General features: G+C 39.9%; 4 protein-coding genes and 2 long non-coding RNA genes across 9 annotated transcripts in view; 2 read left to right on the top strand and 4 right to left on the bottom strand.

The window, feature by feature from the left end:
* LOC117162497 (tektin-3) overlaps positions 1–1,924 on the top strand; it is a 3,618-nt gene extending 1,694 nt beyond the window's left edge. Inside the window, exons 4-9 of the mRNA XM_076621437.1 lie at positions 395–627; positions 757–866; positions 925–1,073; positions 1,154–1,376; positions 1,432–1,586; positions 1,684–1,924. Coding sequence (XP_076477552.1) covers positions 395–627; positions 757–866; positions 925–1,073; positions 1,154–1,376; positions 1,432–1,586; positions 1,684–1,894 — 1,081 coding nt within the window. The 3' untranslated portion in view covers positions 1,895–1,924. The remainder of the gene's footprint in view (positions 1–394; positions 628–756; positions 867–924; positions 1,074–1,153; positions 1,377–1,431; positions 1,587–1,683) is intronic.
* Nubp1 (NUBP iron-sulfur cluster assembly factor 1) overlaps positions 1–3,309 on the bottom strand; it is a 6,855-nt gene extending 3,546 nt beyond the window's left edge. Inside the window, exon 1 of the mRNA XM_076621438.1 lies at positions 3,187–3,309. The gene's annotated coding sequence lies outside the window, so the exon portion shown is untranslated. The remainder of the gene's footprint in view (positions 1–3,186) is intronic.
* Cox11 (Cytochrome c oxidase copper chaperone COX11) lies at positions 1,645–3,316 on the bottom strand. The gene is made up of 4 exons (XM_033344370.2): positions 3,187–3,316; positions 2,681–2,910; positions 2,264–2,587; positions 1,645–2,185 (listed from the first exon to the last, which is right to left on the bottom strand). The coding sequence occupies exons 2-4, from the start codon at positions 2,882–2,884 to the stop codon at positions 2,039–2,041; spliced, it is 675 nt and encodes a 224-aa protein (XP_033200261.1). The 5' UTR covers positions 2,885–2,910; positions 3,187–3,316; the 3' UTR covers positions 1,645–2,038.
* Positions 3,317–43,998: 40,682 nt separating this feature from the next.
* LOC117162500 (uncharacterized) lies at positions 43,999–67,711 on the bottom strand. 4 transcript variants are annotated; one of them, XR_013059264.1, is made up of 6 exons: positions 67,121–67,711; positions 66,812–66,894; positions 64,857–66,512; positions 64,693–64,781; positions 64,366–64,587; positions 63,513–64,264 (listed from the first exon to the last, which is right to left on the bottom strand). It is a non-coding gene; the product is annotated as an uncharacterized LOC117162500 (long non-coding RNA). The 4 variants fall into 4 exon arrangements; XR_013059266.1 differs by lacking the exons at positions 66,812–66,894; positions 67,121–67,711 and having other exon boundaries at positions 64,857–64,902; positions 65,278–66,214; XR_013059267.1 differs by lacking the exons at positions 66,812–66,894; positions 67,121–67,711 and having other exon boundaries at positions 64,857–64,902; positions 65,926–66,214.
* Positions 52,843–54,140, top strand: LOC143303190 (uncharacterized). The gene is made up of 3 exons (XR_013059268.1): positions 52,843–53,440; positions 53,814–54,010; positions 54,123–54,140. It is a non-coding gene; the product is annotated as an uncharacterized LOC143303190 (long non-coding RNA).
* A 24-nt stretch (positions 67,712–67,735) lies between the features above and the next one.
* Positions 67,736–70,861, bottom strand: LOC143303185 (uncharacterized). The gene is made up of 2 exons (XM_076621700.1): positions 69,188–70,861; positions 67,736–69,109 (listed from the first exon to the last, which is right to left on the bottom strand). The coding sequence occupies exons 1-2, from the start codon at positions 69,233–69,235 to the stop codon at positions 68,642–68,644; spliced, it is 516 nt and encodes a 171-aa protein (XP_076477815.1). The 5' UTR covers positions 69,236–70,861; the 3' UTR covers positions 67,736–68,641.
* Between the last annotated feature and the right edge of the window lie 1,228 nt (positions 70,862–72,089).

The following is a 72,089-nucleotide window of genomic DNA, read 5'->3' as shown; positions in this document are numbered from 1 at the left end:
TATATGGGATTTAGGTTTAAAAATTGAGGTAATGAATGCAAAATGTGGAATGATATTTAAACAAAGTAAATAATTTGTGGAATTTTGTGTATATAATGCAAATAATACTTACTTTTACATGTCCAAATATTTTTGTTACAGAATAATTGAATATGATTTCGATTAATTTATATTATTGTATAATATATGTATAAAAATATGTGTTAAATTAACAATATAGAATTTTATAGTACAATAGATAGTGTTTCATAGAAAAAAGAGAGGAAACGATATATCACAGTATATATAGTCAAATTTTGTTACTATCTGAATACTTTTGGAAGCAACTTTAGTAAGTCAAATTGCATGTATATGTTATAATGTACATAATAATAATAAACAAATACTGTAACAGAGATGCTGAAGAGAAAGTACAATCTGGACAATACAATACCAGCAGAAGACTTGGTGAAAGAATAAATGATGTCAATTTTTGGAGGAATGAAATAACATTGGAATTAGAAAGGTTACTTCAGGAAATTGAAAAATTGCAAGATTGTCATTCTGCTTTAGATAAAGCTATCAAAGACATTGAAGATCCATTACATATAGCAGAAGAGTGTCTTTATCATAGAGAAGCTAGGAAAGGTATGGCAAATAAGTTTGATAGTAAATAAAATATCATTGCTGTGAATAATAATGTTATTGGTTGCTATTGCTATTGTTGTCATTAGAATATATAATCTAGTAATACTGTTCCATCTCCCTGTTGTACAGATACAGAACTTGTACATGACGATTCGGAGAAATGTTTATTTAGGGAAATAGAAATCTTAAATAAAAATAAAATAAAATTGAGAACTTACTTAGATAAATGCAAGGATCAGGTAATATTGAATTAAGTGATTAAATTTTAGTGTGATCATAAACCGATTTTACTTGCAGCTACGGAACTGCAGAATCTCTCAATGTCAATTAGAATTGGACCTAAAGAATAAAGAAAATGCATTAGAAATAGATACAATGTGTCATCACTTGAACAATTACAGTCACGGACTGCAATATTATAACGGAATTGAAAAATATGATGCATGGTATATAAAATTTTGTAAATAAATCCAATTTGTATTAACAGGTTGCTTTATGTAAAAATTAAATTTATCTATCTCATTAGCTTTGCTGAACAAGATACGTGGATACACACTGCTAATCAGATAGTTCAGAAATCACAGATAGAGAGGAATAAATCTTGCCAATTAAAGACAAATGTAGAAGCTCTTATGATTAAAATTACACAAGAAATGTGGGATGCATGGAATAATACGAACAATGCTTTAGCACATAGATCTTCTGAATTACTTGAAGCTAAAAATAAACTTCAACAACATTTACAAATGGTACAAATAGTTATATTCCATATATTGAAATAACAGTGTAACATACTATTTTTAGATACAACAAGAAATCTTTGATGTTGAGAAAAACATGGAGTTGATGCATAAAGCTATTGGAGATAAGAGTTACATACTGAAGGTAGCACATACTAGATTTGAAGGTAGAATGCATCGCCCGGACATAGAGCTTTGTCGTGATTATGCGCATATAAGGTTCATTTTAATGTGTTTATATTCATGATTACAAAGGATAATAAGAAATAAGAAAAGAAAACTTTTAATATCTTTTTAATGTATTTTGCTTTCACAGCCTTCAGAAGGAAATTGGAGAAATAAATCATCAAATAGAAAGGATGCACAGAACATTGAAAGAACTAGAGAATCAACATCAGAAATTATTAAAAACACGAGCAATGCTGGAGCACGATCTTATACTAAAGATTGACGCAATACATATTGATCGAGAAAAAGTCTCTGGTCTTAGACGTGCTTATCCAATTAATATTCTTTTCAAATGTTAATGCTCACCAATAAATACATAGTTATTATTATATATTATTACATTGTCTTCCCCAAAAATTTAAACAATGTAATGTAATTAACAACATATTAGGTATTGAACATATATTTGTCAAAACACTAACATCCTTTTTTTACAATTTTTACTATTTTTTCACGAAACTCGGTATAGGAAATGTCATTCCTTCTTTGGCTTCAAAGAATGTATAGGAAAGTACAATTTCTTCAACATTTTCCATTTTTGGATCATCAACAAACTCTGGATCAACGTAAAAAAATACTGGCATGTCAACCTTTAACAATACACATTAGATAACATAATTAAATGACTTCCTATCTCTATAATAATGCAATTATTTTATTAAACCTACTTCTTCATGTGGATTAAGTTGTTGTTCCTCGAAACAAAAACACTGAATTTTATTAAAATATTGTGCAGCTTCATATGGTACTACGTTATAAGTAGATATACCAGTCACTGGTACATTTAATGGATTTTTTGCTGTGTAAAATGCTAAGGCAGTTTCTCCAGGAACAACTTTTATAAAATTTTGTTGTGGTTTGAAATTCCATTGCATCATGGCTGCTGTATCAGCATTAAATTTTATTTTTATCACTCTATCCTTAATAGGTTTCATTGAATGCACTTTGCTGTTATCATGATTGGTTGATACAGTACCACCATAATTATATGACTATTGAGGAAATTTATTCTCAAACATCATAATGTCAAACGTAAGGTACATATTAAAATATGGATAGCATATTTTAAAAACAACGATAATTACCTGACAAAATATTCTATATAAAGGCACGGAAGCATAAGTAAAACCAACGACTAAAATACCAAATCCGCTCCAATATAAACGCGAAGAACGCATTCGTCTTTTGTGAGTCGCATCGTAATATTGATTAAACAAAACTCGAGACACATTCGTATGTACTTGCCTTCTGTAGTAATTCAATATATTTTGATAGATTTTCGTGTGCATTTTATTTTCTCCTTTATTAATTTAACCTAAAAGTTTATGAAAACTTTTCAAAATCTACCATAAAGTAGATTTACCAAATGCAATGTACAATTTGGTGAAAAAAGACTAATTTCATAACATATTTTAGTCATATTTATGAAAATTCGATTTAGTTTATCATATTTGTTTCACAAATTTATGGAGAATTGCTTGTTTAAAATAATAACCAAGTCTCTTTTGCGCGAACAATGTCATCACTATCAAGACTCGCAAGACTAGCAACCATAGAGATATAAAGATAGAATATGCAAATTATATATTACCGTTTAAATGGATACGATATGGCAATAAGAACAAAGCACTGCATAGAAATCGCTTCTGCCCTTGTCTAATCGGGCATGTACCACATGCATACTGCCGCCGCTCGTTAGTCGGTGTTAAGAGAGAGGGAGGAAATGATGCTCGCTCACGCTCACTGTTCTAGTTGTTCCCGGACTGGGGCTGCACCTTGCGGCCAAGCGCTGGAAGCAGTTCTACGCTAGCATATAACAAGAATCTACAGCCAGAAACAAGTAGTCAATGCTAATTATCGCTAATCTTCGGAACAAATTCCTCCTTCTCCAAATCCAGGAGGAAAAGAATCTTAAGGGGGACTAAGGTTAATTCGTACAAAAATAAGACACGTTTTTGTGAATTATTTGTGACGACACAGTTAAAATCTCTTTATTAAAACCAATAGTACATTAAAGTATGACATTCGAAGAATATTGTATAAAATTTTCACGGAGAAATATTAAAAAATACAGCAATGGCAACAATTATTCGGACGTGTCTCGGAAAAAATCAAAGTTCATTCGTTAGGTAACAGTTTTCCCCAGGTAACGCTGGGAGGGTTTTTCGAAATTTCAATTTTTCACTTTTTTGGAACACTTTGAAGGGAAAATTAGCCGCAAATTTTCGCAAAATCGGCTAATTTTCCCTTCAAAGTGTTCCAAAAAAGTGAAAAATTGAAATTTCGAAAAACCCTTCCAGCGTACCTGGGGAAAACTGTTACCTAACGAATGAACTTTGATTTTTTGATTTCAGATGATCCAGCACCAAGTTATCAGGGGCATCACAATTCTACCTTTTTTCCGAGACACGTCCGAATAATTGCTGCCATTGCCGTATTTTTTAATATTTCTCCGTGAAAATTTTATACAATATTCTTCGAATATCATACTTTAATGTACTACTGGTTTTAATAAAGCGATTTTAACTGTGTCGTCACAAATAATTCACAAAAATATGCCTTATTTTTGTACGAATTAACCTTAGTCCCCCCTTAAAAAAAAGATAGAAATATGACAAGATGCGGTAAGCGAATACAACATGTTTAAAGATACTTTCTTATCTATAATAGGAAAACCAATAGTAGAAAACAATAATCCGAGTAAAATTGACCGCATTCCACTCCGGAGAAACAATGGAATGAATGCAAACCCTGATGAAGCAAACAACAGACCCAGAAAAGAAAAAAGACAGATCTGATAAAACGAAGAATGTGAGATGGCCAGGGAATAAAGAAATTAAAACCTGATTAAATTAAGGAAAAATTCCACTATATAAAAATGGAAGGTATGAAAAATTGAACAAAATTAAAACCTGACCCAAGAATTTCGAAATCGAAGAACAATGAGAGGTCCGCGACATGTACCGCCTTGCGCGGATTCTGCCCACCACAATACCCAGTACGATAAACAAGCAACTGCAACGCTTCAAGAGATCAAGTATCGGCACCAGCAAAGGTAATTACGCATCAAGAAGGTACGACTTATCATCAGCAGAAACTAATACTGTAAGAAGAATGCAGCAGCAAGGACTTCTGAAAAAGGAAAATTTCAACAACACGTCTACGAAAATCACATCAGCGGAGAGAAGAAACCCTAATACTTTCAGAAGGACACCAGCAGAAACGAAGATAGCAGCACCCGCAGAAATAATTACGTGCCGAACTCCGCGTTACTATGGTGTAAACCGTCACGTGACAATTATACCATGATGGTTTTAGCACAAATAAGCGTAGCCTCATAGAGCAAAGTTTAGTTGAGTTGACTATTACTCTTAACAATCAAGAATTATTATTGTATATGTTGAGATATGTATAATTTTCTGTGTTATACTAGGTTAAATGCGTAGTAGAGATACTTGTATGTGAATATCAGTGTGTGGAAGTATGTGTGTCCGAAGCGTCTCGAAAACAGATGAATGTAAACTCTTCAGTCGGTTAAGGTCCGTCGAAGGGTCGGTTAAGAGTCGTCGAAGAGTCGGTTTACAGTCGGGTATAGAAGAAAATGCTGAGACGCGTGCAAGTGTGTATCGATGAATATATAAGGAATCGTCCATGAAATAAATATATCATTGTTTTAATATTAATCCTCAGTATAAATTTAGTGTTCCTATAACATTATTTCGGCCTCAAAGATCCACAATTCTCAACAGTATATTTAATCAAGCCTTCTTTAGCACGTCGACTGCTACACGTGTTTTCAAAGAAATTTCCGTCAGGCCACGCGTACAGCAGTACCAAGCGTTCTTTGCTAGGTGCTCCCATCGATATTTTAGTAACGTTAATCGCTTAAGTGGTGGTCTCAAGAATGATCTTTCGTTTCATTTGTTCGCAACATTAAAATCACTAGCTGTTGTTGAATATAATGAAGGAAAGTGTGGTATAGATTATTCCGATGTGGTTTCTTATGCCACCACAATTAGAAAAGGAATCAAATGGTACAGAAAACTTGGCATTCAATTCTTTCTGGGAATTTCTGTTGTAAACGGTTTGACGGTTTACAAAATTGCAACAAGAAAAAATATAAATATTAGAATATTTAGACAATTATTAGTTGCAAAATTATTAAGGTTGCCTGAAAATACAAAAAATCCTCGTTTTCGATGGAGTCAGCATAATATCGCCGTTCGGAAAAATGATTCCGGAAGAAGCATTAGACGCGCATGCAAACTATGTTATGCAAATAAAAGACGTCGAATGGACCGAACAAAGGCACAAAAGAATTTGAAGAAAACAACAACTTATTGTCCAAATTGTCCCGACCAACCTCAACTATGTATAGAATGCTTTAAAGTTTTACATTCTGAATAATTTTTTAAATAAACCATTTTCGTATTTTTATTTTATAACAATTCAACTATTATTACAATTAATTATTAATTAACAATTTATTATTATGGAATATCTTTTCAAATACCTACGACGATCCTTCGCAAGTAGTCAAATAAGCGACACCCGAATATGGGTTACGTGGCCTGACCAGAAACTTTGCTGACACCCGAATACGGGTGTCGTGGCGGTCAACGTGTTAAGACTATTAGACGTTTAGAATGACCGTTCGCTGTGATAACTTGCGATCTCGTCGTGACTGAAAGAATCACGCAGATTATGCTGCCTTCAATAACTGAAGACGCCTTTTTGGATTTGGAAGACGGATTTTTTGCATTTCTCTTCCCACTATGAGCAGAAATATCTGCTCGTCTTTGGGCAAGATGCGAGAAGCCAGATTGGTTGCCACAGAGAGTATTATTGTTACAAACAGTCTTGGTTCATGCTAAATGCCAAAAGCAAGAAGGAATCATAGAGCCGAAAACCTTAATAGTAAAAAATGTGCAGAACATTGGTTTAAACGTTTGTTAGCTGCCAAAATTAAAAGAGAAGACAAGAGGAATCGAAGGAATTAGGATTAATCATAGAGTAAATAGAAATTAGTTTTTCGCCGTCAATCCAGATGTTACGTCGCGTAACACTCTACCTAGCCGAGGCCACACACCGCGGGCAAGATGGCAACCAGATGTCTTCGGATACTCACTGCGTACCCTGAATAGCCTCAAGTACCTTCCATAAATCTCATAGATTTCCTAGTAAAGGTCCTTCAAATCAAACAAACGTCTATTTCCGAAGAATTTCTAAAGACTATTGTCTACCACGGCGGGACAAGGGAAAGTTAGTTCTTCTCACGTATGATGCAACTTTCCTCCCACTAACCACTTTCTCTCGAGGGCGGTTAAGACCCTTCGTTTAACCAATTAACAACGAAGCCTATTTCCCTCACTCTCTTAACTAACATCGGCACCAACAAATCCGATGGTCCCGTGCGCTAGACACACCCATCCTTAGCTTTCCTCCGAGACAGCATCGTCTCCCAAGACAGTACTGATTTTACATCCTTCGAACGGTCAACATCCTTCCACCGGGTATACACACCCGCAGATCAGTCACTCACTCATCTCGTACATACGCACCAGCGTAACTGCCTTCGTTATAAGTTGTTGGAATAAACGGTGAAATATAACTTACTCTACTGTGTCATATTCATTTAACCACCTCTGTTATCTTAACCGAAACAGGGAAACGACTACTTCACGGCGTCGATTCACCGAATCGTAGCGAGAATTTACGCCTCTCGCTGACGCGATTTCCTCGCGACCGCGTCTCTCCGCGAACGGTCGTAACATTTGGTCCTTCGAGCCGGATTATCAGTGGCAAGTGGATAGTTTTGTCACCCATCCGGTTGAAACATTTGGTCCTTCGAGCCGGATTCAGTGACAAGTGAAAAGTGTGGACACGTAACCGGTCGAATCATTCGATCCTCAAAGCCGCATCACGCGTCAAATGAAAAGTGCATACCAGTGACACCCACTATCATACAGTGCTACGTGAATCCAACATAACCAGCAGCGGAAGCGTTACCCCCCAACGAGGTCAGTAACGTCAAGGATCGTCACCCTTGAAGAGGTATAATTCGGTGGTTAAAACGCAACCACGCAACCTCCTGCCGCAACTGGACAATCTTCAACAGAAGTAAGTTATAACCACTCCACTCTCAATTATATAACAAACAATGGCAACCGGAAACGAAACAGAAATCATCTCCTTGCATCGGGAGCGAAGCAATCTAAGCGACCAATTCCAGGCCGTATCGAAATCACTCGACGAATACGAACAGTCTGGTCAGCACTACAAGGCCACCTTAATAACTTATCGAAAACAAGTCGACGACATTTGGAAACGGTTCAACATTGTCAACGACCAATTACTTGAGCTCGACGACATCGCACCTGTGGACTTACTCGATGTCTATGTGGATCTGGTAGTACGATTGAACGATCTCATCGAAATTAATTCTTCCTCAATGGATGCCTCCAAGAGAGTGGCGAATCCAAAACCTCCGGAATGCAGCAGCAAAACTCCTAGCAGGTTCCAGAGACCACCGATCCCATCGCACGACACGCGAAGCTCATCGCATCACGCTCGCAACGTGTCGCCTACACGCGACTTGACAACAACCACATTAGCATCGGCAGGAACTGAACAATCGGATTCAACGCTACTAATCACCTTGAATGTGACAAGCTTCAACGAGCCTTGGGACCTGAAGAAAAAGAGGGTCTAACCAGGCGACAAATCATTTCAGAAACTAATCTCCCACAATTTGTTACAGAACATTCTATCTGATCCCAACGATTCTCTACTGAGTTCACAGAGCGCCGTACCGAACGAGTCGCGTATCACAGACATCTCACTGGAGTCACCCTTGGCTCCAAAAATGCCAACATACTCTCCAACACCAAGGCAAGTCACAGTCACGACATCCAACGGTCATTCTCCACCGAGGGTCATCACTAAGAGAATGCGATTCGAGCGGGTCATCGGGGGGAGTCCAGCCTCCCAATCAACCTCAAAACTCCGCACCGCGCTTGATGAATCTTCACCAAGCATCACCGACATTCCCTTCGACGATACTTCCTGGGCCGAGGTGTTTAAAGACACTTCCAAAAGCAAGATTCACGACACTTCTTGGGTCGTGAATTTCACCTGGAAATCGCTTGGCATCGACGAGGAAGACGGCGATCTAGACTACAAGGGAGACAACGTTCCAGCCAGGCAACGGCCCTTCGGCCGCATCGCCAAGTTCACCCTAGGGACGACAGCATCATCCGGACGGCTGTGGTTCACACGGCAAGGAGCATCTTGGATCGAGGTGCCACGCAGCTCGTCCTACCATCGAGCCAAGTCGATCCAGCAGAATACGGGTCATCAACAATCAACATGGAGTTGGGCGGCAGCTCCAATTAACTTTACCTTTACAGAACTCTTGATCGGTACCCTCTCAACGGGGGGAGTATGTTACGTCGCGTAACACTCTACCTAGCCGAGGCCACACACCGCGGGCAAGATGGCAACCAGATGTCTTCGGATACTCACTGCGTACCCTGAATAGCCTCAAGTACCTTCCATAAATCTCATAGATTTCCTAGTAAAGGTCCTTCAAACCAAACAAACGTCTATTTCCGAAGAATTTCTAAAGACTATTGTCTACCACGGCGGGACAAGGGAAAGTTAGTTCTTCTCACGTATGATGCAACTTTCCTCCCACTAACCACTTTCTCTCGAGGGCGGTTAAGACCCTTCGTTTAACCAATTAACAACGAAGCCTATTTCCCTCACTCTCTTAACTAACATCGGCACCAACAAATCCGATGGTCCCGTGCGCTAGACACACCCATCCTTAGCTTTCCTCCGAGACAGCATCGTCTCCCAAGACAGTACTGATTTTACATCCTTCGAACGGTCAACATCCTTCCACCGGGTATACACACCCGCAGATCAGTCACTCACTCATCTCGTACATACGCACCAGCGTAACTGCCTTCGTTATAAGTTGTTGGAATAAACGGTGAAATATAACTTACTCTACTGTGTCATATTCATTTAACCACCTCTGTTATCTTAACCGAAACAGGGAAACGACTACTTCACGGCGTCGATTCACCGAATCGTAGCGAGAATTTACGCCTCTCGCTGACGCGATTTCCTCGCGACCGCGTCTCTCCGCGAACGGTCGTAACACCAGAGTTCCGTCGCCAGTAGTTTACGATAGCGATAATTATCCCTGTTTTATAACCTACATAGAGAATTATATCAGAACTTTGTTAATAAACATACAACTAAATGAATCGAATAAATTACCAATTAAGAAGATATTGAAAATCTTTATTTATTCCAAGAAAACTTTAATCCTTCCCGTGCTCCTTCTAGTCCTCCTTCTAATCCTTCTAGTGCTCCTGCACATAGCAGGTAAGCCGAAACGGAGTTAATTTACCAGTCGCATTGATACGCTAGTTAACGTTACTCTTATTGTCATATTAACGAATTAGAATATCAAGAATACAATAGTTTGGAAATTCAAAATAGTGCAGCGCTTTAGAAAGGCGCGACAAGTTTTTGAATCTATCCTATCCAATCGTTCGCCTTTGTTACGTCGCATGGAGCATGTGCACCCCAGCCAACGCTACCTGGCAGCCAGCGGCCCACCTACCTTCTTCCCCACCCTCAATAAACTCAAGGACCCACCATAAAACGTCACCTTCTAGCTTAATTGTTTCCATATGTTTGCCAATCAATCTATTTGTCTAGAAGCATTTCGGTTTATGTCCGGATTAGGAAAAATCCTTGATTTTATTAGGCTCTTAAAAAGCACGGAAAAAGCAGGTAGTAACCGAATGGGAAAACCCAACACATGTCCACCGAAAACGACTGGTTTTCCCCAGGAATGAAGTCACTCCCGACGCACGCTGGTGGGAGACTTCCTCGTATCCTTCTTCATTAGCTGGGTCATAACCAATCGGCATCAAGCTTTCCTTCGGAAAAATATAAGAGCTTAAGGGAGTCTTCACCGGGGTCACTCTCACGTCAGTCGAACACAGTCAATCGTCACAACACCACGTCATACGCGACAACCCGAACGGAGTCTCAGGTCGTACTCATTCGTAGTCAGTGTTATCAACCATTCGTTCTTACGCTCTCACCCTCTGATCCTCTGACTTTACGTTGTACATTCTGGCCGAGTCAAACATCACAACTGTTTCATTTAACTCAACTCATCGTGTATACAAGGTGTCATAATAAAACACAACTGGAAACTTGTTACATCAGTGTACTATTCAATTAACCACCTCTATTACCCTAATCGTAATAGGGGATCGATCATCTCGCGGCGTCGATTGAACAATCGTAACGGGAATTTACGACTCCGGTTGATGCGTTTCTCCGCGATCGCGTCTCTCCGCGAGTGATCGAACAGCCTTGTTTCGAAATAACGAACGAAAGTCAAACTAATCGAAATAGTTTAACGACTATTTCTGGTGGCAGCAACTACGCAAAATCAGTCACTGTGATAACAAACGAAACAAACACTTAAAGACTGAAAAAGAGCGTTCTTACTTAAACCAGTCAACAAATTCTTATTAATAGTTTTTGTAAACAAAAAGACTGCAGATCCGATACAGGATCTGTTTTATTCAGTTATGTTAGCAGACTATCAGCAGAAATACGACAGAACCTGTTGGAGCTGATCGGTAACAGAAATCGACTAGAGTTTTACTAATTTTTATGCTGTTACGTTGGTGGCCGAAACAAAACAGACTCTGCGCAATGCAATTGGGCGGCGAAATGACAGCAGAAATCGAGCAGATTCTGCAATTTTGGTTATTTAAACTTTAAATAGAATGGTGTATGCTGGATTTTGAAAATCTAATTATTAATCTTTTCCATAGTATGATAGTTTAGAGTATAATAACTTCAATTGTGAATTAGTACCTCATCCCATCTCGCATTAAAGTATCTCATTTTAATGACATTTTGTCATTACCACTTAATGATAAAATCCGCAATCACTTAGTTACCAACCAAATAGATGATCTGTGGTTGACAAATCATTGCTTCTCCTACATACATAAACTACATCCATAAATCAATAGAAAGATGTGGTATGTAGATAGTCCAAACGTGACCCAAACGTAATCATCTCCGTCGTGTTTTCATCGATTTGTAATGGGATTGTAATAACTCAAAAAGCGAGGATGCCTCTGCTCTTTTATTATATGAACGCATTCCGTTTATTCTTTACGGTTGCACACTGCTGAACACCGTTGAACACCGTTGGATATCGCATGAACATCGTGCGATGCGTACGTTTTAGCTCTAGATTGATAAGCGCGAATTGCAGGGGGCGTAACAATCACTCTATTTTAGAAAGTGAGACAAGAAATTCCACATAATGTCAGATATGTCCTATGCTTAGGTAATGATAAAAGTAAAATTAATGTTGCTATTGTTATCGTTATCATTAATAAAAAGTAGTGTCATAGAAAGTTTATATGCAATATTTCTATATCTAGTTTGCAGTACTATATATCACTTTCTTAAACAATATCAGAGACTTTGGAAATTTGCTTTCTGGTAAGACGATACTAAAACGATATAGAAAACAGGAAGTTTATTCGAAAGTACTAAAATAGTTTATTGGACGGAGTCGTTGATCTGAACTCTACGTAGTTCATGACCGACATCTTGCCCGTCTCGGTGATTCGGCCGTCTGACGTGCGTATGTTTGATAGTTACGGAGTTTTACGTGGTGGGAGTAGTGTAAGATATTTTTGTATCTGGAAGATTAACGCAAAGGTATCTTGATCGCAGATTAAGGTAAATTATAACACGAAGGGTAATTCTAGTTGTTATATCGATTATAGGATATACCAGGTTATTTGCTTTAGTATAACATAAGTAAGAAAGGAATGAAAAGAGAGTATACAATGATAAATAGGTAATGTGTAAGGCAATGTAATTTTGTGGATGACAGAATGGATTTGTTTGGATTTTAGAAGATTAAAGAATAAATGAAGATACATTTAGAAGATATATGTGTTGTTTATTTGACTATTGACCATAAATTGTGAAATTAGGATTGAAATATAAATCATATATAGAATAGTTTTGAAAGGCTAAGGATATTGTTGGGTTAAGAAATGTACGGAAGAAGAAATTGTGAAATGTATGGGTAATGGAATAGAATACTATTATGAAATGTAGTAACTATAATCTGGTAATATATTAGTAAGGAATATCATGGTTGGAATTTTGTAATTAAACAGATACTATATGGAAAGTGATTAACGTTAAATTATTTTTACTTAAAGGAATGAAAGGTACTAGTAATAAAATAGAATGTTATTATTAAAGGTAGTAATTATATAGAATTATAGGAAATATAGTGGTAATTACAGTAGATTATAAGTGTAGATGAGATTTATGGCACGATACGGAAACAGATATGGAAGGAAAATGAATTCGCTGGAATAAGATTGAGTGGAAGGAAATGCAGAAAGGAAATTGTGGAGAAGCTTAATTTTATTTGAGAAAGGCAAGTTGGGGCAAAAAGAACAAAGCAATGTGAAAAATGAGGAAGAAAAATGAAAGAGAACATGGCAATTTAATAAGTGGTAAATGGGTGGTGAATGGAAAAAAGGATATAGAATAATAGGGGGTTCTCTAAAATACTTTTTTTGATGAAGAGATAGAAGAAAAAAAGATCCATGGTTCTGGGAAAAATAGATTAAGTATAAATGTAGATTTAAGTAGGTGACACATGAAGAACCTGGTTAGCTCTGCAGTAAGGTGTCGGACTTGTAACCTTTTGTTAGCATGTTCGGTTCTTGAGATTGTAGAGCCCTGCTGATGTTTGCAGGGAGGCTGCTCGTTTTTTTATAGTTGTTCAAACCAGCTCAAGGTAGTGAAGGGCATCTGATTTTGCTACCGTAAACAATTTTTATTCTACATTTGTTAGATGGGTAAAGAAGAGAGTACTGGCGCCGTTTGCCATGCTTAGTCATATAGGGGTGCATGAACTATTAAATTAATGCATGAATAAAGGAGAGAAATGTGGAAGCACCGCGATACATAAATTGGTAAAATATAAGTAAAATGATGAAAATGATTAAATAGATGCAAATAAATGCAAATAATATGGAAGCGGTGGTAAGTAAAAATAATAAAAATAATTAAAACAACAACAACAACAATAATAATAATAAATGTGAAGGAGATAGAGAGGAGGGTGGAATATGTGTGACTCGTCAGTAAGGCTATGCCCGGTAGTCCCTGCCTTAGACGTAGAGGTAGTCTCGCTAGGTGCGGTATTTGTATCATTCGCCCGTATATTCGACCGCTAGCGAGATAGACAGACTCGTTGTCGTCGTAGCCCTCTGGTGTTGGCGGTTGGTACCCGCGGATCGCCCGGGAGGTGTTTCATCGCGTTGATGCTGTCACGTAATAAAAGAACGAAGTTTTATAAGTAGGAAAATGAGCAAAAGCTCATTCGTATGCTTTATTAACTGCAGGTTACAAACTGAGCTTACTGTCTAAAGGACCGGGGTTTTTATTTCCTTATTATGACTCATATCTTATGGGTAGGGGTCTGGCTATTGTTTTTTCTCTTAGTTATTACAATGCTAGGTGTTGTCGATATATCCGATGTCAGCGGAATTGGGTGGTCATTACACCTGTTTTCTGGGTGGTCGTTACACTCCTCCCTTCGTAGAGTGAACTTAGTCCTCTAAGTTCTTGCGTTTCTTTAGAATCGATGGATGGAATTTGGCCTTGGGCGGTGTTGATAGTTCAAAACTTACTCTTGATTTCTTTTCTGTTCCAGGTTGCATAGGTGATACTGGTGCGTAAATGTTTATAGGGACGGCGGGTGTTGCAGTACTAATATTAGGTGTATTATTAACGGTGTTTTTCTTAATTTTACAACAAAACATGTGAATACATAATTTTGACAGTCCTATCTTATTGAGCAGATACAAACATATGAGTCCAATGGATATATATCCTATTATCTGCAACGTAGTGAGGCCCCAAGTTTTAATTCGTGTCATTCTGTGCGAAAAAGTTAATTGATTGGCTTTATCTTCTATTTGATTCAGGGTATCAGTATAACCGTTTAGATTGCTCATTACTTTAGGAGTTTTTTCTAAAGTGTCAAGCATTAAGGATAAGTCTACATTACTAGTTATATTTATAATTTTGGTCTTAATATTATAAAAAAACGCTCTTGGGGTTACCACTGATTCTCATATGGTTGTCTCCATACAATTTGTCTACAGTTACTTTAGTTTTTAACAGAGAGGGTTGCTTCAGTTTAACAATTTGATGTCCTTCTTTAGAGAATATATTGAGTTCTATTGGTTTTTCTGGTATAGCTATGTAGTGATTTTCGCTCTTGAGTGGTATAAAAGTTATTTCTGTGATCTTATAGACTGTGAATTTACAGAATCTCATGGTATTGTCTACACTAATTATTTCACTAATCGTGTTTTGAACGTCTATCATTTATAGGTTGAGTTAGTTTACAAATATAAAATTCGTGTTTGATTCGACATTGCTTGTCCAAATACATCTGATCTACATTCATATAAGTTAATCCTGAAGTGAAAAATATTGGATGTTCGACTAATGGGGCGAGAAATGCTCCGTTCTTTTGAGTCGGTATGGGGTATACCTGTTCTATTTCCCATTCTGAGTCAATTATCGTTGGAATTGAAATTTTAAAGAAGATCTTTTCATTTTGGACAAACAGTGTGAGTGTAGAGACGTCTAAAATGTTTTGGAAATTATTTTCTTCTGGTAAAAATTCTTTATTCATAATGTGATTTCCTAAAGCTTTAGCGTATTGTTCTAAGAAAGTGTGATGATCCATGATCTGGAGGCTAATAATTCCTTGTTTTCCTAGTAAAACCAAATTGAGTATTTCATCGAGTTGAAAATGTAGATCCGACAAAGCACTTTCCATAGAAATAATCTTAATTACTAGAAGTTCCTGCTTCTTTACTGCGTTTACTTTTTCAAGTTGTTTTAGACTGTCAATGTTTAAGATTTTCCTAATTAGAGCAGTTTGGTTAGCTACAATGGTTTTTAATTCATTTCCTTCACTAAATAGTTTGTCAATATTCTGGTTTATTAATTGTAGATCGTCAGAATCTAAAGTTCCGAAAAGTGTTTTGCTAATTGAGCCTATAGCGTTTATTAATCCTCTCTTAACTCTAGAACGAGTTAATAATTTCAAATGTGTTCCTAGTGTTTTGACATTATTAAGTTTGTTAGTTAAGAAAAGTATCTCTGGTTCTATTTGACATGAGGGGCTACAATGTTTTTGGGTCTCTGTTATATGTTCTCCTAATGTATCGATGTGGTCAAATATGTCGTTTACATCTATTCCTATGTACACGTTAACTTTTTCGTTATACAAGTAGCCTTTAGATATTTTCTCGTGAAAAATTGCGTTATTTTCGATCGGTATTAATTCCAATCCTAGCACGAGGGTTGTGCATGAGATGAGCGCCCTGAAAAGTATGTTTTAATTCTGTTACCATGTATCTTTTTAATTTGGTTATTGATTAGAGTTTCGTAATAAGAAGTCATAGCCTTTTCGATGTAGTAAGGACCTAACCATTCATCGTCCAATTTATCCGTTTTATGATCATTATGTACAAGAACTGCATCTCCCTCTTTAAATACCGTTTGTGTCTTAATGATTTTTCTTTGTTGGTCTCTCATGTAGCGTTTTCTACTTTGTTCAAGTGTCCGTTTAGCTAGTGCTTTATATTTGTCTAATTGTTTTTGCCATAGTGTAAACATTTCTTCGTATGTATAGTTGGGAGTTCTGGATATTGAGGATGGGAGGTTAGCTTTTCGTCCAAAGGTTAGTTCAAAAGGTGAAAAACCGGTTGCATCGTGTATTGCTGTGTTGTATCCTAAGCATACGAAGTTTAATACTTCGTCCCATTCTTTGTCTGAATCATTTAGACTTGTTCTTATCATGTCTTTCACCGTTGCGTGTGTTCTTTCTAGAGATCCGTTAGATTTTGGGTGAAAGCTGGTTGTTCTTATATGTTTGATTTTAAATGCTTCTTCGAATTTCGTCATGAGTTCGCTAATGAAGTTCTGTCCTTGGTCTGTTAGTATAGTTTTTGGTGCTGAGAAAATGTAGATATAATGATTAAATAGAACATCTATTATGGATTCGGTTCTTTGTGTCTTGAGGGGTGTTAATATCAGGTATTTGGTCAAATCGTCATGAATGGAAAGTATATATTGATTTCCTCGTTTAGTTTTTGGCATGGGACCAATTATGTCCATTGCTATCTTTTCGTTTGGTTCAGTGGGGGTTTGGGGTATTACGGGAATTTCTTTAGCGCGGATTCTGACAAGTTTCTGTTTTTTGCATGCTACACAATTTTTTATAAATTCCTCTACTTTTGAGAACAAATATGGGATTTTAAATCGTTCTTTGATTTTTGCGTAGGTTTTCTGTATACCTAAGTGCCTGAAACGTCGTTATGGTTTTCTTTTATAATCGCGTCAACTTGTTCGTCTGTTAGAATTTGAATAGGGTCGTATGCAAAAATTATTTCTTCTATCTTGTCGTTAACATACATCAAAAATGTTTTTATTCGCGCCTTTTCGATTTCATCGAAGCTGTTGTCTCCTATACCTAACTTTTTATATGTGGTAGCTGTTTCTATGATTTTCTTTAACCATTTCTTTGTGTCGTAGGGCCCTAGAGTTTCTTTTGTTATTTGGAAGATGGATTTTTCGTTGGGGACTATCTTTAGTAGTTTAGGAAGCGTGTCAGTGTCTTGTTCCCATTTGTCATACTCGTCAAGGAGATGGTTTTCAGTCGTCAAATTGTTAATAGTTTGTCTGGAAAGTGCGTCAGCAGCTGTATTATCTTTTCCTTTATGGTATTGTATTTCATAATCGTATTCCTCTAACTTTAATCTCCATCCGATTAGTCGTAATGAGGGGTCTTTGCAGTTTTTAAGCCAAGTTAAAGCTTGATGGTCGATTCTTATGAGAAAATGTCTTCCTAACAAATATTGTCTCAAACGTTTTACTGCCCATACGATTGCAAGGAGTTCTTTTTCAGTGGTTGAATAATTTCTTTCTGGAGGATTTAGTGTTCTGGAGATGTAGCAACAAGGATGGTCATTTTGCGAAAGAACAGCGCCTATTCCTTCGTTAGAGGCGTCGGTTGTTAATGTAAATGTTTCATTAAAGTTGGGATAATGCGTCTTTGTATAATATGCTGCTTTGTATAATGCGTCTTTGAGAGTTTGAAAGCTATTTTGTTGTTTGTCTGTCCAATGAAAGGGTGTGTCTTTCTTTGTCAGGTCGGTTAAAGGTTTGGCTATCTTTCAAAAATTACGTATGAATTTTCTATAATATCCTGCTAATCCTAAGAATGATTTTACGCCGGTTGAGTTTTTGGGAATTTTGAATTCTTTGACTGCTTCTATTTTCTTTGGGTTTGGTTTTATTCCTTCGTGTGTGATAATGTGTCCGAGGTATTCTAATTCTGGTTTTAAGAATTCACATTTGTCTGGTTGAATCTTTAGTCCTAATTCTCTTAATCTTTGTAATACAATTGCAAGGTTGTCATTATGTTGTTGAATCGTATTTCCGAATATTATTATGTCATCTAAATAAACGAAGCAATATTTGTTTAATAAACCGCGAAGTTGGAATGTAGCTGGGGCGTTTTTTAATCCGAACGGCATTCGATTATATTGAAAGTGTCCCTGAGGAGTACTAAAAGCTGTATATTTTTTTGATGCTACGTCCATTGGTATCTGATGAAACCCGGAGGAGAGGTCTAGTGCGGAGAAGAATTTTGCGTTTCCTAATTGCGAGAGTATATCATCAATATTTGGCAAAGGGTACGCATCTTGGTCAGTTAATTCATTTAATTTACGGAAATCTATCACTATGCGCCATTTTTGTTTTCCGGAGGCGTCCAATTTCTTAGGGACTACCCATACTGGACTATTGTACGGTGAATCTGATTCTTCGATTATGTCTTTGTTTAACATTTCTTTGATTTGTTTTTCAATTTCTAATTTGTGTACCTCGGGTAGTCTGTAAGATTTTGTATTTATGATTTTGTTTTCTTTCAACGTGATGATGTGCTTTGCTAAATTGGTGCATGGTAAAGTGTCTGTGTCCAGATTGAATACGTCAATATAGCGTAAGAGGATTTTTTCGATAGGAGTGCGGAAATTGTTTTCAATATGGCCTGTTCTAATTATGTTTCTGAATTTTTGAATTTGTTCGAGATCAACTTCATTGGAGAGGTCGTTAGAAATTGATATTGGTTGCTCACCAGTATTGCAAAGCATACTTGCGTCGGTTTCTTGTCCAGATAAATTGTTTCGATTTTGGTTTGGCCTGGAGAAATTACCTGTGGTGGCTGAAATGAGAATACATGATCGTTGAGTTGAATTTGGTCATTTGTAATTTTATATTGATAGTTTTCTAGCATTGGCAACCCTATGATTCCGTCTTTAGTGGGAAGTCGTCAGGTACTATGTAGAATTTGTTTTTTTTTCACAGATTCTAAGATAAACGTATTCGTCTGTCTCGTATTTGTCATTGCCCATAAAAAATGTTTTCTTGTCATCTTTTAATGGGGTGGAAATGATTCTTGAACGTTTGACTATATTTATTCCGGCACCAGTATCTATTAAATATCGCTTTAGTCCAAGTTTTGATCCGATGGTTATTGTGAGGAGTCTTTCAGTGATGGCGTTAATTCGTATCGTTGGTCCTCTTCCACTTCTTCCTCGAGATTCATTTCCTTTTCGTCTGTCATTATATGGTAATTTCTTGGTGGTGGTAAATTCCTCTGGCTGGCTGGCGGAAAATTTCTCTGTTGGGTACAACCGTTGGATAAATGTCCCGTTTGATTACATTTGAAACATTTGGGCGGTGGTCGTTCCATTATCATTTTTCTTTTCGTAGGTAGATTTATTGGCTTTGATAGTACTGCGGTGTCGAATGTGATGTTTCTTTTTGCATTGGGTGTTTCTTGAAATCGGGGATTGGATCCTGCAATCGGTTGATTCGTTGCTCTTCCTCTTACTATATTTTTGTTACGTTCAATTTCTCCTATAAGTAACTCCGCCTCGAAAGCTGTGTCTTGTGCTTCCTGGAGATTCTTTGGTCTTGTAGCCGATGTGCGTATTTCTATTTCGGGTTTCAGGTTTAGGACAAAGATTTTGGTGGCTCGTTCGGTTTTAAGATCTATGCTAACTGCTCGTCGTATTGGATCACGAATTTCATGTTGCAATGCGTATATTAGTTCGTTGAGGTTGTGTCGAAACCTCTTCACATAACTGTGTGCTGATTCGTTAAAGTTCTGTCGTGTACGTTGCAATTTATCGCGGGCTCCATTAGATGTAATGCTTACGGACACAAATTTTCTGAGGCTTTCGAACAGATCTTCATAACTCTCGATTTCCATATGGCGAATACTGCGTTCCGCTTCTCCGATAATTCTTTGTGTCAAAATTAAGCGTAATAATGCGTGTTTTTCACGACACTCGGCTCGAGCTTCTGTTACCTGTTTAATAAACCCTTCTACTCCAATATCATCTTGTCCGTTGAGTGTAGGAATGAAGACTAGACAGGTTTTTGCATTGTACACGGAATTGTCATAACTTACCGCGTCTTCTTCACTGTCTACATTGTCTGTTTCATTGGGTTTTACTTCGGTCTTTTTTTGAACGGGTGGCCGCTTTTTCTGAACGGTGCTGGTACTAGCGTCTTCGGTAAAAATGGAATTGAACTCAGACGTGGTAACTGACTGAACTCTTAATTGTAGTTCAGCGATATTCTTACCTAAGAGTTCGACTTCTTTAACGCGTTGTTGACTTTCATTGTGTAGTTGTCTACGCAAGTCATGTATAGCGTCTAGTATGGTCCGAAGATCCATACCTGTAGCTATAGAGCTAACAACAGATGCGTCTTCCGATTTCTTGCTCATAGTGGCTTTTATATTGTCGTCGGAGTCTGTACTATTGAAACTGTCACGACGAGTATGATAGTGTTTAAAAGAATCCAGTTTTTCTTTTTACCTGGGTATTCTTCTTTTCGTGAATGTTGCCCTGACCAGTTTCAGTTTTGATGTTGCCCTGACCAGTTTCAGTTTTTCAGTGATAACCGTAGTCCGCCTTACGTGGAAGTCGTTTTCACGCAAAGTGAGCAGATCTATGCAGAGGTCCGTTTGATCCTTCAATCTTCAGTGATGCGCGTACGCCGAAATCGTAATTTCGTTTTCACTGAACCGAATGGATCCTGGCAGGATCGTCAAAAATGTCACGTAATAAAAGAACGAAGTTTTATAAGCAGGTTACAAACTGAGCTTACTGTCTAAAGGACCGGGGTTTTTATTTCCTTGTTATCTTATGGGTAGGGGTCTGGCTATTGTCTTTTCTCTTAGTTATCACAATGCTAGGTGTTATCGATATATCCGATGTCAGCGGAATGCCTGCGTCTTGGGTGGTCATTACACCTGTTTTCTGGGTGGTCGTTACAATGCATCGACCTGTCGGTGTCCTATTGATACCGATCCGCCACATAATAAATATGTAATAAATATGAAATAACTATATTTAAAACAGAAAGAAGGACAGAATATGTATGAATAATATAAAATATAAATAGTGGTGATGTAATATATGTCGGAGATGAAAGAACACCGGAGTCTTTGGAATTTTGATTAATCCCGCAACATTGTAACCTAGAGTCTACTATAGCTGTAATTAAACAATTGTAGTTATTCAATCCGATTGTAATTGTTCGAGAGTTGTGATAATGAGCTTGGGCTCGAGGCGACAGCCAGTCGCCGAACGTAGCCGCGGTCACGGGATGAACTCTTTGTCTAACAAAGGCATGGAATAATTCTATAGCTCTCCTTAAAAAGGAAATAGTTGTAACACTCGACAGTAAACATTCCAACGGTCTCTGTCCCGTAGCTCGCCACACGCAGACCCTATTCTTCGAGTAAGATGATTGCCAGATGTCGATGCATCTCCGCAGTACATGGTCAGCTAGCTCGAGGGCTCGTTATAAATCTTAAGATTTAGTCAACTAAAGTCCTTCAAACGGACAAACAGTCTTTGTCCCAACTACGGGAAGATAGGGGAGACCTATTTTTCAACGAGCGGCGTCTCCCACTAGCAACTTTCCCTCGAGGGCGGCTAGCATCTTTTTCTAACCACCGATATGGAGATTGACCAATTAGCAGCAACGCCAATTTCCCTTACTTTCTGAACGAAGGCTTTTCTCGACGAATCCGATGATCTCGTGTCCTTAGACACAACCCATTATAGTTTTCCTCTGTGGCATCATCAGGACGGGAAAGGCATTCCCGCTCGCGATCTCAACGATGAAAAAGAGTAACCCCTTACGACCAGGGAACATTACGCATCCGACTTAGATTTTGTGAGTACGTTCATCTATCATCCCGTCGACCGCGGATTCGTTATTGAACCTAGGATCATTGTCATTAGTTTCTCGAGTACCTAACTACCACGGTTACTTGTCCGGTTCTATAATAATCGTATTTGCACTAGTCAATGTCTTCTCTATTGCATAACGACAACGTGTAACCCAAACGAAGATTCGTTTCACGCCCCTAACCCTAATTCTAATGTAAATCCGACATATATATGTATGTCGGAGATGAAAGAACACCGGAGCCTTGGGAATTTTGGTTAATCCCGCAACATTGTAATCTAGAGTCTACTACAGCTGTGATTAAACAATTGTAGTTATTCAATCCGATTGTAATTGTTCGCGAGTTGTGATAATGAGCTTGGGCTCGAGGCGACAGCCAGTCGCCGAACGTAGCCGCGGTCACGGGATAAACGCTTTGTCTAACAAAGGTATGGAGTAATTCTATAGCTCTCCTTAAAAAGGAAATAGTTGTAACACTCGACAGTAAACATTCCAACGGTCTCTGTCCCGTAGCTCGCCACACGCAGACCCTATTCTTCGAGTAAGATGATTGCCAGATGTCGATGCATCTCCGCAGTACATGTTCAGCTAGTCCGAGGGTCCGTTATAAATCTTAAGATTTAGCTAACTAAAGTCCTGTAGAGGATTGATCTTATCAGATATCACGAAATACAGACTAACTGTTTGTGAGCAATTTATTAAAGATATATATATTGTCTATACAATTAATTCGTCACCAAGCACAAGTCCAGGTATGATAACTCTTACGAAATAAATACGCGCTATCTCAAGAAACTCCGTATATACGTCTGATGCGTCTGTATGCTTATGCTCCGATCGCTGAACTTCCTCGCTCATCATTTCGTTTGTTTATTTATACTGGTCGGGGGACAGTCGGAAAGTTTGGACTCGACTGCGTTTGACTGTTGAAAGTAGCGGCAACATTGTTTTGCTTGGAGTTCATTACTCCTTGCAATACCTGTGATCTAACGGTCATGATACTCCGAAACAAAACAACAACAGGATTTGAATTGTCCTGCTCGCGTGCCGCTACAGTCCTTCAAACAGTCTTTGTCCTAACTACGGGAAGATAGGGGAAATCTATTTTTTCAATGAACGACGCATTCTGCTAGCAACTTTCTCTCAAGGGCGGCTAACATTCTTCTCTAACCACCAACATGGAAATTGCCCAATTAACAGCAACGTCAATTTCCCTCATTTCTCCATTTCTCCACGAATTCGATGATCTCATGCCCTTAGACACCCCATCATAGTTTTTCTCTACAGCGTCACCGTGACGGAGAGACACTCTCTCGTACGATCTCATCAATGAGTTAAGTAACGTCTTTACTCAGTGATTACTCCACGTTTTAACATAAAGTCCAACTTAGACTTTGATGAAAAGCAAATTCGCCATCCCGCTGACCGCGGATTCGTTGTTGAACCTAGGATCATTGTCATTAGTATCTGGAGTATCTAATTACCACGGTTACTTGTCAAATTCTGTAATAATCATATTTGCATTAGTCAATATCTTCTCTACTGCATAACAACAGTGTCTAATCCAATTGAAGATTCGTTTCACGCCCCTAACCCTAATCATAATGTGTACCCGACATATATATCCGAAATATAAATGAAATAAATATAAATAAAAGAAATACAAAGACAGATAAAAAGATTTAAATGAAAGAAATACAAATATAAATAAAATAAATAAATGCAGATAAAATAAATATACATAAGATAAATGCAGATATAAATAAAATAAATATAAATTGTTTGTTCGACCAATCGCGGGGAGACGTAGTCGCTAGGAGAGACGTCAACGGGAGTCGTAAATTCCCGTTACGATTATAACAATCGACACCACGACTTGATCGATCCCCCGATTTCCGTTGAGATAATAGGGGTGATTGAGTTTGTATAACACTGTCATTCACAGAATTATAAATTATATATTTCCAACACTTAGATTACACTGATGAGCATAGATAGATAGATAATCACTTATCGCACGAAGATAAGATAGATATGGACGTTAGAGCAGGGCTCTTATAATTGGATTTAATGTATTAGTGGACGTAGCACTATAAGATATTTAGGAGAGGAAATGTATGCTCGACAATACCAAGACCGACTCTCGCTTTATGCTTAGACTGCCCCGATATGCATTAGCTTAGTTAGACTTAGTAGTTGACTTTTCCAACGATGTACAAGAAGTGAAGTTGAGTGACGATGCTGTGTCGGAGGAAAGCTAGTGATGGGTGTGTCTAGCGCACGGGATCATCGGATTTGTTCATGCCATTTTAGGTCAGGAAGTGAGGGCAGTATACATTGCCTCGGATTGGACAAACGAAGGTTGGTGGACTAGGAAGGGTCTTAACCGTCCTCGATAGAAAGTTGCTAGTAGGAAGCATCGTACGTGAGAAAAACTAACTTTCCCGTGTCAAGCCGTAGTAAACAATAGTCTTTGGAAACTGATTTAGAAAAGACATTTGTTGGGTCTGAAGGACCTTAGCAGGCAAGTGACTCGGGTTTATGACGGTGCTTAAGGCTATTGAGGGTACGCCGTACGGAAGAGCAGACATCTGGTGTCCGTCTGGCCCGCGGTGTGTGACCTGGGCCAGGCAGAGAGTCGCCCGGCGTAACATAAATGTAGATAAGAAAATAGAAATATAAGAAATATAGGTATAAATATATGTCAGGTTTACATTAGAATTAGGGTTAGGGGCGTAAAACGAATCTTCGTTTGGATTACAAGTTGTCGTTGTGCAATAGAGAAGACATTGACTAGTGCAAATACATAGACCCGGATAAATAACCGTGGTAATTAGATACTCGAGAAACTAATGACAATGATCCTAGGTTCAATAACGAATCCGCGGTCGACGGGATGATAGATGAACGTGCTCACAAAATCTAAGTTGGACGCGTAATATTCACTGGTTGTAAGCGGTTACTCTTTTCGTCGATGAGATCGCGAGAGAGAATGAATTTCCGTCCCGATGATGCCACAGAGGAAAACTATAATGGGGTGTGTCTAAGGACACGAGATCATCGGATTCGTCGAGGATAGCCTTCGTTCAGAAAGTAAGGGAAATTGGCGTTGCTGCTAATCGGTCAATCTCCATATCGGTGGTTAGAAAAAGATGCTAGCCGCTCTCGAGGGAAAGTTGCTAGTGGGAGACGCCGCTCGTTGAAAAATAGGTCTCCCCTATTTTCCCGTAGTTGGGACAAAGACTGTTTGTCCGTTTGAAGGACTTTAGTTGACTAAATCTTAAGATTTATAACGAGCCCTCGAGCTAGCTGACCATGTACTGCGGAGACGCATCGACATCTGGCAATCATCTTACTCGAAGAATAGGGTCTGCGTGTGGCGAGCTACGGGACAGAGACCGTTGGAATATTTACTGTCGAGTGTTACAACTATTTCCTTTTTAAGGAGAGCTATAGAATTATTCCATGCCTTTGTTAGACAAAGCGTTCATCCCGTGACCGTGGCTACGTTCGGCGACTGATTGTCGCCTCGAGCCCAAGCTCATTATCACAAATCTCGAACAAATACAATTGGATCGAAAGACGACAATTGTTTAATTACGCCTATGATAGAATCTAGATTACGGTGTTAAGGGATTTTTCCGATGTTCCAAGGGGAAGGCTCCGATGTCCTTTCATCTCCGACATATACATAAAAGAAATATTGATAAAAGATCTCAGATAGTGAAGAATACACTATTTGTATTGTTGCTTAGCAGTGATGAAGACGTAATGGAGAAATGATTTTAGTATCGTTTGTTTTTGAAATATGTTTACTACTCCAATCCCCTCAACCAACCAAACACCCAATCCTACCAAATTCATCACTACCTCAACCTCCTATGCCCAAGCAGTACAGGGCATCCAAAATAACCCGAATAGCCAAAGGGATCTTTCCCAAAATAGTGTCCCCAACCCACCTAACACAGACAACTTCTCTAGGCTTGAAAAGCTAATAGAGAAACAATCAGAGCAAATAAATAATTTGCTATCGCTACTAACACTCATCATGGATAAATTAATACGCCGCGACGCAAAATAAAACCAAGGCGCATAGCTCTTTGGAACGCCAACGGTCTAGCGCAACACAAATTTGAACCAGAACTCTTCCCAAAACACCAGCAAATCGACGTAATGCTCGTATCGGAAACCCACTTCACCGACAAAAACTACCTGAAAATAAATGGTTACAAATGCTACCATACCCAACACCCCAGCAGAAAGGCCCACGGTGGCACCGGAATAATAATCAAAACAAGTATTGAGCACTACGAACTTCCATCATTCCAGAAAGACTACCCCCAAGCAACAAAAGTAGCAATAGAAGACTGTCATGGCACAATCACCACTTCAGCAGTATACTGCCCTCCCAGACACTCCATCACCAAAGAAGACTTTGATAACTTCCTGGACACCCTGGTCAATAGATTCATAGCTGGAGGAGACTATAACGCCAAGCACATCCAATGGGGCAGCAGACTGGTTACAGCAAGAGGCAAAAACCTCTTAAACAGCATAATAAACAACAACCTCAACTACCTCACTACATACGAACCCACATACTGGCCCACTGACACCAACAAATTACCCGACCTTCTCGACTTCTTCGTAACTAAAAATATCTCATCAAGACACGTCCAAATTAACTCCTTGGCTGATCTCTCCTCTGATCATTCCCCCGTGATAGTTCAACAATTATCGAGAATACACCTAATGGCTCCATTCACAACCAACACACCAACTGGCAGCTCTTTAGAGAAGTCTTTACACACTCAACTTCAGCCTTAATTCCACTAAAAACCAAGGAAGAAATCGAAGCAGCCACGGAATACTTAAACACGAGCATAATAAACGCCATCCGCCTCTCCACACCGACAAAGACGTCTATTAGCAAACAAGAATATCTCCAATACATACTAAAAAAAAAAAAAAAATAGCAGAAAAACGTAGACTAAGAAGAGTATGGCAGATCCATAGAACACCGGATGACAAACGCAAACTAAACAACGCAACTAGAAAGCTATCCAAAACCATAAAAAATTATAAAAACGACTGTTTCTAAAAATACCTCGCCAGCTTATCCCCCACAGCCGACTCCAACTACTCACTACGGAAGGCCTCCAGGAAACTCACACGCCCCCCACAAATAATCCCACTAATCCGCCGTTCGCAAGGTGGATGGGCACGAAGCCCTATAGAAAAAGCCAACCTGTTTGCCAAATACTTGTCTAAAGTATTCAAACCCCATTCCCCCAAAGCTGCCGCGGACGTTACTGAATACTTGCACACCCCCTTCCAAATGTCCCCTCCTATCGAACCCTTCACTTCTGCAGAGACTATAGAAACAATTAGTCGCCTAAACCCCAAGAAAGCAGCAGGGCACGACCTAATAGGCAACAAAGCAATCAAGGAACTTCCCATAAAAGGGAGCGCACACATCACATCGACTTTTAATGCCATCCTTCGCCTTGAACACTATCCTAAGGCCTGGAAAATCTCATTGATTACCCTCATTCCTAAACCCGGTAAACCGATATACGAAACCAGCTCCTATCGCCCAATCAGTCTTTTACCTACCCTGTCTAAACTATTCGAGAAGATGCTCACGAATCGACTCCTTCCACTCCTAGAGAACTTGAAAACACTCCCAGATCACCAATTCGGCTTCCGAAAACAACATTCAACAGTAGAGCAAATCCACCGCATAACCCATACGATCAGCCAAACACTCGAAAAGAAAAAATATTGCTCAGCGGTTTTCCTAGACATCCAACAACCATTCGACAAAGTATGGCATGAAGGGCTACTATACAAGCTTAAAAAGATCCTACTTCACCCCTACTACTCCATCCTAAAATCCTACCTAACCAATAGACAATTCATGGTTAAATGCCTAGACGCCACTTCCGCAACATTCCCAATAGAATCCGGCATACCCCAAGGTAGTGTTCTCGGACCCCTACTGTACTCCATCTACACTGCCGACTTACCTATATCAAACGAGATAACAATAGCGACATTTGCAGACGACACAGCGCTATTAGCCACCCACGCAGACCCGGTAATAGCCTCATCCACTCTCCAGCGAAGTCTCGACTCCATGGAAAAGTGGTTTCATAAATGGGGCTTCAAAATTAACGAAAAGAAATCCTCACACGTAACCTTCACGCTCCGAAAACAAACCTGCCCCCAGGTCACCATCAACAATGCAACAGTTCCTAGCAGGGACTCAGTCCGATACGTGGGCATGACCCTGGACTAACGTGGAAGAAACACATCTCAGATAAAACGAAGCAACTAAAGGACAAACTAAAAAAATTCTATTGGCTCACGGGCCGACGCTCCAAACTAAACATACAGAATAAAATTACCCTCTACAAGACCGTAATAAAACCTGTCTGGACCTACGGAATCCAACTATGGGGAACAGCAAGTAACTTCAACATTGAAATACTCCAACGCTCCCAATCGAAAACGCTAAGATCCTTAATAGACGCACCTTGGTATGTTACCAACGAAACCATCCATCGCGACCTCAAGATACCCACAGTCAAAGAGGAAATAGCAAAATATAGCGACAGATATAGCAAAAGAGTCAACAAACACCGAAACCCCCTAATCACTGGACTACTTGATACGACGGACCAGATTCGCAGGCTGAAGAGGCACTACCCGCTAGGCCTAAACGCTAGATTCATTTAGTTATCCAAATTAAGCATATGCACTTACTTATAATACTTATAAATAATACTTATCTATAATAAGCATTAACTTATTATAAATAAACAGCCATGTCACTGCGCCACGCCAGAAAAATTACTGAAAATTCTCAACGCGAGAATTGATTGTAATTTCAACAAGTAAAAAAAAAAATCTAATACTTTTTTTTCTTTTGGTTTCTCTACTAATTGCCAGGTCTTATTTTTAATTAAACTATTCATTTCTCGATCCATTGCTTCTTTCCATGAACCGCTGTCATCTCCACTGAAGGCTTTTTCATAGGTTTGAGGACTGTCTGCGCTAACTACATTCATATAAATGAAATATGAGCTCGTTTGGCCATATCTTTGAGGTTTCTTTCTTTCCCGTCCTGACCTTCTCAAATTATTTTCTATGTCCTCAAGTTTTACTTCTGATTCGTTACTTAAATTTCTCTCCTTTTTTATTATAACCTGGTCGACCTTTTCGTCATTTATTTCATTTTCATGAATTTCGTTTGAATCCGAATGTTCGTCAAAATCCTTTTCTGTTTCATTATCTGATTCATCTTCTCCTTGAAATCCAAATTATAATTTTATTATTAACTAAGATCCTATATCCAACGTTTCATAACCTACAAGTATTCTAGTGTCTGCTTTTTTGTCCCATTTTGAATTTCTTTTAATTTCAGGTATTATTACGAAAACAATTATAAACTTCAGCTTTTGATTTCAAAGTATAAATCAATGCGCACTTACTGTAGTCGTCTATAAATGTTAAGAAATATTTAGATCCACCAAACCCGGTATTTTTATTAGGACGATTTTAGTTAGGAGAGTGAGGGAATAGGCTTCGTTGTTAATTGGTTAAACGAAGGGTCTTAACCGCCTTCCCTTAGTGGGAGGAAAGTTGTAGCGTACGTGAGAAAAACTAACTTTCCCTTGTCAAGCCGTGGTAGACAATAGTCTTTGGAAATTCTTCGGAAACAGACTTTTGTTTGGTTTGAAGGACCTTTACTAGGAAATCTATGAGATTTATGGAAGGTACTTGAGACTGTTGAGGGTACGCAGTGAGTATCCGAAAACATCTGGTTGCCATCTTGCCCGCGGTGTGTGGCCTCGGCTAGGTAGAGTGTTACGCGACGTAACACAGAATTTGATAAGAAACCGTGGTGATTAGACACTCGAGATGCTAATGACAATGGTCTTAGGTTCGATAACGAATCCACAGTCAACGTGATAGTAAATGCGCTTTCTTCCAAAGTTTAAGTCGAACTCAACTTACTTATTCACATTATAAGTAGGTCTCGTGACTACTATTAGCGGTTCGCGATTCGCAATTACCAGTTTGACTTCTAGGCGATGCGTTATGACGCACGATACTAGATCGGATGATGATTGCTTAAGATGCCGAGGAACTCGGGTCAATTATTACTGCTAACTACCAACTATCGACTCTGATTGACGTCTAACGACTGACTTTCTGTCACGATGATGCTGCAGAGGAAAACTATGATGGGGTGTGTCTAAGGATACGATCATCGGATTCGTCGAGGAAAGCCTTCATTCGGAAAGTGAGGGAAATTGACGTTGCTGTTAATTGGTTAATCTCTAGGTTGGTGGTTGAGGAAGGATGCTAACCACCCTCGAGAGAAAGTTGCTAGCGGGAAGCATCGTGCATGAGAAAAAGCAGATTTTCCGCATCTTTTCGTAATAGGTAATAAATTTAGGGAATGCTAAGACAAAGGTATTTGTTCGTTTGAAGAACCTTAGCTAGAGAAATCCTAAGATTTATAGCGGGTCCTTAGGCTAGTTAAAAATATGCAATGGTGATGTTTCGACATCTGGCAATCATCTTGTCCGAAGGATAGGGTCTTTGTGTAGCAAGCCACGGGACAGAAACCGTTGGAAAGTTTGCTGTCGAGTGCCGTTACAGCATATTTCAGTGGCACATTCTATACGATTCCATTTCAAGTGCTCATAATTAACTAACAGAACAAATGTGTACCGTATTCAGTGTCAAGAGAAGTGTCAAACTCGCGTTTAGTTGATGTTATTGTAGTATCGGGGCTTTCCCTGGGGAAAATCCCGATGTACTGCTGATAAAAAACAATAAAAGTGCTGACAGATAATGTTGGGAATTCCCAATGGGCCATATAACCGTGGCCCTTTACGACACGGAGTAATTAAAAAAGGTGTACTTGACCATGGGTTATTTACATCTTTGTGCGTACTAGGAATACTAAAACCGTGGTATAAAAGGCAGCCGTTAGTCAGGAGTTGTACCAAGACTCGAGAAAAGTGAGGAGTTGTACTACGAGTCGTGGGCAAAGTTGTACGAAGGGGGAGCACGAGGTGAGTATAGGTTCTCGCGCAGTGGGACCACGCCGTAGGAAACCCCAATGAATCTGATATTCTTCTATAGTCGGGTGGCTGCCGATCGGAGCCTTCGGGAACTTGTCGGTTTGCCGATCCGGTGCGGAGAATTTCGGAAAAGTTGGTACGCCCATGCCGGTCAAGACCACCCTCCTCACCTTCTCGTGGGACTCTCTGTCACCTTGCACCGACTCCGACCGGGATAACGTGCTACAGAGTGAGTGGCATGCAGACGGGAGTTACTGGTAACGAAAAGAGTAACGTTTACAGTGCAGGGGAGGGAGACCCTAGTACCGGTGTAGGTGGTGGTAGTAAAGTGGGCATCACTACTTAGTTATCATACGACTACGGTCGTTCGGGAGTGGACCGCCAGGCTCCTGGACGTGCTTCTGCGTCTGGTGAGGAAGTACAGAAAGAAACTAGTAGCAGGAACTCCAACATATCGGAGGCGTTGGGAGAGAGCGATCTGGGATTCTTCTAGGACAAATTTCCTTTGTGGCGTGGAGGCGGGAAGTCCTACGATGATATATCGTTGAGTTACTCTGTCAACGCGACTGCATTATGAAAGCGATCGTACTGGAGGATCGCCGAGATACGCCATGGGAACGGCGGCGAACATGGAGAGCCGAAGAACGGAACAGACGCGGGGGAGAAGGAGGAGCTCGAGTTCGAGTTTGAAAGTCAAAAAACCTCGACGGCTCAGAGAAAAAGGTGGAGAAGCGCCGCTACCGTCTCCGAACCAGTATCATCGTTGGCGGAATATAGAGAGAGGATGGTCGGCCGAATAACAGACCTTGACGCGGAATTGATGCGTGAGATGGAGGAGGTGGAGCGTATTACGTCCAGATCGAGGAACTTGAAAGGAACCCATGTGAGAAGATTGCAGCTGGTGTGCTGTAAGGCTAGGGCGGTCAGCGCTGAGCTTCAGCTGCATATGACAGTTGCCCTCAGGGCTCCAACCAGCAGCCGAGAGATAGAGAGAAAGAAGGAGGAAAGAGAGAGGGAGAACCCACGCCTGAAGGAAAGTGTGCGTTACGGAAACGAGAGAAGATGGAGTCGGTCGAGCTGATCGTCAGGAACACAACTTGGAGGGTCCCATAGAGACAGATCACTCGCCAACGTGAGTAAACTTCTACGGACCAACCTCAACCGCTCCCGCCGTGCGCAGGACTTAATGTTTCAGGGCCTGGTGGAGCGGGGAGTCAGCCTGCCGGTGGCGGCTGAGCCATATCGAGTGCTTGACGAGTCTCAAGGCATGGGGGACTTGCACAATTCGGTCACCATTTTTTGGACCGGGATTAGCGGCAACCCGACCTGCTCGGCGATTAACACGTTGATGCAGGCGTGCATTACCGGTAGGTCACATGAGCCTGTCCCGTGAGGCGGCGTGCATCACGGTGGGTGACACTTGTATTTTACAAAATAAGTAGTATAAAATAGGTTTATGTTATTTTATCTCAACATTATAAACAGACATTCAATAGTAAAAGCATAACAATTCAATATTATAAACTTAACATATGTAGCGGCACTCGACAGTAAACTTTCCAACGGTTTTTGTCCCGTGGGCCGCTATATAAAGACCCTATCCTTCGGATAAGATGATTGCCAGATGTCGGCACGTCCTCACGGAACATTTTTAGCTAGCCCAAGAACCCGCTATAAATCTTACGATTTGTTTAGCTAAGATTCTCCAAAGGAACAAATAGTCTTTGTCCTTCACATACTACGGAAAATACGGGAAGTCTATTTTCCGCACGTACGATGCTCCCCGCTAGCAACTTTCTCTCAAGGGCGGTCAGCACCCTTCTCCAACCACCAAACAGAAATTAACCAATTAACAGCAACACCCGCTTCCCTCACTTTCCGAACCAAGGCACTCCTCGACGAATCCGATGATCTGGTATCCTGGGACACACCCCAGGAGAGTTTTCCTCTGCAGCATCATCGTGACGGAGAGTGAGTTAATAATCGGCTAGAGTCAATTGAGATAATCAAGAGATAATTGTATCCACGCGTCGTACGCCAAGTGTACGCACCGAATATAAGCGTGAATAAATATCTTGGTTGTTAAACATATTCGAGTATTTCTTCAGTACCTATCACGACCTATCCACCTCGCATAATTGTTTTCTTTTTTATGCAATTTTCTAAAACATGTTAAATAGAGTGCCGGCTGGCCCTTACAACGATTACAATATGTTTTTTTGGCATTATTCGCGGCATACTCTTTACCTTTTATTCTAGATATGCGTTTATAACATTGTTTACACCGGCGCCTCGTCTTACTCGCGAGCCCTTGGTACGACTGCAGAATATGTGAATGTTTTTTGGGCATTACTTCATTTCCACTTGGCATTGCTTCTCTGTGGGGATTCACTGTACTTGAAAGGTGATTTTAGTATCCCATTTTCTATGTACATACCACGCATTCACGAGGCAAGTCCCGCATATTAATTCTATTACAATTTTTCTATACCATATTACGGTTCTGCGCAAATAACCATAATAGGATGATATCTGATCGGATAGATCAACCCCTTTTTGTAGCATCATTATAAAAAAACAGTGTCTGGCTTTAATTTACTATTCTCCCCCTGAACAATAATATTTTTGGAAGTAGTTAGTACACATACTGGCCTTTTGTCAGTCCATTTTAAAAATTTAACGTAACCTAACATTATTTTCGTCGTGTATGTTCCTTATGCGCGCCGTCGTTGTCCGATGAACATGCATGACTATCTTTTTACGATACGGAATTGAAACATTTTTTAATTCGCACTATCAACGTTTCTTATAGGAAAATGTTCACAGAATTGCGTGCGATAGTCAGAATTGGCGTTAGACCTCTACTTTTTGAGAAAAATCGAAAAGAATACTCCAAAATTAGGGCCAAAGCTGGTCCTTTCAGCTTTACTTAACATTTAGAAATATATGCAAATTGATATTGCCAAACAATTGTACATCGATGTATAAGCTGATGTCCACGGAATTCATTGAACCCAACAGGAATCGTATAGCTTTTGTTATTTTGCTATAAATTGAGGTCAAAGTAAAAAATTGCGATCGTGTTGAACAGTCTAATCTGACGCTGTGCCGCCCCACGAATCCGACTGTGCATTTGGGTGCCGCCTTACGCAGAAAACCTGAATATCGGCGCCGGCGTCAACGAGTAAAGCGAGGACAAGGCTTGGTAGCTGTACGTTTGAGGGACCTGGCCGTGATGGCCGTGGTGGCCGTGCACGCGTCCCCCAGTATTGGCCTGACGGAGTACGCCGTTTTTCTGGATGGACATGAGGCTTGCGCAATGCGTCTGCGAGCTCGCTCATCCCTGGCCTTCGGTGACTTTAACGCTCATGCTACGGCGTGGGGTTCCTGTAGGACCAATGGGAAAGGGCGCATGGTGTTGGAATGCGCGGCCGGGCTGGATCTCCAACTTATAAATCGGAGGTCGTCCGGCACGTGTATAGAGTAGCGGGACAAATCCATCGTGGATCATACTTGGGCGAATGCCACGGCCGTGTTTCAGGATGGGAGGTGTCCGAGGAAGAGACACTCTCGGACCTATACATCCTGATGGACGTGGCTATGGGTGGCCCGTCCAGGACACGGGGGCCCAGGCGTCCACCACGGGGGGGGGGGGCGGATGAAATCGCTGCAGTGGGGCTCGACCCACCGCGATAAGGACTTTATGGCGGCGGCCGCAATAGTCGTCGCTTAGGGGGACAGATCTGCTGATGAACGGACGGAGGCGGGAGCTGTCCGACTGAGGCGCGACATGCCCGCCTTGTGCGACTCATGTATGCCGTGGGCCGGAGCTCCGCGCAGTGCCGGTATGGTGGTCCGAGAGACGTGTATCTGCTCGCGACGCCAGTATACCCGAGCCCACCGCTGGAAGCGAGAAGACGAGATCACTGTGGCTTGCTTCAGATCACCAGACCTACCGCGAAGCGTGGGGATCTCTGCAGCGGGCTATTAGGAGAGCGCAGAAGCGGGCCTAGGACAAACTCCTGGCCACTCTCGATTCCAATCTGTGTGTCCTTACTGAGCGGTATTGAAAAATCTTCGCCTCACACGACAGATGCAATGGACCTTCAGTACCTGGAAGGGGTCGCCGATACTCTGTTTTCCAGGGAGAAAAAGGAGGCGCGCCCCTTAGGTTCTCCGCGCCTTGCGGAGGACTGAAATACGGAACTGGAGATGTCAGAGGAGGAGTTGTCAGGGGATCGTAGGGAGGATCGGAACGCGTAAAGCTCCGGATCCCGATAGAGTCTAACCCGCCTGTTCAAAAGGTGTCTTGCCTGGGGCGAATTCTCTGGCCAGTGAAGGGAGGGACGGATGGTCCTTCTTCCGAAGCCGCGACGATCTCCGGATTTACCCTCGGCCTTTAGGCCGGTGTGTCTGTTGGATGAGTCGGGCACGCTGCTCGAGAGAGTGATAGTTGCTCGCTTAAAGTAGCACTTATCTAGGGTTATACCCGGACTGTAGGAGGGCCAATACGGTTTCCGGAGGGGGCGGTCTACGAACGATGCCATTGTTCGAGTCCGCTCCGTCGTCGAGAAGGCCGAGCGATGGGGCTGAGAGGTATTGGCGGTTTCACTGGATATCGTCAACGCCCTCAACAACTTGCCCTCAGGGAAGATAGAGGAGGTCCTGGAGTTCCACCGGGTGCCTCCCTATCTCCAAAGCATTCCCGCAGGGGGACCGCCGGGATTGCAGAGGAACGCGACGGCTGATATCAATTCTCTGCCAAACCGTCAATCGCGCTCGCGTGTAAGTAAAGACAACATCGAGTTCTTAAGATGTTTCTTACGCGTTGTTGCTTTCATGCTATCATCCAAGGTAGATCTCCGAAAAACACTCTACCAGTATGTAAATAAGAAACTGTGGCGGATCGGTATCAACAGGACGCCGACAGGTCGAGGCATCAACGCGGCGCAACACCTCCCGGGCGATCCGCGGGTACCAACCGCCAACACTAGAGGGCTACGACGACAACGAGTCTGTCTGTCTAACTCGCTAGCGGTCGAATATACGAGCGATTGATATAAATACCGCACCTAGCGAGACTCCCTCTACGTCTAAGGCAGGGACTACCGGGCATAGCCTTACTGACGAGTCCACCGGTAGTCCCGGGACGAAACGCACAACTCTCTCTCTCTTATCATCCGCCTCAAAACCATACCATTCCATTTTGAAAAACAGAGTTGATCTTCATATCTTCTTGAAACCTCCACTTATAGAGAAAATTAGTAATATCAAATTATTTAATCTTCTATTTTCAAAAACAAGAATTATTCAGGTAATCTGTTTTAAATGCCCCACCCTGTATATATTACATATATGTCGGAGATAAGAGGACACCGGTGCCTTCCCTCTGAAACCTCGGGAAAATCCATACAAACATTGTAATTAAAATCTACAGTTGTAACTAAACGATTTGCCGTCATTCTACCCAATTGTATTTGTTTGAGACTTGTGACAATGAGCTTGGGCTCGAGGCGACAATTAGTCGCCGAACGTAGCCGCGGTCAACGGGACGAACTCTCCATCTAACAAAGGCATTGAGTAATCCTATAGCTCTCCTTAAAAGAAAGATTTGTAGCGGCACGTGGCAGTAAACATTCCAACGGTTTCTGTCCCGTAGCTTGCCACACGCAGATCCTATTCTCCGGGCAGGATGTTTACCAGATGTCGACGCGTCTCCACAGTACGTGATCGGCTAGCCCGAGGACCGTCATAAACACTAATATCTAGTTACCTAAAATCCTTCAACAGATACACAGTCTTTGTCCCAGTTACGGGAAGACAGGAGAGACCTATTTTTCCACGAACGACGTCTCCCACTAGCAACCCTCCCTCAAGAGCAGCTAGCATCCTTTTCTAACTACCGATATGGAGATTGGCCAATTAGCAGCAACGTCAATTTCCCTTACTTTCCGAACGTAGGATGTCCCCGACGAATCCGATGATCTCGTGTACTTAGACACACCCCGTCATAGCTTTCCTCTGGGGTATCACCGGGACGGAAAGTCATTCTCTCTTGCGGTCTCATCGACAAAAAAAGGATTAACTCCTTACGGTCAGCGAATATTAACACAGAATCCGACTTACATTTTTGCGAGTGCGTACGACTATCGTCCCGTTGTCCGCGGATTCGTTATTGAACCTAGGATCATTGTCATTAGTTTCTCGAGTACCTAACTACCACGGTTACTTATGCGGTTCTATAATAATCGTATTTGCACAAGTCAATGTCTTCTCTATTGCATAACGACAACGTGTAACCCAAACGAAGATTCGTTTCACGTTGTTTGTTACTGCTGATGCTGTGTGAGAAGCTCGCAGCCTCTCAACTCTCATTATCTGCTTATTGTACTGTGTATTGTGGAGGGAAGAGCGTGCATAAGGCGGCGCGTATCAGTGGGCAAATTATTGTTTATTGTTTCGATTTCGATATTCTTAGTTAGATTATTATTTTGTTCATTAATATTGTTGTGTATTTATTTATTAATTTATTGCGATATTAAAGTATTTATACGCATAGTATCCTTTATTTCCCTTAAGTTTTCTGTTTTTAATTCTATTCGTCTAGAGTTGTGGCTCGTGCTATTTGCGAGTTACGACGTATCCCTTTATTATCTTACATTACGGCTTCTGTGGAGCGTGAGACGTGACACCACAGTATTTATGATTATTATATATACTTCCTATTTCCGTCATCTTAACTTCATATTGCTTCAACATTACCGTCCTTCTCTCCATTTTATTCATATTTATTGTATATGTCGGAGATAAAAGGACATCGGAGCCTTTGGAATTTTTGATAATCCCGCAACATTGTAACCTAGAGTCTATTATAGCTGTAATTAAACAATTGTAGTTATTCAATCCGATTGTAATTGTTCGAGAGTTGTGATAATGAGCTTGGGCTCGAGGCGACAGCCAGTCGCCGAACGTAGCCGCGGTCACGGAATGAACGCCTTGTCTAACAAAGGCATGGAGTAATTCTATAGCTCTCCTTAAAAAAGAAATAGTTGTAACACTCGACACTAAACATTCCAATGGTCTCTGTCCCGTCGCCACACGCGGACCCTATTCTTCGAGTAAGATGATTGCCAGATGTCGATGCGTCTCCGCAGTACATGTTCAGCTAGTCCGAGGGTCCGTTATAAATCTTAAGATTTAGCTAACTAAAGTCCTTCAAACAGACAAACAATCTTTGTCCCAACTACGGGAAGATAGGGGAGACATATTTTTCAACGAGCGGCGTCTCCCACTAGCAACTTTCCCTCGAGGGCGGCTAGCATCTTTTTCTAACCACCGATATGGAGATTGACCAATTAGCAGCAACGCCAAATTCCCTCACCTTCTGAACGAAGGCTTTTCTCGACGAATCCGATGATCTCGTGTCCTTAGACACACCCCATTATAGTTTTCCTCTGTGGCATCATCAGGACGGGAAAGGCATTCCCGCTCGCGATCTCAACGATAAAAAGAGTAACCCTTTACGACCAGTGAATACTACGCGTCCGACTTAGATTTTGTGAGCACGTTCATCTATCATCCCGTCGACCGCGGATTCGTTATTGATCATTGTCGTTACTTTCTCGAGTACCTAACTACCACGGTTACTTGTCCGGTTCTATAATAATCGTATTTGCACTAGTCAATGTCTTCTCTATTGCATAACGACAACGTGTAACGCAAATGAAGATTCGTTTCACGCCCCTAACCCTAATTCTAATGTAAACCCGACATATATTTATAACAATTTAAACAATTCGATATTCAGACCTAAATAAATTCTGTGCAACTAAATCGAATATTTATTTTATCCAACTTTAATCCTCTCCGGCCCCAGTACCCCTGCACATAGCAGGTTAGCTGAAAAGTGGAATTCATTTACCAGTTGCATTAACGTTAGTTAACGCTACCCGTTATAAGTAAATTACCGGATAAAAACCTTACGAAGTTCAGACAAAACCCACGACAGACGAAGGTACAAAGGTTTGTTTTCCTACAGCCAAGAAGGCGCTACAGATGCACTTCCAGACTGGGAATTCAATCTAATAGTTACCAAAAAAACCCTCGACAGACGAAGGTACAAAGATTTGTTGTCCTACAGCCGAGAAGGTGCTACAGATGCACTTCCAAACTGGGAATTCAATCTAGTAGATACCACAGACACTATAGACCAACAATACCCATCACACACTAATACTCTTAGCTTGAAGAGACATAATAATAATAATAAAAAAAAATTTTTCTCTAATCGAAATAGTCCTAAGACTATTTCTGATGGCAGCGACTACCGTATTAATCGGAAATCTAAATCAAAATTTTATATACAATAATATCATTTCAATTGTCTCTTCCGATTAAATTCAAACTAAACAGAAAATAAATTAAACAAAATTTTAATTATAATTTGATGAAATTAAACAAAGACTACACATTAAGAACGTAACACTGGGCTTCTTTCGACGCTGAAACGGGCGTGCATTACATTTGGCGTGTAAAATGGAGTGAAATGAGCGCTTAAACATAGAAATATCTCAAACGGGAGGGAATTGACGGCCAGTTTTCGTTAAAATCGACGAAATCGTCGCGATTTGCGAGCTGTTGTGCTTGTTTCGTCGCTGAAACGGACGTGCATTACACTTGGTGTGTAAAATGGAGTGAAAAGAGCGTATAAACGTCGAAATGTCTCCAACGGGAAGAAATTGACGGCTAGTTTTCGTTAAAATCGACGAAATCGACGCGATTTGTGAGCTGCTGAGCTTGTTTCTAAGCTGAAACGGACGTGCATTACACTTGGCGTGTAAAATGGAGTGAAAAGAGCGCTTAAACGTCGAAATGTCTCCAAAGGGAAGAAATTGACGGCTAGTTTTCGTTAAAATCGACGAAATCGTCGCGATGTGCGAGCTGCTGTGCTTGTTTCTAAGCTGAAACGGACGTGCATTACACTTGGCGTGTAAAATGGAGTGAAAACAGCGCTTAAACCTCGAAACATCTCCAACGGGAAGGAAATGATGGTTATTTTTCGTTAAAATCGACGAAATCATCGAGATTTGCTAGCTGTTGGGCTTCTCTCGACGCTGAAATGGGACGTGCATTACACTGGGCAGTGTAAAGTGGGGGGAAATGGGAACTTAAACGTCGAAATATCTGAAACGGGAGGGAAATGACGGTTAGTTTTCGTTAAAATCAACGGAATTATCGCGATTTGCGAGCTGTTGGGCCTGTCTCGACGCTGAAACGGACGTGCTTTGAACATTGCGTGTAAAATGGAGTGAAATGAGCTCTTAAACATTGTAATGTCTCCAACGGGAAGCAATTGGCGGATACTTTTCGTTAAAATCGACGAAATCATCGCGATTTGCGAGGTGTTGGGCTTGTTTCGGCTCTTGAACGGTAGTGCATTGCATTTGCAGTGTAAAATGGAGTGAAATGAGCGCTTAAACGTCGAAATATCTCCAACGGGAAGGAAATGACAGTTAGTTTTCTTCAAAATCGAGGAAATCATCGCGATTTGCGATCTATTTTGCTTGTTTCGGCTCTTGAACGGTAGTGCATTACGTTTGCAGTGTAAAATTTAGTGAAATGAGCGCTTAAACGTCGAAATATCTCCAACGGGTAGGAAGTGACAGTTAGTTTTCGTCAAAATCGACCAAATCATCGCGATTTGCGAGCTGTTGTGCTTGTTTCGAAGCTGAAACGGAAGTGCATTACATTTGGCGTGTAAAATGGAGTGAAACGAGTGCTAAAACCTCGAAATATCTCCAACGGGAAAGAAATGACAGTTACTTTTCGTCAAAATCGAAGAAAGCATCGCGATGTGCGAGCTGTTGGGCTTGTTTCAACGCTTAAACGGGCGTGCATTGCATTTGGCATGCAAAATGGTGTGAAACGAGCGCTAAAACCTCGAAATATATCAAACGGGAAGGAATTGACGGCGACTTTTCGTCAAAATCGACGAAATCATTGCGATTTGCGAGCTGTTGAGCTTGTTTCGACGCTTAAATGGTTGTGCATTGCATTAGCACTGTGAAATGGAGTTCAACGAGCGCTTAAACGTCGAAATATCTCCAACGGGAAGGAAATGACGGCTATTTTTCGTCCAAATAAACGAAATCATCTCGATTTGAGAGCTATTTTGCTTGTTTCGACGCTTAAACGGGAGTTCATTACGTTTGCAGTTTAAAATGGTAGGAAACGAACGCTTAAACGTCGAAATATCTCCAACGGGAAGGAAATGACGGCTACTTTTCGTCAAAATCGACGAAATCATCGCGATTTGCGATCTATTTTGCTTGTTTCGGCTCTTCAGCGGTAGTGCATTACATTTGCAGTGTAAAATGGAATGAAATGAGCGCTTAAGCGTTGAAATATCTCCAACGGGAAGGGAATGACGGCTACTTTTCGTCAAAATCGACGAAATCATCTCGATTTGAGAGCTATTTTGCTTGTTTCGACGCTTAAACGGGAGTGCATTACGTTTGAAGTGTAAAATGGTGTGAAACGAGCGCTTAAACGTCGAAATATCTCCACCGGTTGATTGATTAGATATATAGATAGATAGATTGATTGATGTTGATTGATTAAAATATATTTATATATACATGTATTCCTGGCGTTTCAATTATTTCCCCTTTTGTAGTTATTCTTATTTCCTGGTTTATTTATTTGGTTCGTAACTCGTTCAATCCATTAGCTGGTTCTATTTATTTTATTTTATACTGGTTGGATTTATATTATATTGAACCACAAGTTTTCAAATTGCAAGTCGGTTATTGGTAGGTTTATTTAGATTTGTATGTTTATGTATTTTGTTTATTGGTTGGATCTATTAGTCGCCCTCGTTTTGTTAATCCTTCCTTTAGTTTCGTAGCGCCGTGTGTTCGTTTGTGCATTCAAATCCTTATTCGCGCGTTTTGTATAGAATGGTTTTCTTGTTCTTGTTACGGCGCGTGCGGAGCGCGAGACGTGACACCCCCGCCCTTGGAGTTCAAATTTCCAAAGGAAATTTGACTGATGGTGTCTCTGAGTTCGCTCAAGGCGGACGTAGATGTCGTTGGTTGTTGAGTGACTACCGGTGTTATCGATATCCCTTGAGGTTGTGCTGTTTGATCATCGATATTTCGTTTTCTTTTGAGGTATAGTAGCAGGTGGGTGACTGGGCCGCATATTGCTCCTAATAGGGCGATTCCACATCCGTAAGTTTTACGTAACTGGTATCCGTGTATGGCTATATCTATTATCGTTTTGATTAGTTTAAATATTACGAGTATTCCAAATATTGCTGCACTGAGAGTTCCAAATTCCATAAAACCAGTCCATAAGCTTGATACGGTATTTTTCGCTATTGTCGTTAATGTGTTTTCGTCCATCATTCCCAGGATGTTTACTGTTCCAGGGACGATTGTTTTTCCTGTTGCTCCTCTGGCCAATGTGTTCAAGACTGCAGATTTTTCTGCCGGGAACATGACGTGGTCCCGTAGTGCGTCGAGGTCTTTTTGGGTATATATTCCGCTCGTGGCCAACGACGATGGTGCTGAATATTGCCACGTTTGGCGCACGTCCGGGCGGAGTTCCTGTGGTGCGATTGTTTCCATGGGTTTTGGTACGAATTTGTGCCAGAGTCCATCGATATTGTATAGCGTAGGCAGTACCGCGCTACATTCTCTGTGGTTTCCGTGTTGCGTTAGGATGTGTGTTTTTGGCGTTAAAAATGCGGTGCGATTCCCTTGCCAAACGGGTAGCTCCAAGTAGCATTCTGTTGTATGTCGTACTTTTACTTGTACCGGAATGCATTTGACTATATGGACTGCTTCTCCTGCGATCAGGGCCATGTGTCCTGGGGTTTTGGTTATGGTGTATGCAAATTCATCGGGCAGTAAGATTGCTAAGCTTAAAGCATTCTCTATTAGTTTCTTCTGTGTGGTACATCTTTGTGTCAGTATATCATGGTATAATGTTGTCATTTGTCGTTTAATATGTTTCTCTACGTAAATGAATTTTGAGTTGACGTATGCGAATATGTCTAAGTTTTCGACTGCTGTCTTGCTTTTGGAGATAAACGTATTTCCTCTTGTTGTTTCTAACAGGAACAATTTGGGGTGTTCAGTGGATAGTAAGGTATATCCACACAGTGGCTGTTTTCCGGTTTTAGTCAGTGCAAATGTTACTTCCTGCGTTGTTAGTGCGTAAACTGGTTGTGCTGATTCCCTGTTGGTTTTTATTTCCTGGATCTTTGTAGCAATTCCTTCATATAGCACATCGTACTGATCAAATTTGCATGGTGAGGGTGGTTGTGGTTGCCAATAAGTGTATCCGTCTTCAGCGTCTAGACAGTTTCCTTCGCTAAAGGTACATACCGTTCCTGATTTCAGTAGAATTTTGTTCGCCTCGATCCGTACTGGCACAACTGCTGATTTTAAACTTATCCTTACTGTGGCTTGTACGACGACCTTTTCCCAGCTCCCGTATGGGTCTACATACTGTGTTCCCTGGCAGCTGCCGTCGTCTGTTAACTTGCCGGCTAGGACAAGCGATCTTGTTTCTGTTGCATTATCTTTTAGGCCTACTATAAGGTTTTGTGGTCCCAGTGAAAACGTGCCGTCTTGATGCATCCTTGCACATTGTTGGGCGGTTGTTTCATGGAGGTATTCGGCGAATCCGTTATGCACTGCCGACGTGTGGGAGTGCATGCCACAGTAATATATAATTCGAGTTATTTGCACCTTGCATTGCCTTACGCTGGTAAATTCGAATTCTGAGAGTTGCTGTATGCTGCAGTCCCCGATAGAGTTTAGAGAGATAGTGGTAACGTTGAGTTGCCATTGCAGTCATATCCTACCAGGCCGTATGCTATTTTGATGAGGGTAAGTACGATGACCAGGCGATTCATCTTCCTATTAACAATTTATTAAATCGTTTCTTACTCTCGAGTTTATTAGAAATAAGAATAACCTTTATTATTATTAATATATATATATATATATATATATATTATATATATGTCGGAGATGAAAGGAAAGCCGAAGCCCTTCCTTGGAAATTTTGGGAACATCCTCTAGTACCTTAGCCTAGATTTTATTATAGTTGTAATTGCTTAAGATTTGTAATAAGCGAGATTGGGTTCGAGGTGACAATCGGTCGCTGAACGTAGCCACGGTCACGGGATGGATGTTTTATCTAACGGAGGTCTGGAGTGGTTGTATGTGTTTTCCGAGAAATGTGGTTGTGGCGGCATGCGGCCTCGAGAGCGGGCCGAACCACGTGTGATGTTGCCTCGGAGGTGCCGATGCAATGAGACATACATTGTATTTAGTAATCAAAACTCCAGGCGGAAACTGCCTAGCAACGGCGTTTGGAACTTTCTCGATGCTTCCAACGAGTGTGCCTAGCAACGGCGTTTGGAACCTTCTCGATGCTTCCAAACGGGTATAGAAAACAAAATGCAATCGTACAGGGAGAAAAATCTCCACGAGGCTGGCATTCTTGCGATTGCCTTGGAGAGTGATACATCGAGCGTTTTCGAGGATCGCATTTGCGTCTAAGTTAGTTTCGCTTAGTAAGGAGTTATCCCGGTGACCGTGGATTCGTTTGAACTCAAACATTGCTAATAGTATTATTTAATTTAATTATTCGTAGATCGTATTATTCATTAGGCTTAGTGTTTGTTAGACTTATTATTAGTTGTACTTATTATTTGTTAAGCTTAGTGATAGACCTGTATATACGTGTAAATAAAATCTCGGCTTTGTGAAACGATGGCTAGTCCACATGAAGAGTCGTCGCGCGCCCAAAATTCGAATCCTGATCCGACATCAGAAGTGGGATCAGAACCGTTTAAAGTGCTACAAGGGCAAATGGACCTTATGCGCGAGTTAATTCAGACGCTAGCGCACAAAACGGGGGAGCAACGACCGAGTACGGAATCTAAGGATGCAACGTTACCACGTTTTGACCCCGAAGGCGCGGGCGCCGATCCATCCGCGTGGTGCTCTCATGCTGATCTGATTTTGAAAGACCACCCGATGCAAGAGAGTGCGTTACTTTCCGCTCTAAATCGCGCCCTAAGGGGTTCTGCTGCGCATTGGCTTTCACAAATGGTGCGCGGTGGAAAGCTTACCTGGCCAACGTTTAAGGAACAATTTCTTTCGCGTTTTGGTGGCAGAGAGACAGCCGCTTCGGCGTTAATAAGGATATCCAGAGAACGACCGTCGGAGACTGGATCTCCGGGAGCGTACGGTAGTCGCCTCCGCTCCATGCTGCAGATGAAGTTGCAAGATCTAACGATGCCCGAAGTGATCAATGCCCTCGCCCTTTATATGCTGAGTTCACAAGATCGACGCTTTCGGCGACTAACGCTCGCGAATAATATCAGGACGGAGGACCAATTTCATGATGAAATGAGGATTCTCCCTTACAACGATCAGCCGACATTTTCGCCAAGAAATTCACTAACGGAACCTGAAGCTAAACGCAGCAGGCTATCAGTTCCTCGGATTAAGTGCTACCGCTGTGGTGCTCACGGACATAGGAGAACGGAGTGTCGCCTGCAAACACAAACGGGGAAGGAGCAGGATATACGAAACCCGAAGGAAAAACGACCAGCCGCATCGTCGAAGGTGACCTGCTTCAAATGCCACGAGGAGGGACATATCGCGCCTAATTGCCCATCATCGCGGAAAAGAAACTACGATTCCATTGACGAACGCCGGATCGACTCCTGTGTAGTAGAAGCTCCGGCTGGTAGATTAAGCCATCTGGGTGAGTCGTATCCATTTTACTTTGATTCTGGGGCCGAGTGTTCGTTAATCAAAGAGTCCCTAGCCTCGAAATTTTCGGGCAAAAGAATAACCGATGTGGTAGTGATGCGGGGGATCGGGAATACTTGTATTAAGAGTACACTTCAGATTTTGTCCACTGTTCGTATTAACGATCTTACATTGGAGATAGTTTTTCATGTCCTTGCTGACGATTACCTAAAATACGACATCATGATTGGTCGCGAGATTTTGAGCCAGGGATTCGACGTAAATATCGCGCAAGATAGCCTCGTTATTTGTAAAACAAAGGTCGTTAACGCTTGTGGTAAAGTCGCAGAAGATGCGGTCAACATTAACGAGGTTGACACTGATGTGATCGGTAACTATAAAGATCGATTAATCTCTGTTCTCGAAAAATTCAAAGAATCATTCATTACGGGTTTCCCGCGTACTCGCGTCAGTACGGGCCAGTTGGAAATACGGCTAATCGATCCCAACGTCACCGTGCAGAGAAGCCCTTACAGGCTTAGCGTGGAAGAGCGAAGAATAGTACGCGAGAGGATAGACGAGTTAATTAAAGCACAAATTGTAAAACCTAGTAATTCGCCGTTCGCGAGCCCTATAATACTCGTGAAGAAGAAGGACGGCTCAGACAGATTGTGCGTAGACTTTCGAGCGCTGAATAAAAATACGGTCGCGGATCGGTATCCCTTACCCCTTATTGCTGACCAAATCGCGAGATTGCAGAGTGCGAGATACTTCATTAGCCTGGACATGGCTAGCGGATTTCACCAGATCCCCATTCACCCTAACTCGACGGAATATACTGCGTTCGTTACCCCCGACGGTCAATACGAATACGTGACGATGCCGTTTGGGTTGAAAAATGCACCAGCCGTTTTCCAGAGAGCCATTTTCAAGGCCTTAGGCGACCTCGCTTATTCGTATGTCGTTGTTTATTTGGACGACGTTCTAATAATCGCCGACTCAATAGATCAAGCTCTAGAAAGGTTGCACACTGTACTAAACACTCTCGTAAACGCCGGATTTTCTTTCAATTTCGCTAAATGTTCTTTTCTGAAGACGTCGGTACTTTATTTGGGATATGTAATTCGTAACGGAGAAGTTCGTCCAAACCCGGGAAAAATACAAGCTTTGAATTCTTTACCTGCACCGTCGACCGTCACACAGCTTAGGCAGTTTATAGGTTTGGCCTCTTACTTCCGAAAATTTATTCCTAAATTTTCGCAAGTGATGAAACCCTTGTACGCACTCACTTCTAGTAACAAGCACATAACTTGGACGGACAGGCACGAAAAGATAAGACAACAGATAATTTCCGTTCTGACCGACGCGCCGGTGTTAATGATATTTGATCCCAATCGGCCCATAGAGTTACATACCGACGCTAGTTCGGAGGGGTATGGAGCTATTTTAATGCATAGAGTCGAAAAGGAAAACAGAGTCATCGAATATTATAGTAAAAGGACCAGTCCCGCGGAATCTAGGTATCATTCGTACGAACTGGAGACACTAGCAGTAGTAAGCGCCGTTAAGCATTTCCGACACTACTTACATGGACGGAAATTCTTAGTAGTTACGGACTGTAATTCTTTGAAAGCCTCCAGCAACAAAGTAAACTTAAACGACCGGGTTTATAGGTGGTGGGCTTATTTGCAAACATTCGATTTTGACATCATGTATCGAGAGGGTAAACGAATGGCCCACGTAGATTTCTTTTCGCGAAACCCCGTAGACTTGAATCGCCGTATGATAGACAAGGTCGCAGAGAAAGAGATTAATCTGGCCGAGATCTCCGAAGACTGGCTATTAGCGGAACAACGTCGCGATCCGCAAATCTCCGAAATCGTTAATAAATTACAGAACGAAGAGCTCGCGGAAGATATCGCGAATACCTACGAACTGCGATCCGGTACACTTTACCGTAAAGTACAACGAAAGGGCAGAACCCTTTGCTTACCCATTGTTCCGAGAGGTTTTAGATGGTCCGTCATCAACCATGTGCATCAGTCAATTATGCACTTAGGATGGGATAAAACGCTCGAGAAGCTCTATGAGTATTATTGGTTCGAGGGAATGGCGAAGTATGTTCGCAAGTTTGTCGAGAACTGCCATGCTTGTAGAGTTTCGAAGGCTAGTTCAGGTAAAATACAGGCTGAACTGCATCCTATACCTAAGACCGGCATACCGTGGCATACGGTGCATATGGACATAACGGGCAAGCTGAGTGGCAAGAATGACTCGAAAGAGTATGTCGTCGTCTTGATCGATGCCTTTACGAAATTCGTGCACTTATATCACACACGCAAATTGGATTCGCTCAGCGTTATCAAGGCACTTAAGTCCGCCGTGTTTTTGTTCGGTAGTCCCTGTCGGATAATAGCAGATCAGGGTAGATGTTTCACGGGCCGGGAGTTTCAAGAATTCTGTGCAAGCAACCAAATCAAAGTTCATTTGATCGCGACCGGTGCAAGTAGGGCCAATGGGCAAGTAGAGCGTGTTATGAGCACGTTAAAAAATATGTTCACAACGGTGGAAACGACCGGGCGTTCGTGGCAAGACGCGATCGGGGAGATGCAATTGGCTTTGAATTGCACCATCAACCGCGTAACCAAATCGAGTCCTTTAGAGTTATTGATTGGTAGAGCAGCAAGACCGTATGACTTATTACTACCTGATAACATCGAGGAAAAAGAAATAGATATCTCCAGTGTAAGACAACAGGCAATAAAAGAGATGGAAACTAGTGCTAGGTATGACAAAGAGAGATTCGATAAAACCAAAGCTAAAGTAGTTAGGTTTAATCCTGGTGATTTGGTACTACGCCAAAATGAAGAAAGGAACCAGACAAAATTGGATCCAAAATTCAGGGGTCCGTTTGTGATATCGGAGGTCCTGGGAGGAGACCGATATACCTTGAAAACACTGGATGGGAAAAGGTCATACAAGTACAGTCATGACAGGTTAAGGAAAATGCCGGATAGTCGCATTCCTGCGGAGTTGGATGTCTGTTGTGATGACGAGAACAGTGACCATGGCGATGTGAGTACCCCGATCCCAGAGGATCGTAGAATTATATGAGCCCAGGTGCGGCCATGGGACGGAGTTCAGTGCGGTCAGGCACTGGGAGTGACGATGTCACGAAGCTGGGAGCCGGTTTAGTACCGACAGCGACGATGTCACGAAGCTGGGAGCCGGTTTAGTACCGACAGCGACGATGTCACGAAGCTGGGAGCCGGTTTAGTACCGACAGCGACGATGTCACGAAGCTGGGAGCCGGTTTAGTACCGACAGCGACGATGTCACGAAGCTGGGAGCCGGTTTAGTACCGACAGCGACAATGCCACGAGGTTGGAGCCGGTTTAGTACCGACAGCGACGATGTCACGAAGCTGGGAGCCGGTTTAGTACCGACAGCGACGATGTCACGAAGCTGGGAGCCGGTTTAGTACCGACAGCGACAATGCCACGAGGTTGGAGCTGGTTTAGTACCGATAGCGACAATGTCACGAGGTTGGAGCTGGTCTAGTACCGACAGCGACAATGTCACGGATTTGGAGCTGGTCTAGTACCGACAGCGACGATGTCACGAAGCTGGAGCTGGTCTAGTACCGACAGTGACAATGTCACGAGGCTGGAGGCGGTCTAGTGTTGACAGCGATCGTGTTACGAAGCTGGTTATGTAACGAACTTTGAGAGTATGTGCGATTCGAAGGATGAGACCCATTTGGGTGTGAAATCGAGAATGGTCCGTCATGTCATTACGACCCGACTGAAAGCACGCAGAATGCAACTGGCACTTTGAATGCTAATCACAATGACACTAATCTTGTTTCCTTTTGTTTTGTTGACGAAGGTACACCCGAGGACGTGTGATAGTCAGGATGGCCGTGTCGGAGATGAAAGGAAAGCCGAAGCCCTTCCTTGGAGATTTTGGGAACATCCTCTAGTACCTTAGCCTAGATTTTATTATAGTTGTAATTGCTTAAGATTTGTAATAAGCGAGATTGGGTTCGAGGTGACAATCGGTCGCTGAACGTAGCCACGGTCACGGGATGGATGTTTTATCTAACGGAGGTCTGGAGTGGTTGTATGTGTTTTCCGAGAAATGTGGTTGTGGCGGCATGCGGCCTCGAGAGCGGGCCGAACCACGTGTGATGTTGCCTCGGAGGTGCCGATGCAATGAGACATACATTGTATTTAGTAATCAAAACTCCAGGCGGAAACTGCCTAGCAACGGCGTTTGGAACTTTCTCGATGCTTCCAACGAGTGTGCCTAGCAACGGCGTTTGGAACCTTCTCGATGCTTCCAAACGGGTATAGAAAACAAAATGCAATCGTACAGGGAGAAAAATCTCCACGAGGCTGGCATTCTTGCGATTGCCTTGGAGAGTGATACATCGAGCGTTTTCGAGGATCGCATTTGCGTCTAAGTTAGTTTCGCTTAGTAAGGAGTTATCCCGGTGACCGTGGATTCGTTTGAACTCAAACATTGCTAATAGTATTATTTAATTTAATTATTCGTAGATCGTATTATTCATTAGGCTTAGTGTTTGTTAGACTTATTATTAGTTGTACTTATTATTTGTTAAGCTTAGTGATAGACCTGTATATACGTGTAAATAAAATCTCGGCTTTGTGAAACGATGGCTAGTCCACATGAAGAGTCGTCGCGCGCCCAAAATTCGAATCCTGATCCGACATATATATATATATATATATATATATATATATATATATATATATATATATATATAGAAAAGAAAATTTTTATATTTATATGTTTTTTTTTCTTTTTTTCTTCCTTTTTTTTCTCTTTTTTTTTGTCAAAACCTTGTTTCATTTTAGGTTTTACGTACATGTTATCGGTGAAAATAGATATGAATGCTACCTGGGTTATAATTGTATACATATATGCATACGTATTGGTAAGTAGTATAGATGAGATTTGTTTTATTGTTATAAATATATAAGTATATATCATTAATAGAAATAGATATTACAAATATAGCTTGTCTTTGAATATATATATATATATATATATATCGGAGAAGCAGTGGGGATAGGGTTGTCGGTGTTTGAGGAGTCTTCATTGAAGGTAGCCATCGTTGCGGTGTAGCGAAGATACGATTTATTGACACAGGTATGAATAACACAGGTTTGACAATCTATCACGGCGGTGAGACGTCCGCGACACTAGTGACAGTGATCTCAGGTTTAATGACGAATCCGCGGTCAACGGGATGACAGATAGGCGTTCTCGCTGAATCTAAGTCTGACTCGTAAACGATAATTGCTGAGCGTAAAGACGTTACTCTTTAGTCGACGGGAGCGCGTCAAAGAATGCGCGTCCCGTCCCGATGATTCCACAGAGGAAAACTATACTGGGGTGTGTCTAAGGACACAAGATCATCGGATTCGTCGAGGAAAGCCTTCGTTTAGGAAGTAAGGGAAATTGACGTTGCTGCTAATTGGTCAATCTCCATATCGGTGGTTAGAAAAGGATGCTAGCCGCCCTCGAGGGAAAGTTGCTAGTGGGAGACGTCGTTCGTTGAAAAATATGTCTCCCCTATCTTCCCGTAGTTGGGACAAAGACTGTATGTCTGTTTGAAGGACTTTAGTTAACTAAACCGTAAGATTTATTACGGGCCCTCGGGCTAGCCGAACATGTACTGCGGAGACGCATCGACATCTGGTAATCATCTTACTCGAAGAATAGGGTCAGCGTGTGGCGAGCTACGGGACAGAAACCGTTGGAATGTTTACTGTCACGTGTCGCCACGAATATTTCTTTTAAGGAGAGCTATAGAATTATTCCATATGTTTGTTGGGCAAAGCGTTCATCCCTTGACCGCGGCTACGTTGGGCGACAGACTGTCGCCTCGAGCCAAAGCTCACCGTCACTAATCTCGAACAATTACAATCGGATTGAATAACTACAATAGTTTAGTTACAGTTATAGTAGACTTTAGATTGCAATGTTGCGGGGCTATCCGAAGGTTCCGGTGTCCTTTCATCTCCGACATATATATATATATATATATATATGTGCGTGGAATGGTAAATATGACGACTTATTTTACGAGTCACTTGCATTATCAATGGAAGTGAGTGTTATTGATATAGCCTACTTTACAACATGCGTGTATATATATATTGGTAAACATAAGTGAAAATTATATGCATAGTTATAAATGTTGTTTGTTTACAGGTGGATAGCATCAGTACTTGGTCTTGCGCGTAGCATACAAGTACTTTATAGATCTACGACGCGGATTGCTATTCCTTGAACTAAATATGAAATGAGTGGGTGGGTCGTCACATAGGTCCTGGTCGTCTGGATCTAAGTTATCGAAACAGTCTTGACAAAGATGACCGTTATCTAAATGGTAGACGGAACGTATCAACCGAACACAGAGGCAAGACTGAACATCCTCCGTCGCTTCCAGATCGAATGCGGGTACGGGCCCGTCTGGGTCCTCTATGTTAGGGTTGATGAACTCGCCACCTGTTCTGTACATACATACGAAAACAGTTAATATATATATACTTTCTAATTTTTATAAGTTTCGTTCGGACCTATCCCTTTGTACAAATACTGTATCCCTGTATGTAGTATAATATATATAATGTGTTATGATTATGTTAGTTGTTATTTATTATATATATATTTTCCTTATCTCTCTCTTTTTTTCTTCTTTTTTTTTATTATATATTTTTTGTTCAGTACCTAACATTGCTATTATGATGCTGTATTACATTGTATTGGCTATTATTTGTGTTGAGGTGCGTATGTGTGGGGTGCGCGCGACGAATTTTTCAACATGGTCGCTTGCGTGTATCGTTGGTTTAATGTCAACAGTAGCGTGTTGTTGAAATAGCTAATTAATTGTTAATCATTATAATTTTATTTAGTAGTGTTTCTGTAATATTGTTTTGTGTTTCATGATATTGTGTGTGTCAATACCGTGTGCTACCTTAATGTGATAGCATGGATTGTATTGTTATCGAATTTCGATAGTCATTGTTTTGATTATACGTGACTCGCATTTATATAAATCTTGTTTAATTTAGTTAATGTTTTTTTTCTTTTTTTTTTGTGTATTGTGTTACCAGATATTTTGTGTAACGTAACTTTATTCCTTTGCACCGAGTTCAGTCATGTTGTTAATATTTAGTTAGTCTATCTTGATTAATTTCTAACCTATTCCTGTGTTTATTAACCTTTCTTATTTTCCCTATTAATTTATTATTGCATGTACTTGCTATTTGCTATTATTTTGTGTATGATATGAGTTAGTTCCCTTATTAGTGATTAAAACCTACTTGTTAGATTAACATTGTCTGTAATTCTTCAGATTCTACTCTTCCGATGCTGCATCACTTACCTAGATCATTCCCACATCACCTGATTCTTCGATATGCCTTGGATACTTACTACGGTTGTCTTCAATCGTCTTATATCTGTGGCCATAAAGGTACTGTTTAGTTTATTTAGTTTAATATGTGTATAATGCATTGTGTGTGCGACCGCTATTGTGTATTACAAAATCCACTTCTACATGTTAGATATAATAATATAACAATACTACGTAGATTAATACATAATAAGATATCCTTTTACTTTCAATTAATCTATCTTAATTATTTTCTAACCACTTTCTACACTTATCAGCTATTTTATTTCTTCTTGTTAATCTGCGACATTCATGCATGTACACTTCCTTGTATGGTGATTAATTGTTCACGAGGTAAGTTGCACTTCCACTGTTTTAGTTATTCGTTGAACTAACACGTTTTACATTCAAACAGTAATCGGAGCATTTGTAATAAACTTCTTTTTCTTTTCAGGTTTCCGCCATCTGTGTTGTTCGACGAACAGTGCCATGCTTCCATAGTATTGTTATAACATTTAGTACTGTTGTATTTTGCATTAAGGCAGTTGAAGTTATTTTTCAGCTGGCTGTTGTACATGGTGTTTCGCAAACCGAGATCCATAACCTATTTTGCACGTAAACCTTCTCGTATGATGATTACTTGTTCACAAGGTAACTTTCACTTTCAATTTTAATTCAACTTTTAATTTTTATTGAATCAACACGTTGTATATTCAAACAATAATTGGAGTACACCAGATAATTTTCCTTTTTTTTCTTTTAGGTTTTCGCTATCTGTATTATTCGACGAACAATGTCACACTTCCTTTTGATTTATCCATAATATAGTTATAACACTTAGTAACCTTGTATTTTGTACTGAGACAATTGAGACTAATTTATTCACTTATTTTAGGTAGCTGTCATACATTATGTTCCGCGAACAACGATCCATAACCTATACTTACACGTACACTTTCTTGTTTGTTGATCACTTGTTCGCAAGGTAACTTTCACTTTCACTCTTTTAATTATTTATTGAATCAACACGTTTTATATTCAAACAATAATTAGAGTACATATAATAATTTTTCCTTTTCTCTTTCAGGTGTTCGATATCTGTATTATTCGACGAACAGCACTACAACATACACTACTGCACTACGTTGCCCACTGAAATCACTTTATTCATTGCTTATTTCGGTTATGCGCTAGTTTTAGCTTGTTTAAGTGCACTGTTCGCGGAATCCCTTTTACTTCAATCTTGACGTTCTGGTTCTGCAAGATTTCTAGCACCTTGTATGGTCCAGTATATTGATCGGAGAATTTTCCTTTACTAGGTTCTTTTAGTAGATATATCGAATCTCCTGTTTTAAAATCTTGAGGGTTAATTCGTCGATCGTTAGTCTTAGTTTGGATTTTATCAAATTTTCTCTTGCCATTCGTTGTACAGTGTTAATTTTATTGAACAGATCTTCGAGATATTCTGCGCATGTTGGTTCCGTGTTCTCTTCGATTGTTACTTCACCAATAGGTTCTCTGGCTAGATGTCCGAAACTAATTTGTGCGGGGAGAATTTCGTTCCTTTCCTTCATTTTAGTTTTTATTTTACGCCAAGACACAGGTTTACTGACATTGATCCAATTATCCAATTGCTTGCTAATAGCATTTAAGATACAAATTTTTGAGAGTGCCGCAGCCATATTAACCCAAAAATATTTTGTATATAGTATAGTGTGATACCATCCATATTTTCCTGGGGGAATCATAAGATCAGCACTACTTACTATGTTACCTACGTCAAATATTAGATGTAGTAACCAATAAAGTATTTTTAATCCAATTATAATCCAATGGCTAGCATATTTATTCAAGTTTTTATATATATCTTCGACTGGTGATTCCCTGTTTTCTCCCTTTTGATTTCTTTGAGCTCGTTGAACTTGCGTTTCTTCAGCTTGAAAATGTTTAGAATCCTTTTCCTTAGTTACCCTTGTTTCTTCTTCATTTATTTTATTCGCAGCACCTTTATTTTTCTCTACCTTTTCAGGATGAATAGTTTTACTGGAAGTGCTTATTATAATTAAATTATTATTTATTTGTATGGAACGTTTAGGAATATTTTTGGTAGATTTGGAATTATTCTTTGAATTTTTATTACAAACCTTTTTGCTTATAGATTCTGTTTTGGATTTAGGGATAGCTATATTTTTATTTTCTATAGTGTGATCTTCCTTGCAATTTAATGATTTGGCTTTGAGTTCGATAAAGTTTCCTTCTGATGGTTTTATAGAAGTTTTTGAGAGAGATGCACTCACTATCTCTTTTCCTATTATGGTTGAAACATTCACGAAATTCGTGGAGTCTTGCTTTTGTATCTTTGCCAAGTTGAACGTGGAGAGGCGATTTGCACTTCCCAGCGGGTCCAATATCTCTGTGAAGTTAGGCAGTGGATAAGCATTGCCTGTCGTCTCGTCGTTCAATTTCCTAGTTTCTGCTTTGTCTGAAAGTTCTTTGGCACTAATATTATTTATCTTGTTTGGTAACTCAGAAAATTTCTCACTCATGATCCTGTCTATGGCACCGTGCGTCCTTTTATTATTTAACGTGACATTATCCCTTATCACAGCAACGGAATGATGTTTGCATTGAAAAGTTGATTGGTTGAAATGATCAGCATCTCTCTTTTGATTTAGATCTCTATCGAGGTATTTATTTATGCGTTTTTCTTCCCAAGTTATTGCTCTTGTTTCTTTCCTGACATTTTCTTCTATTCCCGGGTTGTTTAGATGTTTCTGCGACGGCGGTACAAATCTCCAGTCCTGGCGGATGTTTACAGTATAGATACTATTGTATGGTGGATGAGCGTTGTTTTGGTTATAATTATCCGAAGGTGTCGGACGTTGGTATCGAATTCTATTGTTCACTTGTTTTAATTCTCGTGTTGCTTTCACGGCTTAGCGGTACGCATCGTCCAAGGATTGGTATCCTGCTATCTTTACTCGTAAATACACCTCGTTTGGGAGCCCCTTAACGAAAGCTTCCCTCGTGTCTCGATCTATCCTATCTTGAAATACGGTGCCGTACTCGTACCTTTCCCCGTTCATTATCGCCAGCCTGAGATCTTTGACGCGTTCTATGTAGTCCAAAATATCTTCTCCCGGTCGTTGAAATATTGTAGCTAATTCCCCTTTATATTCGTTAACCGTTTTTCCCGGACCGAACATATCTTTTAATTTATTCCCGAAATCGTTTAAACTTATTATTTCTGTGTCTTCTATGGCGAGAAACGCGTGCCCGCGAAGCTTATTTGTTAATAATTTTACTAACTGAGATTCTTGATGCCTAGGAACCATGTTTCGTGCGCGCTCGCATGCTCTTAAAAATCGAAATACCGAGGGTCGATGTCCGTCGAACACTGGTACTGTCTCTATTGCATCTTTTAACTTAATTGATTGGGGATTAACTTCTATCGGTATTGTCGCTTGGGGAAATTATCGGCGATGATACGGGTGTCTTGCTTTCTTTTTTTATTTTCAGTGAACGCACATCGTCTTGTAATTTATTCATTGTTGTACTCATGTCGCGAAAATTCGCATCCCATGCTTTAAGTTTTTCCGATAACATCAAGATCATGTCTTTGTCCAACGATTTTAATTTAGTCGCCATTGTTTCTCAAATATATATTTTATTGACAAACGTGACAACCTTAGTCCTCTGTGGAGCGTATCGAACCGTTTAAACCAACTTTAATTCTCCGTGAAGCGGATCCCACCGCTGCCACCAAAATATTTACTATATATCTATTAATGTTACGTATTAGTTTATTGACATCGATCAAATTTTAAATTTAGAGTTTATTGAAAATTTTTTGTTGTTGTTGAGTTTGAATTTAGTCTGAAGGAAAATAGATTGAAATGATATTATTGTGTATGTAATACTGGTTTAGATTTCTAATTAATACGGTAGTTGCTGCCACCAGAAATAGTCTAAGGACTATTTCAAAATATTTTATTTTTATTATTTTTCGTTTAATGGGTAGCGTTAACTGATGCTTAATGCAACTGGTAAACGAATTTCACTTTTCGGCTAACCTGCTATGTGCAGGAATACTGGCACGGGAGAGGATTAAAGCTGGGATTAATAATTATTTGTCCTCGTTGAACGGATTTTATTTGAATGTAGAATTGCTTAGATTATTACCTTTATATATATATATTTATTAGCCGGATATATATTTTTAGCGTTGCTGGATTGGATAGGAATGTGAGATTTTCGTTGTTTTATATAAATTTATTTTTTCGTTTGACTTCTTCTTCTCTTTTAATTTCGCTGTAGTAGTTTGCCGTTAGGACCGAAACTCAATTCATTTACCCCGATGGATTCTGTCGCCACGATTTTCTTGCCTTTGGAGTTTAATTGTCGAGGATGATTCTAACGATACTCTCTGTGTGGGACTCGTGTGATTTCGCCAGCCTTGCCCAAAGACGGGTAATATTTTACCAACAGTGGGAGGAGGAATGCGAAGATCGACGGGTGTTTTTGATAATCGAAAACACCGTTTGCACAAGCCAACACAGCGAACGATCCTTTGGTTAAATTTCCGAAGGGAAATTGTTCTGCTATTTCTCTCTTACAATCGCATGCAACGATGGCAAGAATATCGGTTATTAGCAATGCCGGTATTGCTTTTAATTTTCGATTGACCCCGACGATGTATTTAATAGTCCCTTCTGTGCGGGATTTGTGTGATTTCGCAAGCCTTGCCCAAAGACGGGCAATATTTTGCCAACAATGGGAGGAGGAATGCGAAGATCAGTGGGTGGTTCAGTAGCTGAAAACACCATTCGCACAAGCCGACACAGCGGACAACTCTTTTGTTTAAAGTTTGAACAATGTTTCTATCTTCGAAACTGTTCACGAAAATAAAACGTGATCGATGATACGAAGTTCTAATTCGATTCTCGAGGGCAACGAAATTATCAGAGAAGAAGGAAATTCTCAAAATTAATTTTCTTACCTTGAGGAGTAGGCGCTGTCTGGTGCCATTTACCTCAGCTGCTCCGTTGGTCGTTGAAGGTTTTACTGGGTTTATTACTTGAACTCGAATATAGTTTACTATCAACGTTTACTTTATTTATCTATTTCGATACGGACAGAACAATTTACTGACTAGATTAATACCACAATTACAATGCGCGTTCAAAGATAAAATTTTCTTTTTACTTAGTCGCGGCTCTTTTTCTTGACAGAAAACTAAAGACCCCGGGGCGCAAAATACTATACAAAATTTCTAAAGATGAGCGCAATAACGAACGTAGTAACAAATAATTAACAAAGAGTGAACAAAATAATTATGAACCGTAATAACGAAGATCGTAATAATAATGAACAAAGAATAATGAACGGTAATAACAATAATGTTAATCGCTAAATGATAACTATCGTAGTGCTCCTGCTCTACGTTGCTTGGCTTATTTATAATGCCATCCCCCACGGGGTGGTGGTCCGCTGGGGGTACGCTTATGATTGTTTTTGCGATTTTGATGTTTCCCCTTTCTTGTTGTTTCCCTAGGTTTCGGTGATCGACGTTCGAACAATGTTTGCGGAGGCATTTCCATCAGAGGTTCCTTATTATTATTATTGTTTTCCTTTTAAACGTCTTTTGTTCTTATGTATGATATATATATATATATATTTTAAATGTGATATCTATTTTATGTTTGCTAAATATATGTATTTTAATTCTATATTTCGCCCTTTTTAATTAATTGTATATATATACATATATATTCTTTACATTTGTAGTTGCGCACAGATTTTATTAAAGAAAAGTGTTAACAATGTGTTTTCATGATTTATTTCTCGCGCCTGACTTCCATTAATCCTTAATATTCCTGTCGCCGTGACGCGTGTAAATCTAACATGGCTGCTCATAAACAGCATCAGCAAAGTTATAGTGATGGGTTTTTAATTTTGTTTAATATCGAAGTAATTTTCCGTCTGCCGCTCGTTTTCCTTATTCTACCGCAATTAAACATTTACTTATTAATATTGCTTTAAAGTGACAAAGTATTGTTCGTATGAATATACGTATATATATTTTTATGTTGTGTGTCATTTTAATATGGCTAATGTTTGTAATTCTTCGATTGCGTTATTTATTGCTTTGAGTAGTTTATTTTATAGAGTATTCGATAATATAAAACATACGCGCACACATATATGTCGGAGATGAAAGGAAAGCCGAAGCCCTTCCTTGGAAATTTTGGGAACATCCTCTAGTACCTTAGCCTAGATTTTATTATAGTTGTAATTGCTTAAGATTTGTAATAAGCGAGATTGGGTTCGAGGTGACAATCGGTCGCTGAACGTAGCCACGGTCACGGGATGGATGTTTTATCTAACGGAGGTCTGGAGTGGTTGTATGTGTTTTCCGAGAAATGTGGTTGTGGCGGCATGCGGCCTCGAGAGCGGGCCGAGCCACGTGTGATGTTGCCTCGGAGGTGCCGATGCAATGGGACATACATTGTATTAGTAATCAAAACTCCAGGCAGAAACTGCCTAGCAACGGCGTTTGGTACTTTCTCGATGCTTCCAACGAGTGTGCCTAGCAACGGCGTTTGGAACCTTCTCGATGCTTCCAAACGGGTATAGAAAACAAAATGCAATCGTACAGGGAGAAAAATCTCCACGAGGCTGGCATTCTTGCGATTGCCTTGGAGAGTGATACATCGAGCATTTTCGACGATCGCATTTGCGTCTAAGTTAGTTTCGCTTAGTAAGGAGTTATCCCGGTGACCGTGGATTCGTTTGAACTCAAACATTGCTAATAGTATTATTTAATTTAATTATTCGTAGATCGTATTATTCATTAGGCTTAGTGTTTGTTAGACTTATTATTAGTTGTACTTATTATTTGTTAAGCTTAGTGATAGACCTGTATATACGTGTAAATAAAATCTCGGCTTTGTGAAACGATGGCTAGTCCACATGAAGAGTCGTCGCGCGCCCAAAATTCGAATCGTGATCCGACATATATATATATATGTCGGGTTTACATTAGAATTAGGGTTAGGGGCGTGAAACGAATCTTCGTTTGGGTTACACGTTGTCGTTATGCAATAGAGAAGACATTGACTTGTGCAAATACGATTATTATAGAACCGGACAAGTAACCGTGGTAGTTAGGTACTCGAGAAACTAATGACAATGATCCTAGGTTCAATAACGAATCCGCGGGCAACGGGACGATAGTCGTACGCACTCGCAAAAATGTAAGTCGGATTCTGTGTTAATATTCGCTGACCGTAAGGAGTTAATCCTTTTTTTTGTCGATGAGACCGCAAGAGAGAATGACTTTCCGTCCCGGTGATACCCCAGAGGAAAGCTATGACGGGGTGTGTCTAAGTACACGAGATCATCGGATTCGTCGGGGACATCCTACGTTCGGAAAGTAAGGGAAATTGACGTTGCTGCTAATTGGCCAATCTCCATATCGGTAGTTAGAAAAGGATGCTAGCTGCTCTTGAGGGAGGGTTGCTAGTGGGAGACATCGTTCGTGGAAAAATAGGTCTCTCCTGTCTTCCCGTAACTGGGACAAAGACTGTGTATCTGTTGAAGGATTTTAGGTAACTAGATATTAGTGTTTATGACGGTCCTCGGGCTAGCCGATCACGTACTGTGGAGACGCGTCGACATCTGGTAAACATCCTGCCCGGAGAATAGGATCTGCGTGTGGCAAGCTACGGGACAGAAACCGTTGGAATGTTTACTGCCACGTGCCGCTACAAATCTTTCTTTTAAGGAGAGCTATAGGATTACTCAATGCCTTTGTTAGATGGAGAGTTCGTCCCGTTGACCGCGGCTACGTTCGGCGACTAATTGTCGCCTCGAGCCCAAGCTTATTGTCACAAGTCTTAAACAAATACAATTGGTTAGAATGACGGCAAATCGTTTAGTTACAACTATAGATTTTAATTACAAAGTTTTTATGGATTTTCCCGAGGTTTCAGAGGGAAGGCACCGGTATCCTCTTATCTCCGACATACATTGAAATAGTCTTTGGACTCTTTCCGGTGGCAGCAACTACCGTATTAATTAATAACCTAAATCGGAATTAAATACACAATAATATCATTTTAATTTATTTCCTTTCCGATTAAATTCAAAACTCAAACACAAACTATAAAAAAAAAAAAATTTTTTTCAGTAAAATTCAACCTTTGATTTGATCGATTTAAACAAATTGATACGTAACAGATTAGTAAGTATAAATTTTTGGTGGCAGCGGTGGGATACGCTTCACGGAGGATTAAAGTTGGTTTAAACGGTTCGATTCGCTCCACAAAGAATTAAAGTTGTTACGATTATCGATAAAATAGATACCGAAGAAATAATGTCGACTAAATTAGAATCGTTGGACAAAGACATGATCTTGATGTTATCGGAAAAACTTAAAGCATGGGATGCGAATTTTCGCGACATGAGTACAACAATGAATAAATTACAAGACGATGTGCGTTCACTGAAAATAAAAAAAGAAAGCAAGACACCCGTATCATCGCCGATAATTTCCCCAAGCGACAATACCGATAGAAGTTAATCCCCAATCAATTAAGTTAAAAGATGCAATAGAGACAGTACCAGTGTTCGACGGACATCGACCCTCGGTATTTCGATTTTTAAGAGCATGCGAGCGCGCACGAAACATGGTTCCTAGGCATCAAGAATCTCAGTTAGTAAAATTATTAACAAATAAGCTTCGCGGGCACGCGTTTCTCGCCATAGAAGACACAGAAATAATAAGTTTAAACGATTTCGGGAATAAATTAAAAGATATGTTCGGTCCGGGAAAAACGGTTAACGAATATAAAGGGGAATTAGCTACAATATTTCAACGACCGGGAGAAGATATTTTGGACTACATAGAGCGCGTCAAAGATCTCAGACTGGCAATAATGAACGGGGAAAGGTACGAGTACGGCACCGTATTTCAAGATAGGATAGATCGAGACACGAGGGAAGCTTTCGTTAAGGGGCTCCCAAACGAGGTGTATTTACGAGTAAAAATAGCAGGATACCAATCCTTGGACGATGCGTACCGCCAAGCCGTGAAAGCAACGCGAGAATTAAAACAAGCGAACGATAGATTTCGATACCAACATCCGACACCTTCGAATAATTATAACCGAAACAACCGCCAGGACTGGAGATTTGTACCGCCGTCGCGGAAACACCTAAACAACCCGGGAATAGAAGAAAATGTCAGGAAAGAAACAAGAGCAATAACTTGGGAAGAAAAACGCACAAATAAATACCTCGATAGAGATCTAAATCAAAAGAGAGATGCTGATCATTTCAACCAACCAATTTTTCAATGCAAACACCATTCCGTTGCTGTGATAAGGGATAATGTCACGTTAAATAATAAGGGGACGCACGGTGCCATAGATCGGATCATGGGTGAGAAATTTTCCGAGTTACCAAACAAGATAAATAATATTAGTGCCAAAGAACCTTCAGATGAAGCAGAAACTAGGAAATTGAACGACGAGACGACAGGCAACGCTTATCCACTGCCTAATATCACAGAGATATTGGACCCGCTGGGAAGTGCGAATTGCCTCTCCACGTTCGACTTGGCAAAGATACAAAAGCAAGACTCCACGAATTTCGTGAATGTCTCAACCATAATAGGAAAAGAGATAGCGAGTGTATCTCACTCAAAAACTTCTATAAAAACATCAGAAGGAAACTTTATCGAACTCAAAGCCAAATCATTAAATTGCAAGGAAGATCACACTATAGAAAATAAAAATACAGCTATCCCTAAATCCAAAACAGAATCTATAAGCAAAAAGGTTTGTAATAAAAATTCAAAGAATAATTCTAAATCTACCGAAAATATTCTTAAACGTTCCATACAAATAAATAATAATTTAATTAAAATAAGCACTTCCAGTGAAACTATTTATCCTGAAAAGGTAGAGAAAAATCAAGGTGTTGGGAATAAAGTAAATAAAGAAGGAAAAAGGGTAACTAAGGAAAAGGATTCTAAACATTTTCAAGCTGAAGAAACGCAAGTTCAACGAGCTCGAAGAAATCAAAAGGGAGAAAATAGGGAATCACCAGTCGAAGATATATATAAAAACTTGAATAAATACGCTAGCCATTGGATTATAATTGGATTAAAAATACTTTATTGGTTACTACATCTAATATTTGACGTAGGCAACATAGTAAGTAATGCTGATCTTATGATTCCAGGAAAATATAGATGGTATCAAACTATACTATATACAAAATATTTTTGGGTTAATATGGCTGCGGCACTTTCAAAAATTTGTATCTTGAATGCTATTAGCAAGCAATTGGGTAATTGGATCAATGTCGGTAAACCTGCGTCTTGGCGCAAAATAAAAACTAAAATGAAGGAAAGGAACGAAATTCTCCCCGCACAAATTAGCTTCGGACATCTAGCCAGAGAACCTATCGGTGAAGTAACAATCGAAGAGAACATGGGACCAACATGTGCAGAATATCTCGAGGATCTGTTCAATAAAATTAACACCGTACAACGAATGGCAAGAGAAAATTTGATAAAATTCAAACTAAGACCAAAAGAATATTACGATCGACGAATCAACTCTCAAGATTTTAAAATAGGAGATTCGATATATCTACTAAAAGAGCCCAGTAAAGGAAAATTCTCCGATCAATATACTGGACCATACAAAGTGCTAGAAATCTTGCAGAACAAAACGTCAAGATTGAAGTAAAAGGGATTCCGCGAACGGTGCACTTAAACAAGCTAAAACTAGCGCATAATCGAAATAAACAATGAATAAAGTGATTTCAGTGGGCAACGTAGTGCAGTAGTGTATGTTGTAGTGCTGTTCGTCGAATAATACAGATATCGAACACCTAAAAGGAAAAAGGGAAAATTATTATATGTGTTTCAATTATTGCTTAAATATAAAACGTGTTAACTCAATGAACAATTAACTAGTGAAAGTGAAAGTTACCTTGTGAACAAGTAATCAACATACAAGAAAGTGTACGTGCAAGTATAGGTTATGGATCGTTGTTCGTGGAACATAATGTATGACAGCTACCTAAAATAAGTGAATAAATTAGTCTCAATTGTCTCAGTGCAAAATACGAGGTTACTAAGTGTTATAACTATATTGTGGATAAATCAAAAGGAAGTGTGACACTGTTCGTCGAATAATACAGATAGCGAAAACCTAAAAAAGAAAAAAAAAAGGAAAATTATCATGTGTACTCCAATTATTGTTTGAATATACAACGTGTTGATTCAATAAAATTAAAAGAGTGAAAGTGAAAGTTACCTTGTGAACAAGTAATCATCATACGAGAAGGTTTACGTGCAAAATAGGTTATGGATCTCTGTTTGCGAAACACCATGTACAACAGCCAGCTGAAAAATAAATGAACCAATTAACTTCAATTGCCTTAATGCAAAATACAACAGTACTAAATGTTACAACAATACTGTGGAAGCATTGCACTGTTCATCGAACAACACAGATGGCGGAAACCTGAAAAGAAAAGAAGTTTATTACAAGTGCTCCAATTACTGTTTGAATGTGAAACGAGCTAGTTCAACGAATAACTAAAACGGTGAAAGTGCAACTTACCTCATGAACAATTAATCACCATACAAGGAAGCGTACTTACATGAATTTCGCAGACTAACAAGAAGAAATAAAATAGTTGATAAAGTATAGAAAGCGGTTAGAAAATAATCAAGATAGATTAATTGAGAGTTAGTAACAAATGTAACCGGAGTAAAGGGATATTTGGTTATGTATTAATCTGCGTAGTATTGTGATGTTAATTTGTAATGCACAATAGTGGTCGCACATACAATGCATTATATATATATATATTAAATTAAATAAATTAAACACCACCTTTATGACCACAGATATAAGATGATTGAAGGCAGCCGTAGTAGAAGGCAGCCGTAGTAAGTATCTAAGGCATATCAAAGAATCGGATGATGTTGCGGGAACGATCCAGGTAAGTGATGCAGCAACGAAAGAGTAGAATCTGAAGAATTACAGACAATGTTAATCTAACAAGTAGATTTTAATCACTAATAAAGAAACCAATTCATATCATACACAAAATAATAGCAAATAGCAAGTACATGCAATAATAAATTAATAGGGAAAATAAGAAAGGTTAATAAACACAGGAATAGGTTAGAAATTAATCAAGATAGACTAACTAAATATTAACAACATGACTGAACTCGGTGCAAAAGAATAAAGTTACGCTACACAAAATATCTGGTAACACAATACACAAAAAACATTAACTAAATTAAACAAGACTTATATAAATGCAAGTCACGTATAATCAAAACAATGACTATCGAAATTCGATAACAATACAATCCATGCTATCACATTAAGGTAGCACACGGTATTGACACACACAATATCATGAAACACAAAACAATATTACAGAAACACTACTAAGTAAAATTATAGTGATTAACAATTAATTAACTATTTCAACGACACGCTACTGTTGACATTAAACCAACGCCATACCAAAGATACACGCGAGCGGCCATGTTGAAAAATTCGTCGCGCTCACATACAAATAATAGCCAATACAATGTAATACAGCATCATAATAGTAATGTTAGGTACTAATAAAAAAAAAACAACAACAAAAAAAAAGGGGAGAGAGTTAAGGAAAATACATATAATAAATAACAACTAACATAATCATAACATATTATATATATTATATTATATACAGAGATACAGTATTCATACAAGGAACAGGTCCGAATGAAACATATATATATATAAAAAAAAAAAGAAAAAAAAATATATAATATATATATTATATATATATATATTTTTGTATGTGTGTATAGAACTGATGGCGAATTCATCAACCATTCTCTGAACGACGGATGGAAGAACATGTAGATGTTGTCCAGACGTTTCACGAGGAATCCAGAGAGCATTTTGAATCTCTGCAGAAAATCCTTCCATGCATGTTCGTTTACAAAAATCTAACAGACATCGAAAGAATTTTTTTTTTAGTCCAAGGAATAGCAATCCGTACCGTAGAACTGTAAAGCACCTGTACGCCACTCACGAAACCAAATACTTTTGCTATCCATCTGTAAACAAACAACATCTATAAGCATACATATAATTTTCACTTATGTTTACCAATATATATACACGCATGTTGTAAAGTAGGCAATATTTATAACAATCATGTCCATTGATAATGTAAGTGACTCATAAAAATAAGCCGTCATATTTACCATTGCACGCACATATATATATATATATATATATATATATATATATATATATATATTCAAAGACAAGGTACATTTGTAATATTTATTCCTATTGATGATATATACTTATATATTTATAACAATAAAACAAATTCATTTATACTACTTACCAATACGTACACATATATGTATATAATTATAACCCAAGTAGTATTCATAATATTTATTTTCACTGATAACATGAACGTAAAACCTAAAATAAAACAAGGTTTTAACAATAAAAAAAAGAAGAGAAAAAAAAAGGGGGAAAGGAAAAATAATATAATATATATGAATATAAAAATTTTCTTTTTCTATAAAAGGTTATTCTTATTTCTGATAAACTCGAGAAATGAAAATATTATACCATGATACACTGACATAAAGATACACCACACAGAAGAAACTAATAGAGAACGCTTTAAGCTTGGCAAACTTACCGCCCGATGAATTTGCATACGCCATAACCAAAACCCAGGACACATGGATTTGATCGCAGGAGAAGCGGTCCATATAGTCAAATACATTCCGGTACAAGTAAATGTACGACATACAACAAAATGGTACTCGGAGCTACCCGTTTGGCAAGGGAATCGCACCACACAAACTCCGCCCGGACGTGCGCCAAACGTGGCGATATTCAGCACCATCGTCGTTGACCATGAGCGGAATATATACCCAAGAGGACCTGGACGCACTACGGGACCACGTCATGTTCCCGGCAGAAAAATTGCAGTCTTAAACACATTGGCCAGAGGAGCGACAGGAAAAACAATCGTCCCTAGAACAGTAAACATCCTGGGAATGATGGACGATAACACCGGTAGTCACTCCACAACCGACATCTACATCCGCCTTGAGCGAACTCAGTGACACCATCAGTCAAATTTCCTTTGGAAATTTGAACTCCAAGGGCGGGGGTGTCACGTCCCGCGCTCCGCACGCGCCGTAACAAGAACAAGAAAACTATTCTATACAAAACGCGCGAATAAGGATTTGAATGCACGAACGAACACACGGCGCTACGAAACTAAAGGAAGGATTAACAAAACGAGGGCGACTAATAAATCCAATCAGTATAAAATAAAATAAATAAAACCAGCTAATGGATTGAACGAGTTACGAACCAAACAAATAAACCGGGAAATAAGAATAACTACAAAAGGGGAAATAATTGAAACGCCAGAAATACATGTATATATAAATATATTTTAATCAATCAACTTGGAGAGTTACATATAAGTATAAACATATATGCTAGACATGTAATAAACTAGTAAATATTAGAGACAGTGCTTCCAATACTATATTAACAATTTATAAAATATAAGTATATACGAAGTCAAAAACTAATAGTCTAACGAATACATAAAACATACAATATTGTATTAAACATATATATATGTGTGCGCATTCTATCAAAGAGATACATACTTAAAACTAGCCTACATTCCGGTAAAGAATTATAAAATAAGAACTACATTACGAAACATGCATGTCTATATATAAATATATAAATTATATTCTAAACTAAACTACTATTAATGTATGCTCTTTCTACATTATTGATTCAAATCGATAATCTAAAATACATATTTAAAACTAGCCTACGTTCCAGTAAAGAACAAGAACTACATTGCGAAACATGCATGTCTCTATGCAAACATATAAAAATCTATGCTCATTCTACATTATTGATCCAAATCGATAAACTAAAATACATATTTAAAGCTAGCTTGCGTTCCAGTAAAGAATTATAAAACAAGAACTACATAGCGAAACATGCATGTCTCTATGCAAACATATGGAAATCTATGTATGCTCATTCTGCATTATTGATTCAAATCGATAAACTAAAATACATATTTAAAGCTAGCTTGCGTTCCAGTAAAGAATTATAAAATAAGAACTACATTACGAAACATGCATGTCTCTACATAAACATATAAATAATCTATTTTCTAAACTAAAACTACTATAGAACACACAACGCAATACTTGGGACTAAGCGACAACCTGTCTAAATCAAAATCGAAGCAAGGAGCTCCGGGATAAAGTTCGCTGAACTCACGCATACACCAATAGCGCACAACAGGGGAAATTCCCTTTCTCCCAGAAGCATGGTGACGAAGATGCGCCTCCAAAACCTCTTCGGGAATTTCATTCGCAAAACGAACTTTCACGCAACGCTCGGTATCAACGATTTCAACCAGAGGGGGTTCCCTCTCCAATATGACGGTCTCCGCATCGAAGAAATTCTCGTCGAAAGTAACCAAATCGTCAAAGCCCAATTTCGACACAGCCTCGGCACCAATGTTAAACAGTTCCTCCAACCACTCTGATACTCGTGGTCTATCACAGGGCCGCATGCGCTTGATGGGTCCTCCCGAGTCGCCCATGGGTTCTTCGGAATCCCTCTTTCGCTTGGGCTGAGAACAACACGGTATATTTTAAATAAAACGAAACAGGACGAATCAAGCGAACTAAAAACAAGACTAAATACGTACCAGGGAAGTCTGGAAAGGAACCTCTGATGGAAACGACTCAGCAAACATGGTTCGAACGTCGATCACTGAAGCCTAGGGAAATAGCAAAAAAAAGGAAAAACAATCAAAATCACAAAACAATCATAATATGCAAACATCCAAACTTACGCAAAACAATTCGAAGGAGGAGGTCTTTGTTATGGAAGAGCAGCGGAGTTGCGCGTGTTGCCCGAGCAAACTTTGAAATGATAATGATGCTGCAGCCACCAGCCCTTCCACGCGCCGAAGAAACACCGGTAATTCCCACGGTATAGCACGTGGAAGTTTCTCGCGGAAAGGACTAGATCAGCGTGGAATGCTTCAAATCTCCTAGACGCTAGCTCAGCGGAAACACAGGACTGATAAAAAACTAAGTCGAAATATGGAATTTACATTTTGTCACGTACGATTCCAAGAAGCCCAAACTGCAACATCCCGATTCCCACGGAAGCGTACCCCCAGCGGACCACCACCCCGTGGGGGATGGCATTATAAATAAGCGTAGCAACATAGCGCAGCGTTCATTAGTCTGTTCATAATTCTTGCGATCGTTTGTTATTACGGCTCATTATTCTTTGCGTTCTTTATTGCGCTCATTACTGCGTTTAGAAATTTGTATAAGTATTTTGCGTTTCGGGGTCTTTAGTTTTTCGGTAAAGAAAAGGGAGTCGCGATTAAATAAAGGAAAATTTTAAGTCCTCATTACGATATTAATTCAGTTAGCAAGTCACTCAATCTGTATCGAAATAGTTTAATAAAGTAAAGGTTGATAAAAAACTATATTCGAGATTAAATAATAAACCCAACAAACTTCGACGATCACCGGAGCAGCTGGAGTAATGGCACCCGATAGCACCTTTTCCTCAAGGTAAGAAAATTAAATTTAAAAAACTTTCTTCTTCTCTGGTAATCTCGTTGTCCTCGAGAATTGAATTAAAACTTCCTATCATCGATTTCATTTATTTTCGCGAACGGTTTTAAAGATAGAAACATTGTTCAAACTTTAAACAAAAGAGTTGTCCGCTGTGTCGGCTTGTGCGAATGGTGTTTTCAGCTACTGAACCACCCACTGATCTTCGCATTCCTCCTCCCATTGTTGGCAAAATATTGCCCGTCTTTGGGCATGGCTTGCGAAATCACACAAATCCCGCACAGAAGGGACTATTAAATACATCGTCGGGGTCAATCGAAAATTAAAAGCAATACCGGCATTGCTAATAACCGATATTCTTGCCATCGTTGCATGCGATTGTAAGAGAGAAATAGCAGAACAATTTCCCTTCGGAAATTTAACCAAAGGATCGTTCGCTGTGTTGGCTTGTGCAAACGGTGTTTTCGATTATCAAAAACACCCGTCGATCTTCGCCTTCCTCCTCCCAATGTTGGTAAAATATTACCCGTCTTTGGGCAAGGCTGGCGAAATCACACGAGTCCCACACAGAGAGTATCGTTAGAATCATCCTCGACAATTAAACTCCAAAGGCAAGAAAATCGTGGCGACAGAATCCATCGGGGTAAATGAATTGAGTTTCGGTCCTAACGGCAAACTACTACAGCGAAATTAAAAGAGAAGAAGAAGTCAAACGAAAAAATAAATTTATATAAAACAACAAACAATCTCACATTCCTATCTAATCCAGCAACGCTAAAATATATATATCTAGCTAATCAAATATATGTATATATAATAACCTAACCCAATTTACATTCAAATACAAATCCGTTCAACGAGGAAAAATATTTATTGTATCCAGCTTTAATCCTCTCCCGCGCTAGTATCCCTGCGCATAGCAGGTTAGCCGAAAAGTGAAATTCGTTTACCAGTTGCATTAAGCATCAGTGAACGCTACCCATTAAACGCAAAAGAAAATAATAAAAAAGAAAAATATTTTGAAATAGTCTTTGGACTATTTCTGGTGGCAGCAACTACCGTATTAATTAATAACCTAAATCGGAATTAAATACACAATAATATCATTTTAATTTATTTCCTTTCCGATTAAATTCAAAACTCAAACTCAAACTATAAAAAAAAAATTTTTTTTCAGTAAAATTCAACCTTAGATTTGATCGATTTAAACAAATTGATACGTAACAGACGGCTAGAATTCGTCAAAATCGACGAAATCTTCGCGATTTGCGAGCTATTTTGCTTGTCTCGACGCTTAAATGATAGTGCATTGCATTTGCAGTGTAAAATAGAGTTCGACGAGCGCTTAAACGTCGAAATATCTCCAAAAGGAAGGAAATGACGGCTAGATTTCGTCGAAATCGACGAAATCTTCACGATTAGCGAGCTATTTCGCTTGTTTCGACGCTTAAACGGTAGTGCGTTACATTTGCAGTGTAAAATGGAGTTCAACGAGCGCTTAAACGTCGTAATATCTCCAACGGGAAGGAAATGACGCCTAGATTTCGTCAAAATCGACGAAATCTTTGCGATTTACGAGATATTTTGATTGTTTCGGCGCTTAAACGGTAGTGCATTACATTTGCAGTGTAAACGGGAGTTCAACGAGAGCTTAAACGACGAATTATCTCCAACGGGAAGGAAATGACGGCTAGATTTCACCAAAATCGACGAAATCTTCGCTATTTGTTAGCTATTTTGCTCGTTTCGACGCTTAAGCGGTAGTGCATTACATTTACAGTGTAAACTGGAGTTCAACGAGAGCTTAAACGACGAATTATCTCCAACGGGAAGGAAATGACGGCTAGATTTCACCAAAATCGACGAAATCTTCGCTATTTGTTAGCTATTTTGCTCGTTTCGACGCTTAAGCGGTAGTGCATTACATTTGCATTGTAAAATGGAGTTCAACGAGCGCTTAAACGACGAATTATCTCCAACGGGAAGGAAATGACGGCTAGATATCATCAAAAT

This window comes from Bombus vancouverensis, chromosome 9 (genome assembly GCF_051014615.1).
Source record: "Bombus vancouverensis nearcticus chromosome 9, iyBomVanc1_principal, whole genome shotgun sequence".
Taxonomy (NCBI): Eukaryota; Metazoa; Arthropoda; class Insecta; order Hymenoptera; family Apidae; genus Bombus; species Bombus vancouverensis.
The sequence above is the reverse complement of the archived record's forward strand: the minus strand, read 5'-3'. Positions and strand labels throughout refer to the sequence as shown.

What these genes read in the sequence shown, in the direction of transcription:
- Cox11 (XM_033344370.2), bottom strand. Translation starts at nt 2,884, where the DNA reads ATGCACACGAAAATCTATCAAAATATATTGAATTACTACAGAAGGCAA. An exon ending in TATATAGAATATTTTGTCAG is followed by an intron (nt 2,588 to 2,680) that starts GTAATTATCGTT and finishes TTTCCTCAATAG; the next exon opens with TCATATAATTATGGTGGTAC. An exon ending in AACTTAATCCACATGAAGAA is followed by an intron (nt 2,186 to 2,263) that starts GTAGGTTTAATA and finishes GTATTGTTAAAG; the next exon opens with GTTGACATGCCAGTATTTTT.
- LOC143303185 (XM_076621700.1), bottom strand. Translation starts at nt 69,235, where the DNA reads ATGTTTGCTGAGTCGTTTCCATCAGAGGTTCCTTTCCAGACTTCCCTG. An exon ending in TTCCTTTCCAGACTTCCCTG is followed by an intron (nt 69,110 to 69,187) that starts GTACGTATTTAG and finishes TGTTGTTCTCAG; the next exon opens with CCCAAGCGAAAGAGGGATTC.